A 72,089-nucleotide genomic window follows, 5' to 3' on the forward strand; every position below is an offset into this window, starting at 1 on the left:
GTAGTGTATAACTGCTGTTAAGTACAGTGAGTTAATGTAAACAAAATTAGCAGCATACACGGTGGTGCCTTCCACAAGGTATATGATTTAATATGCAAACAGTACTGACATTCATAGTGTGAAGAAATGTTTATGTGGACAAGATAAACTTCCTATGAACGGAATATCCCAAGTGGAGTGTGAAAGGATGCATGGGTAGCGCACAGTGAACTGCGGATTCCGGGGCCGACAAACGAACGCTAGAGGCGACATAATGCCAGCATAGCGAAGTGAAAAGGTGTCACAGCAATGTACTCACATGGACGCTTGCCACGGTGACAGTGTGTAGTGCAGAGTAGTGAACAGTTAAGAAAAAGCAATTATTAAGTTGAAATAGTGGAATGTGTGAGTTCGAGCCATAAACTTATTCAAGAAACTGGATCTCGTACGCTCGTACATTACAGCAGTGCAGACTAAAACAGTATACACGAATGACTAAGGATTGCTTGAAAAATTAATAACATTTCTTTCAGCACCTTTGATATCTGTATTTGTCCTGCTTTGCTGATGAACTGATTCTCGGTCGACTATTTTCGTGTTGTGCGCGAGGCGAGCGGCCGGCCGACATTCCTGACTGCCCAGCTGATGCGCGGCGCCTGGCGACTGATCGTCAGCTGTCTGCGCGGACGTCACGGCGCCGGTCAACGAACTGTCTCTACTTGCGGCAGGCTGCCGTACACGCTTCTGTCGTCGCGCAGCAACGATTCGCCGACATCTCAACGACTACACTATCATGGACGACTCTTAATTCGGTGAAACTTCGGAATGTATCTATTGTTTACGACGAAATAATAATTACTAAAAAATTGTTCAAATGGCTCTGAGCACTATGGGACTTAACATCTGAAGTCATCAGTCCCCTAGAACTTAGAACTACTTAAACCAAACAAAATGGACAAATTGTTATTAAACCTAACTAACCTAAGGACGTCACACACATCCATGCCCAAGGCAGGATTCGAACCTGCGACCGTAGCGAATAATTACTAAGTACAACGTAAACTTGTAACAAACATAGTGTGCAAAGGACATGGAAATCGAAAAAAAACTGACTTCATGTGTAAAACCAAACGTATATCACAAATAATTTTGTAAACTACGCGATTTGTGTGCCAAGACAGTTATGTATATTTCTTGCACCGACAAATATTTCTTCATGTAGACGAACTTTAATATACTGTGTGTGTAATATCAATTACTATCTATTTCATGTTGTGATGTATATGTATATGTTTTTTGTTGATTAATTCAGTTGCTATACTATCAGCATAAAAGTAACTAAGAATATAAAAGGCTTGGATGTCAACAATCCGAAGGCTCCGAGCAGTGTTTTTTGACCCGTTTTTTCCTTACGCCTGTAACCCAAATGGGGGAGCGTAAGCAAATTCTTATCGGGTCTGTAGGATTTCGGATTGTCCACATTCTTACTAAAAAATAGGGTTAGACCCAGTGAATGTACTAACCTGTAATAATGAGGAGAGATCGAAACATGTTTATAACACATGAACTGTATATGACACATATAATTGTGAATTAAATCCAAATGTACCTACCATACTCATGTGAACAGGAACACTGAACTAATGCTGTGATAGGGTAGTGAGACTGTACGTAAAAGGTAAACATTAATAAGTACACCCTCACTAGGGGGCTCATGTGACGGAACGTCACATAAAATGACATTTCGATAAAAATTAAAAGGTTCTCTATCTCTTTGACTCCATCGCAAGTTGTTCACATCCATGTCCCTTACTTCGCCGGCTTCCGAATCAGTAATACTTTCGTAGTCCGGTGGCATTAGCTGTGTCGTCCTAAATGGAGCGACCGATGGGACCTTCGACGTACGAAATCCCTACGGATGGCGATCGACCGGTTCTTGGACGGTCGGGGCAGCTGCCTCAGCAGCGCACATTAACAACCCGTCCTCCCACTCCGGCATCCAGAGTGCTTTCAGAACTGAACTAACTAACCAGCTAACTAACCAACTGGCAACTGACTGCACAGGCTGTGAACGAAACCTCCTGTTTACGACAGTCACAGAAGAAACTGTGCAGGTGTGAACGCGTCAAATTTCAGTGACCAATAACGCAGATATGCAGATCGGTAGCGGGACAGACAGCTACGCCACCTGTCGATGAACGCACGCTCGGAGGCTGTCAATCACACCGTGCGCTGCCATCGGCCGCCCCAGACCCCTCTATCGGGAGTTTGCTGTTGAAATACGTGTCCGCGCTGGAGTCCATCCGTCTTCGGCGTCGTCAACAGAATATCTGTCTCGCTCCCGCAGCGTCATGCCTTGTACGAGCAACAGTTCTTGTTTGCGTCCGCTGTGATTTTAACATGACCACTGGTGGATCCCATGCCGTGCTGTTTTGTTGACCTGTGCCCCTATTCATCAAATTAGCCAGCTGGTGATTTCCACAACTTCTTTAATAACGCTCTTACAGTACGAAGACGTCGACGACATAATTTTGGTGTTTTTTCTATTCCACACAATGTCCAGTACTGAGGCAAAGCTCAGGCACTGCGGTTTTCTCTGGCCGGTCAACACTTGTGTCTCGTCGATGTTCTACTCATCTGTCTTCCAAGGTGCTGTGTCTTCGAGACACCATGCCTTTTTAAAGCAAGATCATCTTTCAGTGAGTCTAAAAGAGCTCTGAATTTAGTTGGTGAACGGAAGAAGCATTTAACTGTGTGTTTCTCCAATAACCTTCCTGTTATCGAAGAAACACCGCCGGCGTTTGACAAGACAGATATTCCTCTTTGTTCTTCACTTTCTTCCAGCTCCTCGATCTCCGTCGTAAACTTAACGTTCGGATGAAGGGAATTTAGGTGTTGCAAAAATGAATGAAGCGACACAGATGACAAACGTGTCGTCCACATATCGCCAGAGGCAAGTAGGTTTTCGACTGGAGTACTCTTTCTCCAAAATCTCCATAGAATGATTGGTCATAAAGGATGACAAGGGGATAACCATTGCGACACTGTCAGTCTGTTCAAAGTATTGATCACTGATTATAAAGTGGTCGAGTGAAAAATGAGACCACATCGAAAATAACAAGAATGTTTGATGGCGTAAGTCACAAGTTCCGTAGCCGACGGGCAAAATATTCTGAACTGCGAATGTGGTGCTCGCATTTCTTCACTAAATAGCTCAATTGTGTTGCTAGATGTTTAGCGAGATCGTGTGTTGAGGCCCCAGTATTGCTAACTATTGTGAACCTTAGGCAATCCGCATAGATAGGAACAGGTGCCTATGTATGGAGTCCCTTGGCCACAGCATCAGAGGTGGTACCGTTACTGAGAAGCTACCGTTACTTGGGTCGTCAGGCCGTTGTTTAGAGGGTGATATGCAGAGTCGTCCAATAACTGTTTGACCTTGCTAAAGTACATTTATCTGGAGAGGGTAACTGTTGCAGTGCCTTTATCCACTGATGAGTTTGCAGTATTAGGTACCTCACGCAGACATCGAACCGTTGACCTCTCTGCAGTCGAGATATTATTTTTGAGCCTTGGAATCCATGTCAGAGCATGGAAAGTCTCCTTTCTGGCTTGCTCATCAGCCTAAGCAGTGTGTTCACTGCACCTGAAGATGTCAGATATCTGCTCTTATTTGCTTAAGTATAATTAGAATTTGGCGCAACGCATTTACTAATCTTGTGACTTTCTTTCTACAGGTCAACGGCAATTCGTTGCTCTGTTGTATTTTTGTTTGTTGCTTTTTGCATCTGTGCTTATTTCTTTTGTGAACAATTGTGACTATTGTAAAAATGCCGCGAAAGACTGTGAATAGTGTATCGCGAGGTATTTTGAATGAAATTACCGACTTAAACAGCGTGACCGATAGGACATGTGACACGCAGTGTAATGATGTCAATCCTGCGTTCACTAACAATCAGTGCATTCCAACCACTAATGATGACTTTTATCTTAATGATGAACAAACGAACTCAATTGCCTCCTCTGGTAATTTGACGACAATCGATGACGCGGGACGCCCTATTGTAATAAGCTCTGCCCAGCTTAACACAACCAGTTTACTAAATTCACGTGACGAACACACAAATTTGTCTAATGAAAATGGAAAGTGTACTGAAAGTACGACGGATACATTTAATTCCGAAATAGCGACGCACAGTACACATTCGATAAGCAGACCTTTTTGTAAATCTCAGAATAACCAAATGGTTACAGAAAGCGCGACAGTTGCAGGTACGCAATCAGACAGCACAGATAATAGAGTAGGTAATAATGGCTGGAATCAAGTAATGCCTTTTTTACGACTAATGAATGAAAAACTGGAAAACGATCTCAAGCAAAGTAAACTAATTAATGAAAGGTATAAACAATCGAATGAAGAACAAGACAACATTAATAAAAAAATCAAACAACTTAGTGAACGGAATGAACAGCTTGATGAACAGATTAAAGCCATTGCCGCGCAATATTATGATAATAGAGGACAATTACGTGTGGATACTAAGACTTGTGCTAATGACAGTAATGAAGAAGTTGGCACTGTTGCACAAGAATTAAGTAGCACACGTGTAGGCACAACAGAATCACATAAAGACGAGATTAATGCAGTCACTGAACAATGTTCAGCAAACGAAACACAGAAACACGAAATTAATGCAGTCACTGAACAATGCCCTGAAAACGCAGTACAGATACGCGACGAGTTTAATTTAGAGTTACCAGAAATTCCACACAGTCTGAATACGGAAGTTGATGAGAAATTTGCACGACAGATCAACCAAATTGACGAAAGTATTAAAGTAACAGAATTGAAAAATATTTCAGTCACCAATACGTCACAGAATCCGCCACGTTGCGAACGTTTGTCAGACTTACGCAGCGCGTATAATTTGAGCAATCTACAGAGACTACGCGACTTAAAATCCGAAAAGTTACGCCACTTAAAATCTAATAAGCTACGCAACTTGAAGTACGAAATGACACAGACAAACAGATTCACACACAAACCCGAACGTGTTTTCAAATTCAATGACGAGAGCGTAGATTACGAGCAATTTTTATCCGCAAGGAAATGTAAAGAATTTAATAATGACAGAACACAGGTACACGCTTTGAGCTGTATACGACAATTTATTTATGTACCTTCACCGCTATTGCCTGTAATGCGGAAGCTAGCTTTGAACCTGATGCGACAATTTGCTATTGTATTTTCATCAGCATTGCCTGTAATGAGGAAACTTGAATTAACATGGTTACAACAATTTGGTTTTGGAATTTTACCGCCATTGCCTGCAACGCAAAAGCTAAAATTGATTTGCAGTGCGTAATTGACCTCAGGGGATTCATTACGCTTTAATGAATATGTGACGTAGCGTGCATAGGGCCCCGAGCTGTAGTAGTGCTGTTTCATCTTTAGTTTTCTGCACTGCTGCCTGCTCTTCTACTATCCTTTATATCTATCAAAACAGCTCTTTAACTATTGCTCTATGTAGAATTAAGAAACGTTGTAATGAAAACACGATATGACAAATTTTTACCGAAAGTGACAATTTTCATTAGGCACTCCAGAACTACCACGAGAATATTAATAACAGGTAAAAATCGTAATCATCAGTATGTATACAATTTTGAGCAATCGGAACCACATTTTTGTAACAATAGATGTTTTTCACTACAATAGGATGAAAGCCAGCCGCTTAGCATACCTATCCAACAATGCAGTCTACAAGGTCAACCAAACTTTAATGTTTCGCCGCGTGCACGCATAGTCCCAGATCCAACAAATAGTAACGCACGGCAGCAAAGGAACAACTACGTACAGAAAACACAGTATTTCAATTCATATCGCAATGCACCGTATAGGAATGACCATTATGACAGACGTAAAAATAATGAGGACAATTTTCAGCGTACATCTAACAACAGTCGGACATACCAACAGCAAAATTATACACAAGAACCTATTCTCATGAATGAACCCGACAGTAGATATCATCCAGAGCGTAACACGTCAGTAAGATATAACAGAGCAGTTCAAATAGTCGAAATGCCACAGCATCCTCCCGTAAATAATAGCACGTACGACAGAATTTGACCATACACAGTACAGGTTGCATATTCCAGTAACGTAAGCAATAATTCAGACACGCAGAATCTTGTTCACGAAAATGTTATTAATTTTGACGCCATCCGACACACGTTTGCATTAAAGACAGAATCACGACGTACGTAGACGACATTCTCATTGCAAAAACTAACTGGTCTGAACACAATATGATTCTTGAACAACTGTTACAAACTTTTCATGCACAAGGACTTACAGTTAACCTCAGTAAATCGCACTTTGGCAAAACTTCCATAAAATTTCTTGGACACGTAATTTCAGCAGAAGGCATTGCGCCTGATCCGGAAAAACTTCAAGCTCTACGTGACATTACTGTTCCTACGACGAAGAAGCAATTACGCAGTTTTTTGGGCTTAATTAACTTTTTTCGTAAATTTATTCATCATTCTGCTTTAGATACGCCTAGATTATGCCAATTAACAGGTAAAAACACTATTTGGTCTTGGGATAAGCAAGCACATTCTGAATTTGTGAACCTGAAACATGCTTTGTTGAATGCTCCACTTTTGTCGCACCCAGATCTTACTAGAAATTTTTCGATTGCCACCGACAGTTCCAATACCGCTTTAGGCGTACACATTTTTCAGGAAATAGAAGAAGATGGCTCTACAGTAATCAAAAACATCGCATTTGCAAGTCGCCTTTTGTCACCTGCTGAACGAAATTATTCCGTTATAGAATTGGAAACACTATGTGTTGTATGGGCTTTCACGAGATTTAGGCACTTTCTTTATGGCAGACATACCACCGTCTACACAGACCACAGAGCGATACAGTTTTTACTTTCGGCTAAATTCACTCACGACAGGCACACAAAATGTTATAGCAGACGCACTATCGCGTTCTCTGAGCAACAATCAGCAAGACGTAGCAACCAACTTCTGCAAAGCAAATTTCAGTGTCATGTACATTCAACAAGTAGCATTTGAAAATTTTAATTCGTCGTCATTACAGGACATAGCAAAAGAGCAAAATAAAGACGACGTGTGGAAAGAAATTAAACACCTTTGGCAAGATAGGAACAATGTTACGATTAGGAACCACTACACTGTACGCAATGACATTCTGTTTCGCCGCTCTCATCCTGACAGCAACATTTGGCTATTATGCATTTCTGACGAACTGGTTAACAAATTAATCTGGTACACTCATTTAAGTTACGCACATTACGGAGCAAGAAAATGTTTTCTTATACCGAGACAGAACTGTTATTTTACCAACATGGAGAAACGTATACGACGAGTTTTAGCGTCTTGTAAAATTTGCCAGAAAGCTAAGTCAGACACAACTTCACATATTCCTCCATTATATCCCACTATACCTGTTAAATTAAGACACATGGCCGCTGTAGACATTTTTGGTCCGATTCCGAGAACTAACAGAGGTTTTTGTTACATCTTTGTCGCTGTTGAACTCACTTCAAAATTTGTTACTTTCACTCCGTTACGCAAAGCTACTGCTAAAGCATTTGTAAAACATTTTCTATTTCATGTAGGGCATGTGATGAAAGTAATTTCTGACAATGGATCACAATTTCGTTCTGATACATGGACACGTATGTTACGAGCTAGAAACATTTCTCCGATCTATATATCCAAGTACCATGCTTCTTCGAACCCCTGTGAAAGATTAATGAAAGAAATAGGTAAGCTGTGTAGAGTATACTGCCACAAAAGACATATTGATTGGGACACACACATATTCTCATTCCAAGACGTAATTAATTCCATTCCAAATGAATCCACTATGCTATCTCCGTCTGTTATACTGAAAAACGTTGAACCACCAAACAAAATTAAAGAATTAGTAAACTTCCCTACCTGTCGTCGACTAAGACACCACGAAATAATTAACATTGCGCTGAACAACATCAAACGTGCCGCAGAGCGCCGGAGAAGACAGCAAAAACAGGTTTGTAGACGCCGAGACTTTCACGTTGGACAGAAGATATTAGCGCGTACACACTATTTATCCAGCAGAATAAAAGGTAAGTGCAGTAAATTAGAACTTCTATACGCAGGACCATATCGGATTCGCAGCATTCCTCATCCCAATGTGGTACACGTCGAAACCTTGAGAACCAGAAAATCGAAAGGCAACCACCATTGGTCAAATATTAAACCCTTTATTGAATGAAGACACTGTATGATTCAACACACTACGATGCCATTTACTAACGCAATTATATTCACATGACTAATTATTGATGATTATCGTATTTTTTCTTGGCAAGTGCCCGGCAAAGTAAGGTTAGCAGGTCGCTTTTCTTGTCGTTACACATCAGACCGTGCATATTTTTCCAGATGAACTTACGTATTTTATGAATAATTATGCAATTCTGTGTAATGACGTATTAGTTTTATCAAATTGTCTCTCCATTAAAGTCTTTAATTCTCACCTCTATTAACTACACTACATACAAGCTGAACACAACGAACGTCACATTTTGTCTTTTTATGTACGATTGTTTTCATGTTTGGTTTATATGCACTGTGAAATAGTTAAGGTATAACACACCAGTTGGTTTTGACATTCTTTTTGCCCTATGACGTCTGAAGATCGTGACTGTTTCACGTTTTTTGCTGCTGCATTGTATTATTCTGTGTACATTTTTGCATCTGAACACTGTCAATGTCTTTGACATATTACGTTTTCTGTCATATTATGCTGTATGGTTAATTATGTCACCATAAACCAGTCATTATTTAATGGGTATATGATTTAAATGCAAGGCATTAATCTCTGTTCATCAATTTCAGAAAGAAATGATGCGTGTAAGAAATAAATTCAATAGAAATGGGAATTTCACCTACGGAATAAACGAAAGAAGATGCAATAACTTTATGAGGAAGAGTAAATGGATCAGGATTAACAAGCATTAACAAGAATATACTATACTCATCGTAGAATAGCAGTCTTAACTAATTTTTTCTTTCAGAATACAAGGTGATTGATGCAGGCTGTCAGAGAGAACTACACATCTTAGTTTTAGTGATGAAATATGCTAGAGATAAGGAATAGTTGTGTAATGAGTAATGAAGTGATTTCTTGCAGATGATAATGAATGCTGATGAAAAATGATGAAGAATATGCTGCTATGAATAATGAAGTTTTTCTTTACAGGTGATGATGATAATGTAGTTTTTGATGATATGGATAATGAAGTTTTCTTTGCAGATGAGGATAATGTTGAAGTTATATTTAGGCTATGTAGTTATTTGAGTATTTGTTGCAGTTCGTTTTGACAGCAAGTGTGATATTGCACAGTATAATGACTGAAGGTTTTGGAAAGGACAGCTATGGAACACATTTTTATACAACATTTCACTACCTGTTAATTCGAAGTTCACTACTTTTCAGCATAAAATGCATTTCTCTTTTCAGCTTAATAATCCATGTTTATATATTTTGCAGGAGAAATTATTTATGAGATTAATGTGCTATAAGCAGTTGTTCATTAAATCTATGAATGTGGTTACATATACTCTACTTGTTTCATAATCTTGCCACAGCTGACTTATGACGAATGACGTTACACATTTTTCATTTATACCAATAACCCAGAAGCAAATTCTTCTCGCTTGCTTCCCCCTATAATTACCCTAAGCAATGCATTGCTAACAAAAAATGTATTACCAGTCCCAAATAATGTTACTAGTTTAAGAGAATTCTGAATAATACTGATCAGCTCTGAATAGTATGTCACTTCAGTAATGACTTCTTAATGATACAAAAAAAAAAAAAATAAAGTAATGCTTTGTAACGGGCAAATAACTGCCACTGTTTATTGTAATGAGACTACTTGTAATGCCCATGATTATTAATGCTATGATTGTAATTAACTGATTTTTAATCATGACTTCTTAATGGTGTGTATCACCTGTTTCAAATAATGCTACTCATTTAAGAAAATTCTGAATAATACTGAATGATGAACAATGTTTTATACTATTCAATACTTACTGGCCACTGAGTGCCAATAATTAATCTAATTAAATGAATTATGACCTTTCATGTTTTGGTAACTGGCCAATGAGTGCCAATAATTAATGTCACTAAATGAATTACGTTAATAATTATGCCATTAATTAGCTCCTGTTTTCAATTATGAGTTTTCATGTTCTATAACTGGCCAATGAGTGCCAATAATTAATATCACTAAATGAATTACGTTAATAATTATGCCATTAATTAGCTCCTGTTTTCAATTATGACTTTTCATGTTCTATAACTGGCCACTGAGTGCCAATAATTAATGTCACTAAATGAATTATGTTATTAATTATGCCATTAATTAGCTCTTGTTTTCAATGTTGACTTTTTATGTTTTGGTAAATGGCCAATGAGTGCCAATAATTTGTATCACTCAATGTATTATGTTAATGCTAGGCCAATAATTGACTCTCCTTTTCAATGAAGACTTCTGATGAACATTATTCTGTCATACTAAATATGCTTTGTAACTGGCCAAGGACTGCCACTGTTTATTGTAATAAGATTACCCATGATGCCAATAATTTAATTTTATGAACATTATTCTGTAATACTACATACTTGGTACAGAAATGTTCAATAACTGGGCTATGAATGCCGCAAACTACTACTGTAATTCTCAATGAAGCCTATTATGTGACTTAATGTCCTTCACCTTATGAGCTAACTACCCTGAATTACTGTAATATCCATTTGTCCTGTCCATCCTCATGATCATGGAGCACTATATTTGGTTTTTGCACTAATTCTACGTTGGTGTGCCTTGTAAGAGCGTGGTGTTGACGCGACATGCTGTCCACCACCGTGAGCGATGAAGACGTTATTATGGTCTCACTGTTTGGTGTACCTAATGTACTGCCAAAATGAAAACATGGAACATTACTACGACAGTTCAGTGTCTTGGCTACGCTGATAAATTCTGATGGGAAAAGAACTTCAAATTGTGTCACTTGGTGTTGTACTTCTGTGGAAAGATATGGACTTTCAGAACAGCTGTGTGCAATCTAAAGTGCTACAACCATGATGCAATCCTTCCCTTTCCTATCCTAATAGTGAAAATCATTTTTTTGCTAACATCATTTATGTTCATGGGCTATATATTTTTTTTTTCTTCGATTTGCTGGACTCCAGTGCGAGTACACTTATGTCACTTGTCGACATGATTTTTTGCCATTATGTTTATTTGTTGTGAAAATGCTAAAGACATTTTTTTGATTTGTTCTGAAGTACAGTATATGTGCACTCTTGTCTTTTATATTGTATATACATTTTTATTTTGATGATATGTTCTGAACTACAGTGCATGTGCACTTATGTTATGTGTTTATATGTTTTCTACTGAACTTCAGTGCCTGTGCACTTTTCTCATTTTTCAATATGATTTGTACTCATTCTGTATGTTCAATACTTCAGTGCGTATGCACTTATGTCATTTGTTACTCATTGTATATACATTTTGTCATTTGCTGATATGTTCTCAACTGCAGTGCATGTGCACTCAGGTCACTGGTCAACATGATTTTTTGCCATTCTGTTTATTTATTCTGAAAATGCTAAAGAATTTTTTCAGTGCGTGTGCACTTTGTTATCTGTCAAATAATTTGTATATACAGTTTTCTGATTTGCTACTATGTTTTGTACTCACATTTTGTCTTTGTCTGAAATGTTTTGTACTCGGTGCATGTGCCCAACATTTAATTCATGTATCTAAATATTCTGTAAATTGTACAAGTTGATTAATTAAAGAAAAAATTTTGCCGCGCTTGGCAAGTCCAAATGACTCACCATCGCTGCCAAATTTTTGCCCCCCCAGTGGAGGGTTATGAAACACGTATGTTGTGTGGCGGCGATGGCGAGGCATTGCAGAGTCTCTGACCAGAGAGCTATTTATCGTGGCTAGTCTGCGCTTGACCGCGCGAGAGTTGCGAGCGGTACTCTGTCAGTAGTAGTCGTGCAGTACAGTTGCGAGCAGTAGTCAGTGGGCAGTCTGTGAGCAGTGCAGTCTGTCGGTAGTAGTAGTCGAGTACAGTTCTGTGTGAGGAGTCGGCGGGCGTCGACATGGCACTCTGGTCAAGATTCAGGATGAGGTATATTATTTTTAAATGCGCTCAGATAATAATGTAAATTAACTGTAACTAATTTGTGCAATAATCGCCCCAATAATAATTTTGGTTTTCAAAGCAATATTTTTAACAAAAGAACTATTTAATTGAACGAACGATTTCCTTCCATTTCCTTTAAAGAAAAGTTTCAATTAAATTTCAAAAAAAAATATATATATATATATATAAAAAAATAATACTTGCAATGCATTTCCTCCAAGCCGTGGCCAACAATAAGAGCAGAACTTTGACATGCAGTTTCGAATGAGGTAAGAAATTAATTATGATTTTTTGCACAGGGCCAAAGACCGATATTTTGGTTTAATTGAGTTTACACTGTCAATGAAGTCTCATTAGCATTGAATTGTTTTTTCATCATTTTCGTGACAGCTTACACCTTGAGTCAGATTGCGATTCTCATTTTTATTGTCATTAAATTTATTTGCTGGGAGCTTAAGTTAGGTTGTATTCTTGTTAACATTCAACTATTGTGTTTCAAAATTTCTCTGGGGAGCTTACACTTAGCTCAATGTGCATTAGCATTTAAAATAATATCTTTTAAATTTTTGTGGGGAAGTTACAACCTTACGGACAAATCTCTGACTGATGCGGCAGTTTCCGTCTTGGAGAAGGGGTTGAACTTCTCTCCAATCCCGAGGACAACTGCTCTGGATAATATTAGCTCTATTGAACAGGGAATCTTTAAATTACCCATAGACGCTGCCGAGAAAGTCAGAACCTCTATACATCGAAAAACACGGAAAAATTCAAAGAACACAAAGAAAAACTGAATAACACACTGCTCGGTACAGATAAAAATCTTCGTCTGTACACGTATAAAAACACACGTCGGGAAGCCACTCGAAATTCATCCCAATATCCTTATGCAAAACCCAATGTTTTAAATAAAATTAAATATCATAAAACTTGCCCTCTTCTTCCGACGGTGCGGACAGAAAAATCATTCTTATTGTGAAATTCTCTCCCATGTCTTAATGCACTACGTACTGTTAAAAACGAAACTAAATATCACGGAACTCTTCCTCTTCTTCTCATCGCTTGCACAGAAAATAATACGTATTGCGATACACAAAGCTGAAAACCCTAATATCTCATCTAAACTTGCCTAGAGATCATGTAAGGATCTGCAAAAATACTAAAAAAGATTCCAACGCATGTGCGAACTGACGGGCCACGCCGGCCGAAGTGGCTGTGCGGTTAAAGGCGCTGCAGTCTGGAACCGCAAGACCGCTACGGTCGCAGGTTCGAATCCTGCCTCGGGCATGGATATTTGTGATGTCCTTAGGTTAGTTAGGTTTAACTAGTTCTAAGTTCTAGGGGACTAATGACCTCAGCAGTTGAGTCCCATAGTGCTCAGAGCCATTTTTTTTTTTGACGGGCCACGTGCTCAGGGTACAAGTCCGGCCCTACATCCACTAGCTGCTGCAGCTGTTAGCGAACTAACGTGGCGTGCGGGCCGATGCGCAGTGCTTCTGAAGCAGCATTTGTGACATTTTCAAGATTTGATAGTTTGCACCAGGTTTAATAACTTCTGAAGTAGTTCGTGAAGTGTAGCACAAGAAAGTGCGCCGGGGAGGCTGGGAAGGTCCATGGTAGAATTAAAACATGATAGAATGAAAACACCCCTCAGTTGTTTAAATACCCCACGCTAGTTCCTGTGTCATGTACAAAGCAAACTACGGCTCTCTCGCTTTCTCTCTTTACCTCAAACTTTTTCAAAGTGCTTTTCGAGTTACCCTGATACTAATTTTGTGACACCGTCAATTTGTGTGTGCATGAAATTGTTACCGAGTCCACTTTATATCTTCTACATCACGATCATGTGACTGGAAATCAATTATTTAGTAATTTCACCAATATTTCAACCATCTTATCGCTCTTGACGAAAACTGACTGTTTCCCTTCTTTCCGATGCTTCCATGTCAACTTTTTCTCGTATTTCCCTTGCTGTCGCGTACTGGTTTTCATATAGAAGACTTTTCCTGCATCAAACAGAAGACATGCAAGTAATCCCTCATTCCCCCATAACTCTTCCCACATTTATATGTATTTTCCCTCAATTTATCGTCCTTTCTGTTACTTTTTGTAATTTTATCGGTTTTATGTCACTTTTTCCCATGCGATCATGACATCTCTTCTCGCCACGTATTCTAAAATTACTTGTGAATGTAATACAGTTGCCAACGCCTAGCATAAATGCACTACTTTTCTGGTCGGACTGTATAGTACAGCACTGTACTCGAATGCATCCAGTCAACTCCAGTCATATACTTTACAGTTATAGTGTGTGTGCTCTGTTTTCTGTATGTATGTGTTTGTACATGTTTCGCAGATGGCTCCCATAACACAGTCGTCTCGCTGGTCGATCCAACTTCGGACATGGAACACATCTCTGGACGTCACGCGTCGTGGATCCACCGCCGAACCCGATCCTGGACGTGACACATTGTAGATCCATGTCTGAACATCGCTCTGAACATAACGCGCTGCGGATACACCTTCAAACCCTACCCCAGACGTGGCGTATTATGGATCCGCATTGGAAAATCGCTCCGGATATGTGGCGGATCCACACCCGAACACCAACTCGGGTCTACTCAGTGTCATGGGAGCCATCTGTGACACATGTACAGACACACACACACAAAACAGAGCAAAAGCTCTCCAACGTTAGAATATGTGGTTGGAGGTGACTCAATGCATTCGAGTGCAGTGCTGTACTATGCCGTCCGACCAGAAAAATAGTGCATTTGCGCTAGGTGTTGACAATTGTGCCACATTTACAAGAAATTAGCTTTACATTAAACCTAATGTAAAGGAAACTTTAGATAAACCCTCGCAAGCTTGCGAGCCAGCGTCAAGGAACATAACGTGAGAGAACATGACATCCGAAACGTAGCCTCCGCAAATACTTATATGGATTGTAATCTCGGCTATTTCACCAATACGACGTGACACAGCATCAGTAGTTCTCTCAGATTTGGGCCATTTGTAATTGGTGGTAACATTTTAAAAGTCAGGCTTGAGACGTAGACCCTATTAGCCGAAGACTGAGGACTAAATCTCAGCCGGCCGGGGTGGCCGAGCGGTTCTAGGCGCTGCAGTCTGGAACCGCGCCACCGCTACGGTCGCAGGTTCGAATCTTGCCTCGGGCTTTGATGTGTGTGATGTCCTTAGGTTAGTTAGGTTTAAGTAGTCCTAAGTTCTAGGGAACTGATGAGCTCAGAAGTTAAGTCCCATAGAGCTCAGAGCCATTTGAACCATTTTGAACTAAATCTCAGTGATATTGGTACGAACTGCAAACTTTATTCGCGTGAACTACGTAGAATATATGGAAGAAGACACCTACCAGCTTGACGTGCTGCATACTCGGCGAAATTACTCGCAATGCCTTTAATCCGCGGCAGGTTCCTAATGGTTATCGTCATTTTAACCAGTTTTTAATCGAGCTTAATTATATCCAAACCACGGTCGTTGCGTCAAATGTGGTATAGGTTATGGGCATGTAAGTGATATCCATGGTAGATTCTAGCAGAAACGTGAGTGAAGAAAAATACCCACACTACGACTGGAAAGTCTGAACACAATTTTGAAGCCATGACGTCAGGAGTAAAACTCACTGACTGTCAGAGATAGTACGGTTTTCCGCTTATATAGGCACGGTTACAGCTTTTGGCACCAATCAGAGAGGGGCGAAACAACAAGTGCGCGGATGTTTAGCTGAGCGGCTCATAGCAGCTCTGGCCCAACGTGGGACCGAGACCCACGAGAAAGACAGGCCGCGGCGCGTACGGCTCTGAGCACTATGGGACTTAACTTCTGAGGACATCAGTCCCCTAGAACTTAGAACTACTTAAACCTAACTAACCTAAGGACATCACAAACATCCATGCCCGAGGCAGGATTCGAACCTGCGACCGTAGCGGTCGCGCGGCTCCGGACTGTAGCGCCTAGAACCGCTCGGCCACTCCGGCCGCTCAGTCCGGAACCGCGGGACTGCTACGGTCGCAGGTTCGAATCCTGCCTCGGGCATGGATGTGTGTGATGTCCTTAGGTTAGTTAGGTTTAAGTAGTTCTAAGTTCTAGGGGACTGATGACCACAGATGTTAAGTCCCATAGTGCTCAGAGCCATTTGAACCATTTTTTGAACTCCGGCTGCGGCGCGTACGTCACGAGGGTAGGCCTGAGCTGCTCGCTCGCTCAGCTCAGCAGACGCAATGCGTTTCTAATCGTGTTAACTCGTAACTGGGTGTTTACGTATTAACGAGAATTGCATAATCTATTGAATGTGGTTTTGTAGAGTCTTATTTATCACTAGTACTAAAACAAAACACACAACTGTGCAGTAGCTGTAATTTAAGATCCATGCTCTGCTTAAATGGTATAACAGTTTGATTATAGCATTTAGTCTCTACTGATCAACAGCCTTATTTCATACTAATTATAGTGCCTCACCCAACCGATGAAGTTTTATTGTAGCTAGTACAGCCTGACAAATTATTAGTAGGCAAATGGACTTTCGATCGTTGTAGGACTAATAAACAATAAGACTCCATAATTGCGGATTCCAGTAGAAGATGCAATTCTCATTTCTAAGTAAACACGCAATTACGAGTTAACAGACACAGAAGCATAGTTTGCCTGCGGAGCTGAGCGAGTGACCTAGTCAGGCCTACCTTCGTACGTAAGCGTCGTGGTGTGACGGTACGTCACATAAATGGACATTTGGAGAAAGGGAAAAGAACTTTTTTTATGAGACGTGTGAACCATAAATTATCTAAAGACTAAGTACGTCTCCGCGATGTACACCAAATAGTAAAGATTGTAAATTATTATTATAAAAGCACAAATATCGATGTAATTAACAAAACACAGTTTTTTTTGTATAATCTCTGTGTAACATAGACCATGAATATCAGAGACAATGCTTTAATTGAACCAGCTCTCATGTTTTTGTTTCGTCTAGTGTTAGGCCGCCATTGTAATGCTGTCTGATGATTAACGTAAGTTTTATCTGTATTTTTGAAAAATATAATAGAATTTGTTATTAGAAAGTGTGTATTATTGACTACGTTGTCACCTCTCATGATCGCAACCATTAATTCTAATTAACAGAGTTTTTACAGAACTTCGTAGTGCAGGGAGCTCACCTCCCCTAGCAGCATTTAGTCGGCCATTACGCTGACTGTCTTATTTAATTAAAATTTCATGTCATAATATTAAATGTAAGACTTCTCAATTTTGATCTTTCACTAATTTTAAAGTTAAAACGGGTAGTGATGGATTTCATTTACCAAAATTCACAGCACCGAATGAGTTCAGTACGTTTCATTTTGGCCGCCTTACGGCAGATGAGATTCTCTCCAGTTTTACCTTGCAAATAACGAAAAAGAAATATTAAAAATCATTATATTCAATAAGCTCCGCAATATCTCAGTTAATCTTTGTGGCATTTGGTACATAAATAACCAGTAGCCCCTGAGACCCATATTAATAATTACAGTTTGCGAAAGAATATGCATATTTTCTTTTCTAAATAGCAGTGCTCGCACAAGCTATTTATTAGAAGGCGGTGAGTCGTGCGTTGTGTTTAAAAAATATTATATGGTACGTACTTTGGGGCAGCCGATGTCCGTACGAGTGTTATCGCGGTATACGTTAATTAAAAGTCTCAAGTTATCTCACAATATTTGAAGCCACCCCAACCAAAATCATAAAATATAACTATAAAAATAAAAATATATAATTATCCCGTGATAAAGTGCCACACACCCATACACAGAGGTAATACAAAAAAACTGTATTTTGTTAATTAAATCGATATTTGTGTTTTTATAATAATAATTCACAATCTTTACTATTTGTTATACACTGCGCAGACGTACTTAGATAAGTTATGGTTCCCACATCTCATAGAAAAACTTCTTTTCCCTTTCTCAAAATGTCCATTTATGTGACGTATCGTCACAGAGGCCTGTCTTGCTCGTGGGCGTCGACGTGGAACCGAGTGACGTAACTGGCAGGAGGGTCTGCATCACGTTTGAAACTGCCGCTCTCGCCTCCTTACAAGCGTCAAGCATCCGTCTTTGCGTCTTTTCGGTATCCGCCCTCCACAGCCTACTAAGTACCCTACTGGTGCCAGAGACTGCAATCCTGTCTATACAAGCATGAAACAGTGCTAGCCCCAGCAGTCAGTGTTTTTTGTTCTGACGATGATGACGGAGAAAGCCATCGAAAGCTCGAATATCTTATTCAAACCGGTGAGGTTTGAAAACAGATTTCATTCAGACATGCCGCCATGAAAGATTCCGAAAACTGGGAAGTCATTTAGAAAAGTATCAGCACTGCCACCTGCCTAAAAATGTGAAAGCTAAGTGGTACAGAGGAAACCATCATGAAAACAGAACTTCACGCCATTCCTCTACCGGATTCACCTACGTATGAGTATTGTGGCTTAATACATATTGAAAAACACGGGTGTATGCTCACTAAAGTGAAGGAAATCTGGAAAATTATCTGACAAATATTAGCCGGGATAACTAAATGTACTCCATAGTATCATGCCTGTAGAAGTTTCCAATCGTAGTGAAATGTTACACTCATATACAAAACGGAATGCCGTAAACTATATCCGACTATATCTTGCCCTTCAGTATCATAACTTCATGAAGACTTCAAGAAGAATGTGTCTTTGTTTCCTTTTTTTGTGCGAAAAATTAATCGAAGAAGACTCAAACCCAAGAACAAAATAATTCTACAATTAACACCAACACTCCACAAGCCACATAACAGCTTGTGGCGGAGGGTCCATCTGGTACAACTAACTGATTCCCCTTTCCCTGTTTCACTCGCAAAATAGCGTGTGGAAAGAATGATTGTCGCTAAGCATCTGTATTAGCTCAAATTTCTCGAATTTTTTTCATCGTGGTCATTTCGCGAGATATATGTTGGGGGAAGTACCATGTCCGACTCTTTACGGAAACTTCATTAGTAAACCTTTGCATGACGCACAAGGCCTCTTGTAAAGTCTGCCACTGGAGTTTGTTGAGCATATCTGTAACACTCTCACTCCTACTAAGCAATCCCTTGACAAAATGTGCCATTTATCGTTGGGTCTTCTCTACATCTTCTATCAATGCTACCTGGTAAGGGGCCCGGATTGACCGACAATATGCAAGAATCTGTCGAACAAGCGCCGCTGTTTTCGTGGATGATTACATTTTCTTAAGATTCTTCCTATGAATCTCTATCTGTCATGTGCCTGTCCTACTATTTGTTTTATGTGTTCATTCCATTTACGGTCGCTCTGGATAGTTGCTCGCAGGTATTTTAAGGTGTATACTCTTTCCAGCAATTTGTCATCATTAGTGTAGTTATACAGTAGTGGATTTCTTTTCCTATGTATCGTAATATGTTACATTTATTCAGATACTCAAGATTCACCAACCTTCTGCAGTTCAGTTTGAAAATCGATACCATCTTCTGGCGTTGCTACTTTCTTACACACAGCCGCATTGTCTGTGAACAGTCTTATAAAGCTTCCTATACAGTAACGGTACCATCAAAATTCCCTGTGGTACTCCAGAAATTACCTTTGCATCTGTCTTTTTCCGTTAAGAGCGACGAGTTGAGTTTTGTCTGCAAGAAAGTCTTGAATGAAGTTGAAAATCTGGCCCGATACTTGGTAAGCTCGTATTTTTTTTCCTCTCTCTCTAAACGGCAGTGCAGGACGGTGTCAAGTGCCTTCCTGAAGTTACGGAACGCGACACAGCATGAGCGCCATTGACTACGGGCTGTAGACAATGGCGCTCTTGATCTCACGGACGAACAGAGTGAGCTGAGTTTCGCAAGATCTCTGTTTGCATATTTCCACTTTGATTTTTATAGAGGAGATTTTCGTTCTCCAAAAACGTCGTCTTAATTGTTGAGCATAAGACATCTTCCATAATTCTACAACAGATTGACAACAACGATATAGCCCTGTAATTATGTGCAGCTGCCCTACGGGCCTCCTTAGGAACGGGAATGACCGGTGCCTCTTCCAGTCTCTACGTGCCATGAAGTGCTCCAGTGAACCACGATAAACTGCTGATAGATTTGAAGCAAGTTGTTTCTCATAATCTGCTAAGCAGTTGTAGTTGCTTTTCTACTCCGCAGTCGGTTGTTATAGGACAATACGACGTTAGTATGTTGCTTTAACGAAGGGGCAGTAGTACGATTTTCCGCTGCGAAACAATTTCGGAAACCGCAATCATTATTTGGGATTTCTCTCTATTATGTCCCGTATCGGTGCCTGTAAGATCACTGAGTGACCGAATAAATCATTTTGACACACTTATTGAGTTTACTCAAGATCGAAGCCTCTTAGGGAGTTTAGTCAAATCAGCTGACAAAATTTTACTTTCGCGGTCACTGAACGCTGCTCGCATTGACCTCTTTCCGCTCTTAGCTTCATTCAGCTTTTGTATGTAAGCTGGGTTTTGACTTCTCTAGACTCTGTGATGCACGACTATTAAACTATGGTGGGTGTTTACCGTACCTTAAGGCCTCGCTCTGAACATACATATCTGAGGGATACTGAAAGATGCTATTGAACTTTTTCTATAGGTGCTCCACATTTTCGAGCTCAACAGTGAATACTTTATGTTGACTACTCAAGATAGTCTGCTGTTTGTAACCTACCGTCCTTGCTAACCAACAATATTTTCCTATCTTTCTTAACAGCCCTTGTAATATCCGTAGTCATAGTTGCCATCGCGGCCTTATGATGAGTGGTAGCTTCCTTTACATTAACTGCTTCGATAAGTCCAGGCCGGTTTGTAGCTATGTTTATAACTTTTCCTCCTCTATTCGGTTCTCTAATTATCTGCTCGAAGTAATTTTCGGACAAGGCATTCACAGCAATCCCTCACGAATCCCTGCCTCTGGCTTCAGTGTTGATAGCATGATTCTCCCGGTCTATACCTGCCAAGCAGAAGTCAGCTCCCATTATAACGGAATGGTCAGGGGAGTTATTAACACTATTCTACAAGTCTTTCAGAAGCGCACTACCACTACATCCCCTGAACCAGGCGGTCTATAAAAGCTACTTATTACACTTTCTGACCGACTTTGATGATTAACTTCAGCGAGATTAATTCACATTTCGAATCAGTAATAACCTCATTAGATACAATTGTATTCTTTACTGCAACAAACGCGCCACCACCATTGGCAACTAAAAATATTTCATTGAGAACGAACGTTTCATTGCTATTCACTTCCTGTTTCAGTCAACTTTCTTTTCCTAACACTATCTGTGCATTATAACTTCTTATAAGCGATAGTAATTCTGGGACCTTTCCTTGGGTGCTCCAGCAGTTTACTGATATCATATCAGTATACAAGGGTTTTTTGAGTCAACTCACCATCTGCTGCAAATAAAGGTTGTATTTCAACCTAACAAAAAGAAACCACCAATGAACAAAAAAGTTAGAATTGATCCAGAATACGTTAAACTTAACAAGAGGGAAATTCTCCAGGAAATTGTGCAATCAAACGGAACGAACTGGAAGGAACTTGCAGAAGTACGGAAAAACACTATGAAATTTGGCAAACCCTTAAGAAAGAGAAAACACAGATGGTGGAACAGTGCATGTGACCAAGCAATAGGAGAAAAATACAAGCTTGGAAAACTTTCAGTAGCAACAAAACTACAGAAAAATGGCAGGAATCTTTGAGAGTACAGAAGAGTTCATGCAAGGCAATCCGAAGAGAAAAACGTAGATATGATATAAACCGACTTAAAGAAAATGAACAAAAATTTATCAATAACAACACCAGAAATTTTTACAAAATTTTCAAAGAAAACCTAACAGGGTATCACCCACCTAACCTGTACTTTCGCCGGCCCGATGGATCACAAGAAACCAACCCTAAAAAGAACTGTAAAATTTTAGCTAAATATTTTCACTCACTTCTCAACTGCGAGCCTCCGACAGAACAACTAGATTTCGAAAAATCCATATCCAATCCCGATTCAAATCCACCATCATTTAAAGAGGTAAAGGCAATAATCAATTCTTTGAAGAACAACAACTCTCCATGGGAAGATGGAATCATAGCAGAAGTATGGAAATCAAATGACAATAATCTCACACAAGCAACCCACAAGTATTTGGGAAACTGAACAAATATTTGCAGAGTGGAAATGTGCATTAATTCAATCTCTCCACAAAAAAGGTGCAAAAACCGATCCAAATAATTACAGGGGAATTTCACTGATCCCTGTAGTATACAAAATTCTTTAAAAGGCCCTGTTAAACACACTAGAAGAACAAGCGGACTAGTTAATAGAGAGTATCAGGCAGGGTTTCGCAAAGGTCGATCTTGCATCGAACAGATATGGAATTTAAAAACAATTTTGCAAATGAGAAGATGTAGAAATACTGTGGTAACTTTTTTAGATTTTAAAAAGGCTTATGATTCAATAGATAGACAAACATTATTCCACACTTTAGAGGAGTTCAGGATGGACAGGAAAACAATGTCAATTATTCAACAGGAATTAACAGAACAACCTCCAAAGCTAAATTCATGGGAGAAACATCAGAAGCGTTTCATATCCATACTGGTGTTCGCCAAGGAGATAGAGTGTCCCCCCTTCTATCTAACATGGTTCTGGAAAAAATTGTGAGGACATGGGAAAAGGAAATACAAGGAATTCAGCTTGAACTTAAAAAAGAGCAGAGAATCAGAGTGAAGTGTCTGGCTTTCGCGGACGATCTTTCCATTCTAACGCACAATAGAGAGAAAGCCAAAGTCGCATTCGAAATACTACACGAAATCTCACGGAAAACTGGGCTACAAATCTCCTACGAGAAAACACAGTATAAGGAAAACAAACCTGTTGATAATCTCCCCATTACTACCCAATACGGCATAGTGGCACAAGTTGCCCGCTTCAGATATGTGGGAGAGATAATCCAACCATCAGGACTTAACTCAGTAGCCAGTAAAGACAGAATATCCAGGTTACAAAAAGCGTATAAGCTCACTTGGAATCACTATAATATGAACTTCTATTTCTGTCAATGCGAAACTAAGGCATTACAACACAGTAGTTCTACCAGAAGTATTTTATGCTGCAGAAACTACAGTGGTTCGTGGTCATACGAAGATCAGAGAGATTGAAAAGCAGGAAAGAAAAATTCCGAGGAAAATATGTGGATCAGTGTTTCGGGAAGGAATTTGGATGAAGAGGGCAACGAGAGAGATTTACAAAGACATAGAAACAATAACAGCCACCATTAGAAAGAGAAGGTCCTGCAGAAAGTGTCATCACTTCTGTCTCTAAGCTGGCCTTAGGTTGAGTTCCAAAAATGAACAGCATAGAGACACAAATGATGACGCTTTCTGCATGACCTAACCATCATTTTGCAGGACAATGCTCACGCACGTACAGTGCAAGCTGTTACTGATTTGTTTGACAGATGGGGCTGCTAAGTGCTATACCGCCTACTGCACTCCCTTGACTTACGCCCTCGTAAGTTCAATTCGATTTCTGAACTGAAGGAAACACTTCACGGCATTCGCTTCAGAACTGCTACAAATCCGTCGGGCAATAGACCGCGCCGCTCGAACTGTCAACACAACTGGCACTGCTGAGAGTATTCTATGGCTTCCACATCGCTGGCAACGGGTTATACACAATGCTGGTGACTACTTTGAAGGTCAGTAAAACTTTGAAACACGTATCTATTTCGTATGGGCTGTAAATAAATAGTTACCACTATTAAAGTTCCAACCCTCGTAATATCAATTTTTCTATATTCGACCTCTGAGAACATTATAGTTGATACATCTCCGATCTTGGACATAATTTGTCTCTGATCACAAGGAGTGGGGAGGAGGGTTCCTCTAACGTAAAATATCCCCTTATGCACGCCATACATAGTCATCCACCCTAATAGCCACCTCCTGCATACAGTGCACGCCTGACCTATAGAGGGAAACCATACAAATCTCCACCCTATAACGCACGAAGAGAAATTCCCATCTGATACCGTCGCAGAGACGTCTGAGCCTCTGGTTTAGACCTTCCACTCTGCTCCAAACCAGAATATGGCAGGGACTCAGCACAAATACGATAACTCTTACAACAAAAATAAATAGCGTTGTTAGAAACAAGTATATAATCAGATCTGTTCACTTCTACTTAGAACTGAGGATATCAACTGTGTACCAATTGTGTACAACAGGTAACCTGCTTCAGCTGTTGCTAATCTCCGCTTTGCTAGGGGACTGATGCCTTTTTTCCCTTGTTCAACGAACATCTTTTCATTTGTCTGGTAAGGACGCAAGACACCTAATCTGAAATATACAGACCAGAAGCACCTTATTTTCTGTTGAAGCGAGCTGTGAGGAAAATTTTATTCTCACGACAAAGGATGTTGTACATCAGTTATGTTCTTTACTTTCTTACAATTGTGTCAACAAATCGTTTGACCGGACGATGCAATTACTGAGTGACAATTGTTGAAGTGTATGAAATAAAATCGTCAGATGTTCGGGACGGTTTGCATTAGGACGTTTAAATTGCACGATAGACAGCGGGGCATGATGAGAATTAATATGGGCATGCACACGTGCCTTGTTGTCAGCCATTTTCACGTGAAAGTGTCACAGGGCAGCCAGCTACAATATTTCCAAACCGGGGTAAAAACTTGATAGTGATGCTCCCCCTCCCACTCGAGTATTTCAGATAGGACGTCAAAAATTTTAAAAAAATCGATTTTTGAAAAACATGTTCATTCTGTAGCGCACGTCTTTCTGATGAGTTTGATGTATAAAACATATATGTTTCAGGAAACGGAAGATACATTATTTGGTCTTAACTGTGTCAAAGTGCAGTGCCATATCTCTTCACACAGCGTTCTTCTACCACACGCCACTACATTTACCTCAGTGAAATTCAACGTATCTATTTTGTAATTGAAGTCATGAAACCAATATTCAGGAGAGTGGAAATTAAAAAGCCTTGTGGTGCCTCTCCTGCTCCCAGTTGAACGGTTTGACATCCCACCCCCCCCTCAAAAAAATTCTCGTTAATACTGGGTTGTATTATTTGTGAGCAGGAGAATAAGAATCATTCAGAAAATTTGCACTCGTTGTTGCCTAATATCTAAATAACTGTCTCTTTTGTGTGACATAAAATTAAAAATAGGAAACATAAAAGCAGTAAAGACAAGAGACAAGCAAGACAGTACCCATTACTTCAATCCTTAGAACCCAGTATTTTTTTCTCTATAATCTTGCCCAGCTTTAAACTGCGTGCTTTCCTTTCTGCGAAATAATCTATTACCTCATCAAAGTTCGTCAAAAGTTTTGCTACATGAAAATGAAAATGCCACATGAAAAATCAAAATGTAGTTTTCTAACAATGAAAAAGCTGTTAATTCGAATTGTGCGCACGGGTGGTGTGGTTTCTCGATTTGATTACTTCTATTTTCTCACTATCTGCTTGATGAAACGAAATAAGCCTTCCTAATATTGCAGCAATTGTAACACACGCCAAATAGCGAGACTGTTTTGGCACAACCGGTAATTTTTACCTATCTCATTTACATAAATAACGCGACGGAATAGAATTCACGAAGTACCAATATCAAATGACCATTAGGCCTACTACAAGCAAAAGGTTTTATGTTAGGAAATAGTTTCATATTTCATTCACATGCTCCAGTTTCTCAAGCGTGAGGTCGAAAAGTAGTTGCAGTGCGAAATTTTTATACAACTTTGGAATCGTCACATTCTTTCGTATGATTTGTGTGGTGTCCCCGTTTCCTCCCTTTCCTCGTTCTAACAAACAAACCTGTCACGACTAATTCTGTAACTATTCTTGCCGTCTTCAAAACTTATTCTCAAGTTAACTTCGCCAGCCCTGCCAGAATCACCGTTCAGTTATTGGCGTTTTTACGTGTTCGTACAACGTGTTTTCGCCAATATTCCGAGAAGAGAAATTTAGCGGCTGCTAACCGGGGACACTAAAATTAGCCTTTAGTAATGTAGCAATCTGGCGAAAATTTCTGTCAAATTTTCATTTTCTTGGATACAGGTAGATGATACTACGTAATCTTTCTTATCTGTTATTGGTGTTAGTCGTTTATTTCCTCTCTATTAGTCTGAATCTATGGATTTCGCTAATGATTACAACAACGTTCATCATTCGCACACCCAATCAACCACATAAACAAACGGCGATTAGCATTCATCCGTTCGGGTTTATTCGGCAAAGCTCGTTTAGCCCCGTCCCCTTTTGTCTGTGGGAAAGCTTTTTATTTCTAGATGCGACGGCGATTACCCAGCAGATACATCACGTATTCCTGCACACATTCAAAAACCAACTTAAAATTCGTTCAGACATCAACTTAGAATCTGTTCAGAAATTTTGAAAAACCAATAGGGATGCGACGAAAATCATATGAACAATCTATAGACCAACGTGCGCTGGATGCTAGTCATTTTGTGACACCGGGTTTTCTCCGACAAGAATATGAATTTGGCGCCCCCTGAAATTGCCGCTTCGGGCAGATACCCCGGTTGCCCCGCCCCTCTACTCCCCCCCCCCCCCCACCACCTCCTAGATCCGGGCCTGGGTACAGCGTGCCTGAACGTATAGCGCTTATGAAGGCCTACTATACGAGTAATAACGACAGCCCAACTGCGGCTCAAAGGAAGTTTCGACCGAGTTCAAGCCGAAGACAACCGTTACAAGTGAATTAACAATCACGAATTTGATACACAAGTTCGACAGAACGGCAAGTGTTCGTGATGACAGCGTTGGCAATGTCGGTTGTCCAAAATGGATGTAAACGCCTGAAATTATAGAGAATACGCGTGCTATGTTTCGAAACAACTCCATGAAATCGATCAGACACGCTGCACAACGGGTTGGAATCAACTGAGAAACAATGCGACAAATTGTTGTTGAATGCCTGCATCTCTTCCCATACAAAATTCAAACCTATCAGCCACTAAGCCCCATGGCCACGGAACAGCAGTTGTGTTTCGCCAACGCTATTGTCCACAGAATTGACGACCATTACATTGATGCGAATATCACTCGGCTTAGCGACGAAGACCACTTTTATTTGGATGGGATCGTCAATAAGCAAAATTGGCGCATTTGGGGATGACTGAACTCCGTATTTCGCGATCGAAAAGTCTCTTCACCCTCAACAGGTGACTGTGTGGTGTGCAATGTCCAGTTATGGAATAATCGGTGCGATATTCCTCGATGGCACGGTGACTACCAAATGGTACGTGAAGGCTTTGGAGGCTGATTTCATCCCCATCTTGCAAAGTGACCTTGATTTCGACAAGATGTATTTCATGCAAGACCAAGCCAGGTGCCGTCGAAGCAGGAGATTGTTTGATGTCCTGGAGGAGCACTTTGGGGACCGCATTCTGTCCCTGGCGTACCCAGAGGCCACTGATATGGGGCTCGATTGGCCTTCATGTTCTCCGCTTCTGAACACATATGACTCCTTTTGTGGGACTATATTAAAGACAATGTTTACAGCAATAACCCCAAAACCACTGCTGAGCTGAAAACAGCCATTCAGGAGATCATCGACAGCATCGATGTTCTGACACTTCAGGGGGTCGTGCACAGCTTCGTTATTCGTCTGTGCCACATCATCGCCAATGTTGGCAAGCATATCGAACATGTCGTAACCTAAATCCGAATATCATTTGTGACATTTACATGTTAAATAAATTGTGTGCACGCCATAGTTTATAACTAATTTATGCTTTTTTCATATAGTGCAATAACTGTCACCCTGTACGTTTACTGCAATCTGCAGCATCCGAGTTGGCAGAAAAAAGACGAGCAGAAGGCTATGAAATCCTGTCAGGTACTTTGAATTAACTGCGTGGTCTAGGGCGAGTTGTCGCGGTTCGCGCGGCTTCCTCCGTCAGAGGTTCGAGTCCTCCCTCGGGCATGGATGTGTGTGAGTTTGTTGTCCTTAGCATAAGTTAGTTCCAGATAGATTAAGTAGTATGTAATCCCAGGTACCGATGACCTCAGGAGTTTGGTCGCATAGGAACTTACCACCACTTCGAATTTTTAAATTTTTAAATCGTTACCGAAAGGACTTTGATCGATATTTTTCTTCAATTAATTGGTTTTATTTATTTTTGCATTTATTAATTTTTGTAATCACTGTCACGTCGTTTCCATCTTCATGTTAACTTTTCCATTTGCTGTCATATTTTCTTCTTATGTTCTTTTCATTTAGACTCTTTCTCCACTGATGTAAATTATTTTTATGTAATATCGTCGACTGAATTTCTTCCATTTATCATTTTGTATTTTCTTGCTTGTTACTGTATTCATAACTCCTCTTCTTCATTTCTCTTAAGTTTAATTTTGTTTATAATTTCTTCTTTCATTTAAATCTTCATCTATATTAGTTTTACCGTAGTGCAAGAAGTATTTATGATTTAAATGTTTGTGTGAAGATCAGTATTCTAAAAAATATACATAGTATGCAAAAATCTCTTTTTGACACCACTGAATAACCAGTAAAGCAGATTACTTCGTCTTTCGTTCTTTAGTGAACGACTAGCCTTTTGAAACTTCTAATAGTATTGCAGATAAATAAAATAATTGAAATCGGATTCAAAAACTTTCCAAATGAAAGAAGAATGGATGGGAAGAAAAGACGAGAGGGAATGAAAAACTTAATGTGGCAACGAAAGTAAGGATTAGAAATGGAAGAAACAGTTACGAGTAAAACAAGTAACTGAATAATAACAATGTTCAACGTTCATCGTTCCTGCTGCAAAGATTTTAAATTACAAAGATTCAGACCACCTGACAAAATTCGAACTCATAACCTTCTGCACATCAGGAACTACCACACTACACTGCCACTTCACATAATGCTATTTTTTAAGTTCTATATTACTGATAAATGAGGGCCCCGTTTCATGAGTGGTTGCAGGGTGAGATACCTCAGAAAGTAACTTACGTTGCCATGTTGATGGTTTCAAAAACTCGTTCCACCCTGGGTACCTACCCTTGTCAGACTACAGTCTGCAGACCGTGATACAGGAACTGTATAGTTAAGCTGACACCCAGAACCTGACACCTAAAACTCCAGATGTCAAACACTCAGATCGGTACCAAGCGTTGTGTGTCGATAGAGTATGAACCAAAACACCGATTTAGTTCGTGCTCTGTGCTATCGTCCAAGAGAACATGCGTAAACGGTAATTAAAAGTATCACCGGATTCGTAGCACAGTAAAAGCGTATCTGTGAGTGGATGCATCGTAAAACTCGCGTGGGTGAGGAGATACGAAAGGTCACACGTTTAAAACCCACTGATTAAAAATTTTTTTAAACTGTTTGCGCTTGAAACTTTTAAATGGGAGAACATTTCCCTGAAACGCAAATGGACTTTTCGGAGTATGTGGGGATGTTATTTTCACAGTCTGCTTTCATTTAATTAGTTGAACGTTGTGTACTTATCATTGGTCTCGTTATTTTATTTATTATTAGTTATTATTACTACTATTTCTTCCGCACGTATGATGGAATTGTTTCTTTGTTTTTCTGTTATGGTTGATTATTCTGTGAAACTACAAATGTGCTTTATTGGTTTACTACTTTCAAAGAAACGAAGCTAAATTAGACTCCCAAGAGAACATTGCTATAAACTCCAAACAGCCTTTTTCACACTTCAGAAACACGTCCTCCAATACAACACTTTCACGCATAATATAGTAAAAAATTTTGTTGTTGTTGGGGTTCGATTCCGGGATCTTTGGTATGAATATCAAACCCTCTTCCAGCTTGCCCATGGACGAAACATTTATTACATGTACACAGTTATGCATTTGATGTGCTTCGTAACCTAGTGATACTTTCAGTTTACGCCCATTTTGCTGGACGACAGCACACGGTACGAAATAAATAGTTGTGGTTGATGCTCTCTCGACATACAACATACAACGATCTTAATATCTGACGTTTTGGAGGTTTGGGTGTGAGCTCTTTCCGCCTGAGATTGCAAGGAAGTACTTGTTAAGTAAAGAAAGATTAGAACCCGCCAGGTTAGCCGAGCGCACAGTACGGCTTTCGCCGCCGTGCAGTGCGGACGTGTTGTTATTTCCGCCTGCGGAGCGCGCTCGCTCGCTGTTGCTTACATTTCAGCGGCCGTCACTTACGTGTCGCTTACGTGCACTAGAATCATGGCCAACAGTTTTCGAAAATCAACTTTACGTTTCAACTTCTGCAACGACTACGCACGACCAAAGGCCATGGAAGTGGAACGCTTCCTAAGCGACGTTGCTAAGATCCCAGCTTCTGACATCTTGGGGATCCATTTGTCCATATTAAGCAGTACTGTGTACGTCAAAGTCGTCAATGACGCGGTATGTGAAAGAATACTTCGTGGCACCAACCATGGATTACGCTTTTGCCACGCCGACGGCAATGTCGGAGCGGTCACTGTCGACCATGCCGGCTTAGGAATGCGCACCATACGAGTTTTCGAACTCCCGTTCGAGCTTCCAGCGGAAGACGTTATCGCGGCTATCCGCCCCTATGGCATTGTACATGGCCACACTGCCGAACGCTGGGCGCAATTCCAAACGTACCCTGTTCTTAACGGTGTACGGCAGATCACCATCGACCTCCATCGCCACGTGCCATCTTACCTGCAAATTAGCGGGTGCCGCGCGGTTGTCATATACGACGGCCAGCCCAAGACCTGTTCCGGGTGCGGCAAAGAAGGCCACCTCAGATCTGAGTGTCTTCAGCGACGAATCACCCAATTGCCAGCCGCTACCGTGGCACCTCCGGCTCCGACGACGGTTTTACCGATCACCTACGCATCGGCGCTCTCTTCTCCTCCCACCGGCCGCCGCCCATCGGACCATGCACCGGTGATCCTTCCAGCTGCTACGGATACCGCTGGGGCCGACGCGTCGCGCTCAACGCCTGACGCTACTCCGGCGCCGCTACCAACAGCGACGACTTCCGACATCCACCCGCCTGAACATATGGACGCCCCTTCATTTGACGTTCCCGCGACGGCCTTCCTCTCAGAGCGACGCGACTCCCTCCCGTCTTCCGACACGGAGGGACGAACCCGCAAACAACGTTCACCTAAGAGGCGCAAGAGGAGGCGCCGTACGGTCTCGGAACGAGACGGATCACCACCCCCCGATGCTCCAGAGGCCGTCCGACCCGACGAGGCCTCGGAGAACCTACACGACGATACGAATGACGACAACATGACGCCGACTGTGGATACGTCGATGCCTACTCTACTGGCTCGCTCAGGTGCTCCTGAACCAATGGACTCCACAGATGCGACTGCCGCCGAGACGTCCTCTGCCCCTACGACCGAAGTGGAACGTACGACCATCACAACGACAACGCCTTCAATGGTGTGGAGTGAGGACGTCACGTCGATGAGGAACCGGACCACACGCTGGGGACAGAGTTACCCCAGATGGAAGCATCTTTACGCCGCTGATAATGCCGTCAGGTGGCGTACGGCACGACTCACCGTTGCCTCGTCCCTCTTCATCCTCCGCCGGTGGAGTTCCCCTCCACGGCGGGGTACGGCTTCAAACCTACCGAATAGCGACGATCAACACTAACACCATTAGCTCACCCGTGAAACTTCAACAGCTGCGAGAGATGATATGGGCGTCGGACGTCGATATCGCACTACTACAGGAAGTACACCTGGCCACACTTCCAGACGTCGCGGGATATAACACTTATCCTTCTCCCGGTGACCACCTGGGACGCGGCGTAGCCATCTACGCCAGAGAAGGCTTTCCAGTGGCCGATATCACATACCTTCCATCTGCCAGAGGCATGGCCGTCACCGTCGTGGGGACGCGTATCGTCAACATTTTCGCTCCGTCAGGCTCCACCCGCAGACACGACAGGGCACTCTTCTATTCAGAAGACATCGCTCCTTTGTTTCTTGGACGCTGCGACCGTTACTTGCTTGGGGGTGATTTTAATTGTGTCTTGCACCCTAAAGATCAAGTGCCCCACTACAACACCTGTCAAGAACTGCGTCTTGTCGTCCGAGATCTGTTGCTCCGCGACACTTGGGAAGTTCGGCACGGCGACGCGCCTGGACATACTTACCAGACGAGTCACTCCGCGAGCCGCCTTGATAGAATTTACGTCTCTCGGGAACTCACACCTGCAGTCCAAGGTGCAGAACTTTGGCCCCTGGCCTTTTCGGACCACTGTGCCTACATCTGCAACATTCTCTTCCCCAAGCAAGTGGTCTGGCGTAGTCGTGCACCGTGGAAGCTAAACACCTCCCATCTTCATGATCCCGAATGTCTTCAACGTGTTACCGAGACATGGGCCACCTGTGAACGTCGCTTACCTAAATACTGCACGACCTTGACCTGGTGGCTAGAATGTGCCAAACCTGCCATTCGACGTACTTTGATTCTGTATGGAAAGGAAGTTGCTATGTGGCGCCGGCACTCTACCGACTATTTCTACGCCGTTCTCCGCGACCTGGACGCCCAACCGCCCACCCCCGACGCCCAGAGGGAACACAGCAGGATTAATGCGCAAATTGTAACTTTGACACGCCGTAGACTGCAGGGGGCTATGGTGCGAACCCGACGTCAAGATTCGGCGGAACAAGAACATCCGACCATGCATCATATCGCCTCCGATAGGAAACATCGACGACGACAACTCATCACCGAGATCACCACCTGTCGCGGCCAGCACGTCACTTGCCAGGCCGAAATCGTCAGTGCCTTTGTCGACCACTACCGCACAATGTACCAGGAGGAGACTACCAACAACCACGCTGAGGAGTCTGTGTTACCACACGTAACTCGCACCCTCACCAGCGACGAAGCGGACGAGCTGATGGAGCCCATTACGCGTGACAAAATCCACGATGCAATCAAAAAAGGTGCTCTGAATAAGTCACCTGGTGTCGACGGATTGCCGTTAGAATTTTATCGCGCTTTCTTCACACTAATGGCGTCACGGTGGACAACGATGTTTGATGAACTGCTGACGATGGGGAACGCCGTACCGCCGTCCTTCGTTACGGGAATTATTATACCCATCCACAAACCGGCACCAGGTGTGACGACAGCACATTACCGTCCCCTGACTCTGCTTAACGCAGACTGTAAAATTTTTACACGCCTACTGGCATTCTATCCGCGGAACAGACAACTCCGGGCGGCTCAGTTAATATACAAACGGCCACATGAGAATGTCGCGATTTAATTGCACTGGCAGCGGCGTGCAGACTCCGCGCCGCAGTGGTTGCCATTGATTTTGACAGCACATTCGACAAATTGCGGCATCTTTTTCTGTTCTCAGTGATGAACCGCATGGGTATTCCACCAGCCTTTATCGACGTGATCCGGCGCCTGTACGGCACCGCCGAATCTCTGTGTGGCGGGACCAGTGGCGATCCGGCGTCCCGTACGGCAAGGCTGCCCACTTTCGACCCTACTGTATGCCATAAGCCTGGAGCCACTCATCGGGAGTCTGACGAGCCACCTTTCTGGTCTCACTTTGCGACAGCACAGTTTTCAATGTCGTGCGTATGCGGACGACCTCCTCCTCTTGATCCGCTCACAGAGTGAAACACACACGGTACTTGATTTGATATCAACGTACGGCACTGCAGCGGGCAGTAACATGAATGTGGCTAAATCTGCGGCGATGCCCATTGGACGCGGCCTCTCACACGAAGACTTAGCACCTCTCCCGTGTGTACAACAACAACGATATCTTGGTATCATTTTCACCTCCACCGTGCGCCGCTCCGCTGCCATCAGTTTTCGGCGTGCACTCCAAACTATCCGCACGACGGTGCGACAAAATCTTCTCCGACGACTCGATTCTTTACAACGTGTCCAACACCTCAATCAACATGTGGCGGCCAGAATGGTCCACATCGCACAGGTCCTCCCGCTGCCATCAACTTTTGGACGCAGCCTCCAGGCTGCCCTCGGATACTTCCTTACGGCCAGTACGATCTTTAAGGTCCGCTGCGACACGCTCACCCTTCCCCCGTGAGCAGGAGGCCTCGGCCTTGTCAATGTGCGACTCCGAGCGGCGTCCTTGTACATGTCCGCCATGCACAAGCAGTGGCACGGGGGCACCTCCCTTACGCGCAGCTTGCTGGAAATTCTTGTGCCCGCGACCATAACACCACCAGTACCAGTCGGACACATCAAGCACCATTTGACGCACATTTCTGATTTCATCGTCGACTTCAGTTATGCTCACACACACTTACCGACCACGCGTTCTCCTCGACCTAAAGATTTTTACACCCCACTCCTTCGTTCCATATCCAGCAACAATATCGAACTGAGACATCCGTCCACGCGGTGGCCAACGGTTTGGCGTCACATCCACCATCCTTTTCTTTCCTCCAACGTCCGGGCAACATGGTACCAAGTCGCAAATGAAAAATTCGCCACAAATCATCGCCTTCACGACATCGGACTACAGGACTCTCGACTTTGTTCCATTTGCGACCGCGTGGATGACGATGTCCATCAACTGACTTGTACTGCTACCAGTGACGTCTGGAAACTTGCCCAACAGTTCATTGCCTGTTACCTCCGCGTTCCGCCGGACTCGATTGACCCACTGACTTTTATCCATCCTGAGAATACTTATTTCCCCGCCTCCAAAAATCATGCGATTGTATGGGTCAAGGGATGGACGATCACCTACATGTATAATGGTGGCGCCAAATCACGTCTTGATTTCTGGCAGTACTTACAAACCGCCCACAGTGAAGTCGAACAGCGACCGCGCTACCGCGCCTTCTTCGCCAATTACCTACACGCGATCTTTACTTCACCCCCGCTCAGTTGGATGGTGCCACACGCCGACAGCACTCCCGCTCCCCCCCCCCCCCTGCTGACATATGAAACTCCCCGCGCTACTTTCTGCATTGTAACCCACAGTGGAGTAGGCGCATGGACACGCGCCTCCTTTCTTTAATGCACTACCCCAGACAACACTGGTCTTTCCCTCACTCCACTGTATATTGCTTCACACCTCTTAGATTACACCAGAGTTATTATTCTTTTTTTCCCTACACCTTGTTCATAAAAAAAAATTTCTCGCCGTGTACGAGTATATTGTCTTGTGTTATTTTCGCCGGAAGGATGGCATTTCTGTTGAATTTAAGTTTGTATCAATAAAGATCTTGTTTTCATTTACCCTTTTCCTGGTGAAAAAAAATATAAATAAAAATAAAACAAAATAAATCAAAAAGCTACTTTGAGGGAGTGATTCAGGGACGGGAGGGGGGAGACATCGCGGCCAGGCCTCGGGTTTCGACCCCTGCCCGCCTTGTCTCCACCTACTCATAACTGAACACTCTAAAAAAAAAAAAAAAACTCTGTTAGGCGCGCCAGCCCCGGATCGAATCCGCCTGGCGGATTATCGACGAGGGGCCGGTGTGCCAGCCAGCCTGGATGTGGTTTTTAGACGGTTTTCCACATCCCCTAGGTTAATACCGGGCTGGTCCCCACGTCCTGCCTCAGTTAAACGGCTCGCAGATATCTGAACACTTTCGCACCATTCCATGGATTAGACTGGTCGCAAACAGTTGGGGTACACTAATTCCTTTCCGGGGGGTGCAGGGTGGCGGCAGGAAGGGCATCCGGCCACCCCTTCAACTAACATTGCCACCATTGCCACATCCGATTAACCACGCCGACCCTGCGTATCCCTGGGAACGGCACAAGCAAAAGAAAGAAAGAAATAAAAGAAAGATTAGACTTTATTGTCCCATCGACTACGAGGCCATTAGCGGTGGGGCACAAGCCCACGTAACGGATGAAAGTGGATGGAAACAGGCAGGGCCCTTCCAAAGGAACCATCCCAGCATTTGCCGAAATCTGAAAGAGCCCATATCTCGATGGCCAGACGAGAATGACCGTCGTCCTCCTGAATGCGAGCCCAGTTTGCTAAGCACTGTGCCACATTACTCGGCAGTAACCTATCCTTGGATACGCTTTACCAACTGACGTGTGAGACTTTCTCCTACCTGTTCTGTGTAGTCCTCTTGCTGACGTCGTCCCTCGCAGCAGATAAAATAACACCTTTGGAAAAGTTCTGCCTGGAAAGTTCCACCTGTGGGGCTATAGATGAATGTGTGGGTAGCAAATCTACATTAAATAGCTGTTCAGTATCTCACTGCGGTTCTTTTAGTGATGAACACAGTAAAATAAAACACAATAAAATAAACACAGTTACTCTGTTTAATACATATAATACGGTATAATAATGAAAGCAGAGAGCGTGACTGGCGCAGTGGATGAGGAGTATGTCGTGAGGCCGAATGGCTTACTTGTCGCCCAACATCAATTAGCAAACTTTTTACAATATTGGAAGTATGCATAAGTTGTCGGTTGTGTTTCCGCCGTCATTTGTTTCTTATTCCCGTTAGTTTATTTCCTAGTGCAGTAACAGTAAAGAAGCCTTACTGGCTCTTACACTGTTCCTAGCATTTTATCATTAAATGTGGAGTCGCGGCTTTTTGCGTTGCAGAAGCGCTCTGTATTACTGCTCCTTATCCGGCTTACACGTAGTATTCGAACATAATGCGAAAAACGGCAAATAAATGGGGCCTGAAGTAAGTAGCTCCACAGAAAGGAAGTTCGTGTTACTTGTAAAGTGAAATGTGTTTTGGAGCGGTTTTTACAGCCACTTTATTATCTGTCCAGTAAACTGTGTACACAGACACTGGTGGGCCCATCGGTACCGACTAATTGCCACGTCATCGTCGGTGGATGCGGTATGGACTTTCGTGGGGTCAGCACACCGTTCCCCTGGCCGTTGTCAGTTTTCGTGATCTGGAGCCGCTACTACTCGATCAAATAACTGCGTAGCTCCTCATTTGGCATTACAAGGCTGAATGCACCCGATCCAAGTCGTCCCGTGAACGAAAAATCCTTGGCGGTATAAGAAATCTAACATGGGCGATGCCTACATCGGAGGAGGCCTGCGACTGCCTCTAGTGATGTCACGGTCTGAGTGCTATGCACAGGTGCAGGCGCAGGGGCAACGGCGTTAGCAATTCACGGTGCCACATCCAGGTGGAAATTTCTGGCGTTAGCAATTCACGGTGCAGCTTGCAGATGGAAATTTCGGCGCAAACATGTAAATCGTCCATTTCACGCAGATCAAATAACAGCTGAAAAAGGGTAACTGAAATTATAACCACTTTTAGGTGTATCAATGCAACTTACCTCAAAGGCGGTTAAAATTTGATTCACTTTTGAGATTTTGTGAAATTCGCTATTCTGAAACTTGATATAAAGTCAAAAATATCATTTTTATATCAGTTGGAAAATCAAAACAAGCATTCAAAACAAAACAAAACATTAAAAAGAAAACACACGCCACCTGATGTAAATCTGCACTTACATAGAAAATTTAAATAACTTACTTCTACTGTTGGTTACAAGGTGGTTGTTCCATATTTTAGAATAATTGTTTGTGAAAATATTTCCCAAAATGCGACATATTTTGGAAGTGACGTCCTTGAAAAATGGTAGCTGTCAACTGTCATTTCTAGATGCTTTTGAACAATTTGAACACTTCCCTATGATTTGCGCTGCTTAGAAACAAATATTCAGAGTCATTAGATGTAAACTGATCAGCCAGAACATTAAGACACCAAGTACTTTCGACATAAACCCATCCAAGTGACAGCTGCGTCACCTGGCGAGGCACACGCATGGTACAAGTAGTATCAGTGAGCGAGCTGTCCGTATGTCTACTGATGAAGACGCGCGATCTGTTTGAGTTTGACCGAGGGCAGATTGTGATGGCCGAGAGGCTCGGCACCAGCATTTCGGAAACTGCACGACTTGTCGGGTGTTCGGGGAGTGCTGTGCTGAGTGTATTCAACACGTCGCGAAAACAAGGTGAAACAACGTCCAGTCCTCGCAGGGTTAGGGAGGGGGGGGGGGCACCCCTCTAAACTGATGTTGGACGTCATAGGCTGGGCAGGCGGTGAACTATGGAGGGACTAACATCAGACTCTAATGCTGGGTAGAATACAAGTGTGTCTCACCACACAGTGCACCGGAAACTCCTAACGATGGGCCTCCGCAGCCGATGATCCATGCAAGTGCCAAAGTTAACACCACGGTATCTACAACTACGACTGAAATGGGCATTTGACCATTGTCAATGGATGTTGACGCAGTGGCAGTGGAAGAGCGTTGCATGGTCTGGTGAATCCCGGTACCCTCTTGATCAAGTCGATGAGAGGGCGCGAATCCGTCATTCTCCAGGGAAAATGTTTCCTGATACTTGCTCTGCGGAATGGAGTCAAGAAGCTGGTGGCGGCTCCATTATGATCTCATGAATATTCACATTTGCATCTATGGGTTCAGTAGAGCTCGTGCAAGACACCATGACGACCACGGAGTGTTGTAGGCCACGCATACCCCTTCATAACGATCATTTTCCCGACAGGAATGTCGTTTTTCAAGAAGATAAATTGCACCACGTCGCAAGGCCAGGAGTGCGACGGAGTGGTTCGAGGAACACAGTGGCGAATTGCAACTGATCTATTAAAAACCATTCAATGGCCAAGATCGCATAAAATGTTTCTCTATTGAAAACAATCGATTTCTACAGACTACACTGCCATCTTCAGATCATAAAATGTTTGGTGTAAAACACGTCCATTTCACGCTGAAACTTATGTACATGATGTCAGTTAGATAAAAATCGGGACATTATTACAGGCTGGTCATCGCATCGTTTGTGACCAATATGTATATGGACGTGGGATTTTGTACAAGGTGTTTTACGTTTTTAAATATTTTTGCGATGATAATCCTTTTATAATGTTCTGATTCTTATCCACTTGACATCAAAACAGATTGCTCTTCAATGCTCTCAGCAGATATGAACCCGATCGAACACATCTGGAATGTGACTGAACGTGGCGTCAGGGCTTATCGCCTCGCTCCCCGGAGTTTGGTGGAATTACGTAGCTTGTGTGTGCTCATGTGGTGCCAACAACCGCCAGCGACCTACCAAAACCTCATTGTTTCCATGTCACGACGCGTCGCCGTGGTTATCCGTGCCAAAGGTGAACATACCGGCTGTTAGGTAGGTGGTCATAATTTTCTGGCTGATATGTGTAACTGTTTGTAACAATCTGTATCCTTCAACATAAATTTGAATATATGAAATCAGATGGTGCTTTAAGGATGTCTGCACAGATTTTCTAAGTGTGAGTTCATCTCACTGTTAATCTCACTTGCATTCGGAATAAGATATTAATACAGGATGCCTCTGCAAACCCACCAGATGCATAACACAACCATCCTAGGATGCAGCCGTGGTTTAGGAACCGGTGGTGGTGGCTGCTCTGTCTTGCCCCGAAATTTACTATTCCGGATCTTACGATACAATTCCTACCTGCATACAAAAACTCTTAGCGAACCGCACGTGGCCCGCGGGCCGCTATTGCCCACCACTGACCTGGAGGACTACCCTGCGGCTCGGCACGCAGTTCGTGACGTCATGCGGAGTACCTGTCAGATGTTACAGGCTGTATATTCCCTAGATTATGACTTACGTCCTTCACATGGCAGCCAGCTGTGCGGACCAGTCATCTACAGATGTCGATATCGTTGTCTGCCCGGCAATGGGGTTAGAGCGTGGCGTGTCCTGAGTGCCACTTAGTGAAAGTACAGAGTCTATCCTTGCCAAACTGCATATGTGTCTTGTGGTTGGTGCGGAAGAGCCACCACGCCAAAGTCTAGTGGTATCGGAATTGATGTCGTTCACAGTTGCCCCATGTTGCGATGACTTTTCGACGGCGTCCGGGACCTGGAGGTGTGTTACATACATCTTACAAATTCTATTATTATACCAGACTTATTGAGGGTGTAGATGCATGGCCATGATCAGAAAAGGCCAGACGCAATCGTTCGGCGGTCGTCACTCTCTGTATAAGACCTTGTGAATCATATAATATACGCAAATTATGCAATTATGACTAGTAATATGCGTGTGTTCAGAGCTGTCGCAGTGTACCTTTTCCCACGTGTCGCTCAAGTGAAGATCGTGAATCACCATACCCGGTCCCAGACAAGGCGTGTAATGTGTGATTTTGCCCCTGGGGTGAAGGAAGCAATTACAGTCGCCAGCGATGACGCTGTGTTCTTACCGTTCTCAAAAATGGTTCAAATGGCTCTGAGCACTATGGGACTTAACTTCTGAGGTCATCAGTCCCCTAGAACGTAGAACTATTTAAACCTAATTAAGCTAAGGACATCACAAACATCCATGCCCGAGGCTGGATTCGAATATGCGTCCGTAGCGGTCGCGCGCTTCCAGACTATAGCGCCTAGAACCGCTCGTCCACTCCGGCCGGCCTTACCGTTATAGTAAAAGGGTTTAGAAGGGGGGGGGGGCAATGTCAGCAGAGTAGAACCTGGCTTCGGTACGAGATGCCGTGGGCGCTAATCCTCGCGCAAAGCGCCGATACGTGACGTCGGTGACTTCGATTCCGTCACGAACTGAAATCGCCACGCTAGTGATGAGGGACCACCAGTCGTTGCGTACGTTGCCTAGCCATGAAAGTTCAGGAGTACAGTCGTTCGTACATGTATGCGAAGTCGACTCCTGTCGCTCGTATTGTATCTCTCAGAATTTGGATCTTCGCAGGAGAGCTAGCTAAGCTTATATTCATTGTGGTCTGACGGTAAGCCTGGAGGTACGATAGTTGGGCAGGGTTACCCATGGTGACGGTAGCGAAAAGCGGACGTCTCAAGCGACGTCACACCCTGCAGACATCAACAGGCCCAGTATCGGGGTCCTGCTCAGTCTCGATGTCCTCGGAGGAAGTCTGTTCATGTTTCATAAGGTAATGGTAGTTAGTAGGGAAGGACCGAGGGGCTTCGAAGCCTGCATTGGAACCTTCTTGTTGATCACTGTACGCTGAAGAGAACTGGTAGACGGACTTCGCACGCCCCGCCGTCCGTTTTTCAGGGATGGAGTCAGTGTCAATGGTGTCAGCCTTGTGGTCGGCGTCCTGCAGGATCAGTTCTTCTTCCTCCTGCGAGTGCCAGTTGCCGTGTTGTGACGTGGTTGGTTTCAGCGTTTCGGAAAACGCTGTCCATGTGTGTGACGTTCGGTGTCGGACGATGACACTGGCTACTGCCTCAACAGCACAAAGGCTTCCATTGGTACGCAAGTGTATCGATTGCCATTCTGCTTTCGGCGGTGCGCGCAGTGTCCGCTGGTATCTATGGCGTCGGACTGAGTTCTGCCTTTGGCCAGTCTGGTTGATCGACCGGTGCCGGACGTCAGAGGGTGGTTCAGGTACTGCAAGGTAGGTCTGTTGCGTCTGAACGGATGGAGACATAGTGAGCGCTGTCGCATAAGTTAGGACTGGAGGATTGTCGACGTCGGTGGAGATACCACATCCTGCGGTGGAAGTTGTGTGAACCAATGTTGGAGCCACTTGGAATGTAAATGATCTCCTTCTCGCATCCGGAACACTTTTTTGGCAGGCCGTCATAAATAATTACAGGCCGGCAGCCTCCTACTTGGAGGAATGATGGTACGTAACGTCGGAGTTTAAAGTGCACCTGGCGTACTCCTTTGACTACTGGATACGTCTTAAACTGGGTCTAATTTTCCGTAATGTGTTCGTGTACTGTACCGCCACGACGGCTGCCGCTGCGAGTTCGAAGGGTAGTTCGAATATGCGTATAGGCCGCAGTACCAGTCACACACGTGCATCTTTGACGTTGCCAACACTTCCATCCGCTTGGCAGAAGCGTAGTCCTTTTGCATGTCTCGAAGAACGCTGTCGCATGTGGTGTCGTTAATAAGTTTAATGAAAACCGTGTTATTTGCAAGAGAAAAGTGGAGGCCGACGTCGGCAGCGGGGATCTCGACCTCTACCCTTAAAAAGTGCTCGACATCTAGTGCTTCTGGTCTAGCACAGTCGTTTCTGAAAGCGAATCTCAATGTTGATTTTTCGCACTGATTCCCTACGAACTTATCACGCTCCGGAATCACGTTAGTGTCGGCCGAGGGAAGTAAACAAGGCGAGCGTGCCTGCGCTGCAAGCGGAAACACACAGCACGTCTGCTCTGTCGGCCGACAAAGCCACACTGACCACTAAGCTACGGGAGGGGGAGGGGAGGGGGCGGTGGAGGAGGGGGGTACAGTGGTCATTGCAACTGCACGGACTATCCTAGCATGCCTTCCATCGCCTCAACTTATCCACAGAATACTAATGTATTGCCACTTGCCCACTATCCACATTATTTGAGGCATTTCACTGATTCCCGTAAGAGTTCGAGCTCGGTGTGCATCTGTGCTGAAGAGATCATTGTCCGTCTCGGATTAATTTTATATTTATATATAGTCAGCCTGATAAGCAGGAGGCCCGAGTCTGAATCTCAGTCTGCCACAAATTTTTAGTTCCTTCGTTTCTTAATCCATAGTGGCTGCGGGACCAAAATGGTGTCACGTCTGAAAGAAGAGGCAACACATATATAGAGTGAATCACCTACAACTTGCTCCGCAAATAGTGTGGAAATGGAAAGCGCTGTTGATGTGAGGTTTTGTTGTTCAAATATGTGTGAAATCTGATGGGACTTAACTGCTAAGGTCATCAGTCCCTAAGCTTACACCCTACTTAACCTAAATTACCCTAAGGACAAACACACACACCCATGCCCCAGGGAGGACTCGAACTTCCGCCAGGACCAGCCGATGTGAGGTTTTCATAAAATGGATTAGCAGTGAGGGGCTCGTATTGTTATCCAATAAAAACATTGTAAGTACAGTTAGAAAGTGTATCTTTTGTGTAAACATACATATTTTAAATGGAACCATACCTATTAATATTAACAAACTAAATGTAGGATATAATTTCAGTGGTGTTTGTTGCAGTATTCTAGTCCGAATCGATTACGAGATATCGTATTTTGAAAAGTTTCCACACCGACACTTGTTTGTGCCATTCAACGTACGTAGTTGCTACGTTCGAAGTTGTAATGTTTGCTTGCAACGTGAGTTTGTATTCCTTGAGTGCGTAACGACTTGATAGTCAGTTAGTGTGTGTCAGTCCAAGCAGTAGGTCGTGAGTGGACGATGGGATTTACCAACGCAGAAAATAATAGTAAGCTTACGGTGTGCGGAGAATATAGGAAGAAAGCAGTTCGACCTTGTATAGTGTACCCGGTAACATATTCCAGTAGATGTCAACCATCTCAGCTATTATTTATCAACCTCTTCTCTCAGTTACGTGAAAGTAGTAGTGTAACACGTAGACAACGTAATAGAAGGAAATAATTGACGGTATAAGAGGGGAAGATTAACGTACTTGCTACAGTTACAGTTGACCCACACGTTAGCTCCTGCATGAGGCAGTGGTACGACTGAGGCAAGTGTCCTATGCATTGTGTACTGACATAGGTCCCATGCCTATCACATCTCTCTACATCTAGAGCTGGATGGAAACGACTATGAGAATCGTTTATCTCCTGTACATGGGCGTTAAGAGATGCTACCCAAGACCGAGCGAGGTGGCGCAGTGGTTAGCACAATGGACTCGCATTCGGGAGGACGATGGTTCAATCACGCGTCCGGCCATCCTGATTTAGGTTTTCCGTGATTTCCCTAAATCGCTCCAGGCAAATGCCAGGATGATTCCTTTGAAAGGGCACCGCTGACGTCCTTCCCCATCCTTCCCCAATCCGATGAGACCGATGACCTCGCTGTCTGGTCTCCTCCCTCAAAACAACAACAACAGCTACCGAAGATGTATCATCTATCTTGTTTAGTGATGAAGCCACGTTTACCAACCACGACCAGGTAAACTGATGAAACATACGCTATTGATCTGTTGGCAATTCGTGTTTCCATGGAGTGTAAACGTGTTGTGTATGGAGTGAACCATCAGCTCACGGGGCTGTTAGTCGCAGACAGAACACTGAACGCGCACAAGTGTTGCAGCCTCTGGCAAGGCCATCTTCCACGGATGCTTGAAGACGTTCCTGTGCAGACTAGATGGAGCTGAAGGAACCAACATATTGACTGTACAGCCCATAGTGAACGAAATACTCCAATATGTCTTTACGAATGACCTCCAAATGGTTGGATTTGACGCACAGGGCCTGTATCTTGGCTGGCCCGTTCTCAAGATATGACACCAGTGTACTCTTTTCTGTGGGGATAGCTGAAATTCGCTGTATGCAAAATACGCTCCAAGATATGCAACGATGTTTTACTGCAGCCTGCTCAGAAATCTCCGCTGAAACGCTAGCGCGTGTACAGCAGTCGTTCCATATCCGACTGGTATCGCGTATTGCAGCTGCCGTTGGCCATTCTGAATATGACCTATGACAGTCAATTGGCTCGTTACTGGTCAGAATCCACATAACTAGTGTACGCACTTGTGTTGTTTTTTTTAGTGTCAGCTACCACAGGTATTGTACATGTATCGATGGGGGAACTTTCCAAAAAACGATATCTCGTACAGGACTCGCACAAGAATCATGCAACAAACACTACTGATATTCTAATGTACCCTACTTTTAGTTTGTTAATGTCAATAGCCTTGGTTTCATTTAAAAAATGTGTGTCTGCATAAAAAATACACTTTGTAAGTATTATTGTTGTTGTTGTTGTGGTCTTCAGTCCTGAGACTGGTTTGATGCAGCTCACCATGCTACTCTATACTGTGCAAGCTTCTTCATCTCCCAGTACCTACTGCAACCTACATCCTTCTGAATCTGCTTATTAGTATTCACCTCTTGGTCTCCCTCTACGATTTTTACCCTCTATAGTACTAAATTGGTGACCCCTTGATGCCTCAGAACATGTCCTACCAACCGATCCCTTCTTCTAGTCAAGTTGTGCCACAAACTCCTCCCCAATTCTATTCAATACCTCCTCATTAGTTATGTGATCTACCCATCTAATCTTCAGCATTCTTCTGTAGCACCACATTTCGAAAGCTTCTATTCTCTTCTTGTCTAAGCTATTTATCGTACATGTTTCACTTCCATACATAGCTATACTCCATACAAATACTTTCAGAAACGACTTGCTGACACTTAAATCTATACTCGATGTTAACAAATTTTTCTTCTTCAGAAACGCTTTCCTTGTCATTGCCAGTCTACAATTTATATCCTCTCTACTTTGACCGTCATCAGCTATTTTGCTCCCCAAATAGCAAAACCCCTTTACTACTTTAAGTGTCTCATTTGCTAATCTAATTCCTGCAGCATCATCCGACTTAATTCGACTACATTCCATTATCCTCGTTTTGCTTTTGTTGTTGTTAATCTTATATCCTCCTTTCAAGACACTGTCCATTCCGTTGAACTGCTCTTCCAAGTCCTTTGCTGTCTCTGACACAATTACAATGTCATCGGTGAACCTCAAAGTTTTTGTTTCTTCTCCATGGATTTTAATACCTACTCCGAACTTTTCTTTCATCGGTATATTGGCTAACAATAAGACCCCTGACAGCCAATCCATTCTGTGAAAACAGCACATCAATAGCACTTCCCATTTCCGCAGTATTTTCGGTGAAAGTTTGAGATGATTTCCCTGTATATTGCTCGTATCATTTGTAACAAGTGACAGTGGAGACTGAATTCGATATGGGGGAATTAACTGGGCAATGTCAGGTCGAAGCCATGTAGATGTCGCGCAGAGAACCTATTACAATTGGGGACGGCGTCCGCTTCTGGAGTCGATTATCGTTTGCATAGTGGTGGCTCGCCGGACCCAAACACAGTGTTTGCGGAGCGGCAAGCGCGTTGAGCGTTGAGCGATATTGGACGGGAGACGTCGCGCAGCCGGCGGCCGTGGATCGCGTAATCTGCTCCTCCGGCGGTGCCTGTCCCCACCCCAGCTCCCCGTCCCCCCATGCCCTCCTCCTCCTCCTCCACCGCCCACTCCTCCCAGCACATTGTGTCACTGGATCCGCCGCCGGCTGTGATGCGGGGAGCGACAACGGCGACCCGGGCCGCGGCTGCTGCATTCCTGGAATTGCGTTGAGGCGGCCCGAGTCCTCGTAAGCACTCGGCGGCAGCCGCGAGCCCACTATTGTCGTCCTCCGCCTGTCTTGTCACCTGCAGCGCTTCCTCTCTTGAAGCTGCCCCTCGCTCAGTGCATGCTCTCGTTCCACCCTGCTCCCTCCCCGCTCCTCCATCGCATCTAGGCTACCTATCTATCTACATAAAACTACAACGACATAGTAAAGCAAGAAATGACAAGATGCAATTGCCTAGAAAATTAGATATTACAGTAGTCCCAATGGCCGAAGCAGTAAGAACATCACAAATAGATATTCAGATGGAGCTTGCAACTGTTTAGTTTTATGACGTGCCTGAACTGTCATTAAAAAAGTAAAGCTAGACACGAAAAACGATTAATCATGGATACTTTCTCGCCTGTTTCTGGATATGGTTCAATTTTTGCTTTATTATTTGAAAAATAATCTTCAAACTTTACTAAAATAAATATTAATATTATCTCTTATTCATGAGACTAAGTCTTCGTATAGGAATAATGTCTTCCATTAATAGAGCGGGATTATTTTTACATTGGTGCGCAATATGCAACGGTTGCCAGAAAGCAATGCATCGCATTTTTTTTTCTCAGCTGAAAACAGTTGATACGAATGCGAAACGCTACGTATATATTATTCGAAGTGTCTTGATAAAGCGCGCCCAGTTTCCGTCACTTCCGACAGATAGCGTAGCTGCAGGACAGTTTCAAAATGGCGTCTGTAGGTGATGAACGTTACAAGCAACGTACCGTCATTGAATTTGTCACTGCAGAGAAAGAAACTGTGGGGAATACTCACAAACGCTTGTGCAAAGTGTGTGGAGCATCTGCTGTCGACAGAAGCGTAGTTAGTTGCTGAGCACGGAGGGTGAGGTCGTCAGAAGGTGGTTCGGCGGAGCTCCACGATTTTCAGCGGTCGGGGAGGCCGTCCACGGCTGTCACACCTGACATGTTGCAGTGAGCGGATGTTGTCATTCGCCATTAAAAGATGCCATTCGTGGAAGACATTTTGAGGACAATGAGGAGGTGGTTCACACAGTGAAGCACTGGCTCCGCCACCAGAACAAGGACTGGTACCGACAGGGCATACATGCCCTCGTTTTGCGCTGGAGGAAGGTAATAGAACGGGATGGAGATTACACGCAAAAATAGGGTGCGTAGATAAAACTCCACTCTTTCGCATGTGTAATTCTCATTGTGTTCAATAAAGAATTGTTGAAGAAAAAAAATCCGGTGCATTACCTTCTGTGCAACCTTCATACATACATTGGAGAGAATAATAAAGCTTGTAATATAATCAAGAATAAATAATTGTTACTTGCGTTAAATAAGCTGAAAATAGTGATGTTTATAATATAATTTCCTGTTGTAAACGATTTTAACTCACGAAAACATTCGAATCCTCTAAATAAGATTCTATGTTACTACGGAAGTTCAGGGCAAAGCCCATCTGCGCTGTTTTTAATCAATCAACCGAAAAAAAAAAAAAACAGTTTGAAAAGACAATATTCTACTCACTTACAGTGCTGGAAGAAAAAATGTTTAAATATTTCACTCCAAGTTGCGCGTCTTGCGCGGAGTTGAAATAATTTGAAATGTACCGCGTAGTGGTGGATTCTGCGACTCTGAATTTCAGAATAGCTTTTTGTAACAATGGTTTCTCGTCGTACGATTTATAACTTGTGATTTTTATGGCTGGGGGTTCCAACAGTTGATGAGGTACGTTCCAGCACCTAAATTTTAGAAATTAAGCACTGTCTGGTAGTCTTTCTCAAGTAACAATGCCGGAAGAAAATTAATTGCCATAGACAAACACGTGTACGCTTGTCTCAAGCAACGACTATCTAAGATAGCTTACTTGACAACAGCTCATTCTGTGGAAAGGCCATGAACGCAGTCGACGGGTAGAATACTGAGTTCAAAGACGCAATCTACATTACTCACTTGCTGCGTGACTCTCTCTGTATACAACTGTGCTTAAGCTCACATAGTTTAGTTTGTAGACTTTGTTTTTGTTAGTCAAATTGTCACTCGGTCGGATGTTCACGTTCTCTTTGGTAACACAGTTACACAAATCGGAAGCAGTAGTGAGAATCTCGACATTTATTAAGTGTTATAATGAAGACTATAAAAGAGAAAGCAGCAAAAGAGACTGTTAACAAATTTCCCACAGAATCATTAAGTTATCGTTTGGCACCCTCTATTAAGAAAGCACAGTGTGCTCTGTACAACAAAGAGAATGCAGATATCAATGCAACACGTGAAAGAGAGTTACTTTAAAAAGGGTGGATTGTTCCATATTTCTGATTGCACTTGTTGTTGATGTGGTCTTCAGTCCTGAGACTGATTTGATGCAGCTCTCCATGCTACTCTATCCTGTGCAAGCTTCTTCATCTCCCAGTACTTACTGCAACCTACATCCTTCTGAATCTGCTTAGTGTATTCATCTCTTGGCCTCCCTCTACGATTTTTACCGTCCACGCTGTTCTCCAATGCTAAATTTGTGATCCCTTGATGCCTAAGAACATGTCCTACCAACCGGTCCCTTCTTCTTGTCAAGTTGTGCTACAAACTCCTCATCTCCCCAATTCTATTCAATACCTCCTCATTAGTTATGTGATCCACCCATCTAGCCTTCAGCATTCTTCTGTAACACCACATTTGGAAAGCTTCTATTCACTTCTTGTCCAAACTATTTACTGTCCATGTTTCACTTCCATACATGGCTACATTCAATACAAATACTTACAGAAACGACTTCCTGACACTTAAATCTATACTCTTCTCTTCTCCAGAAACGCTTTCCTTGGCATTGCCAGTACACATTTTATACCCTCTCTACTTCGACCATCATCAGTTATTCTGCTCCCTAAACAGCAAAACTTCATTACTACTTTAAGTGTCTCATTTCCTAGTCTAATTCCTGCATCATCACCCGACTTAATTCGACTATATTCCATTATCCTCGTTTTGCTTTTCTTGATGTTCATGTTACATTCTCCTTTCAAGACACTGTCCATTCCGTTCAACTGCTCTTCCAAGTCCTTTGCTGTCTCTGACAGAATTACAATGTCATCGGCGAACCTCAAACTTTTTATTTCTTCTCCATGGATTTTAATACCTACTCCGAATTTTTCTTTTGTTTCTTTTACTGCTTGCTCAATATGCAGATTGAAAAACATTGGGGAGATGCTACAACCCTGTCAAACTCCCTTCCTAACCACTGCTTCCCTTTCATGCCCCTCGGCTCTTATAACTGCTATCTGGTTTCTGTACAAATTGTAAATAGCCTTTCGCTCCCTGTATTTTACCCCTGCCACCTGTAGAATTTGAAAGAGAGTATTCCAGTCAACATTGTCAAAAGATTTCTCTAAGCCTACAAATGCTAGAAACGTGGTTTGCCTTTCCCTAATCTTTCTTCTAAGATAAGTCGTAAGGTCAGTATTGCCTCACGTGTTCCAATATTTCTACGGAATCCAAACTGATCTTCACCGGGGACGTTTTCTACCAGTTTTTCCATTCGTCTGTAAAGATTCTGCGTTAGTATTTTGCAGCTGTGACTTATTAAACTGATAGTTCGGTAATTTTACCATCTGTCAACACCTGCTTTCTTTGGGATTGGAATTATTAATTCTTCTTGAAGTCTGAGGGAATTTCGCCTGTCTCATACATCTCTCTCACCAGATGGTAGAGTTTTGTCAGGACTGGGTCTCCCAAGGCCGTCAGTAGTTCTAATGGAATGTTGTCTACTCCCGGGGCCTTGTTTCGACTCAGGTCTTTCAGTGCCCTGTCAAACTCTTCACACAGTATCGTATCTCCAATTTCAACTTCATCTACATCCCCTTCCATTTACATAATATTGTCCTCAAGTACATCGCCCTTGTATAGACCCTCTATATACTCCTTCCACCTTTCTGCTTTCACTTCTTTGCTTAGAACTGGGTTTCCATCTGAGCTCTTGATATTCATACAAGTGGCTCTCTTTTCTCGAAATGTCTCTTTAATTATCCTGTAGGCAGTATCTATCTTACTCCTAGTGAGATAAGCCTCTACATCCTTACATTTGTCCTCTAGCCATCCTTTCTTAGCCATTTTGCACTTCATGTCGGTCTCATTTTTGAGACGTTTGTTTTCCTTTTTGCCTGCTTCATTTACTGCATTTTTATATTTTCTACTTTCATCAATTAAATTCAATATTTCTTCTGTTACCCAAGGATTTCTACTAGCGCCCGTCTTTTTACCTGATTGTACATTCTGATGAGAATTGACCTGGAAGCAACATTTCAGCAAGTTCTGCTCAATAACTTTTGCTCTTCGTATAATTGATGGTTCTGTGAGCAGCAAATCAACACATTAACGTATTTTGCATATTTCTACTCATTAATGACTTATGGAATAATTTTCTGAGGTAACGGATCACTTTCAAACCAAATACTGCTTGCGCAAAAGCAAGCACTGGATCTCCGTGAGTAGCTGCACTTTAATCGCAAGCGGCAGGTACATTAGAAAATGTTTCTTCTACTCTTGCTAACTGCACGAAGTAGTGAAAGTACAAGGATTATCTTTGTACGATCGACCGGTAGCTAGAAGGACTCTACATCTAAAATCAAAAATATTTTATTTTCAACATTTAGCTACATCTTCCAGCTACTTCTCTGCATAATCACCACTCCGAGTTAGACATGTATCATAGCGTTGTACCAACTTTTTAGTACCCTCTAGATAGAAGGCAGCCGCCTTTGCTACCTGTCAGTTTTCTACGCTGGTCTGCAGCTCAATATATGAGCCAAATTACTGTATTCGTACACAGTTGTTATGTGAGCAGATAGATGAAAATTAGAGGTAGCCAAGAACGGGCTGTATAGACGGAAGGGGTAATCAAACACTTCCTGCAGGAATCTTTTTGTGGCATTTGGAATGTGAGGCCGAGTATCGTCATGAAGGAACATTACTCTTAGTTTGTTCTGAATTACCCTTCGTAAACGATTTGCTCCAATCGCTTAATCCACTCGCTGAACAAGATCTTCGGTTGATAAGATCTTCCCTGACCGCCTGCATCATGAACGTCTGTGCGTCCTCCTTCAAATTTCCTGCACCATCGGCTCACTTGTGTCACGCATAACAGTTGCGTTATGTGGGCTCCCTGAACACAGGTGGAATGCTTCAGCATGAAGAAATCGAAAGACAGCACGCACTTCACAGTTGGTGGGAGACTATTGTTCTAGGAATGTTTACGTACTCATAGCACACTCAGAACTGAAAAGAGCGACGGTCATACTGGAGACACTGCGCAACATATGTTGTTGTTGTTGTGGTCTTCAGTCCTGAGACTAGTTTGATGCAGCTCTCCATGCTACTCTATCCTGTGCAAGCTTCTTCATCTCCCAGTACCTACTGCAGCCTACATCCTTTTGAATCTGCTTAGTGTATTCATCTCTTGGTCTCCCTCTACGATTTTTACCGTCCACGCTGCCCTCCAATACTAAATTGGTGATCCCTCGATGTCTAAGAACATGTCCTACCAACCGATCCCTTCTTCTAGTCAAGCTGTGCCACAAGATACTCTTCTCCCCAATTCTATTCAGTACCTCCTCTTTAGTTATGTGATCTACCCATCTAATCTTCAGCATTCTTGTGTAGCACCACATTTCGAAAGCTTCTATTCTCTTCTTGTCTAAAGTATTTATCGTCCACGTTTCACTTCCACACATGGCTACACTCCATACAAATACTGTCAGAAACGACTTCCTGACATTTAAATCTATACACGATGTTAACAAATATTTCTTCTTCAGAAACGCTTTCCTTGCCATTGCCAGTCTACATTTTATATCCTCTCTACTTCGACCATCGTCAGTTATTTGCGCAACATATGTAGAGCGGAAGTCAGAAACGGGCTACGTGGCAAAAGACTGATTCCGAGCTATCAGTTACTTCTCATTTTGACAAAAATATTTTAATAAAGATAACTCACCAATATTTTTTATTTGTTATCTATAGTAAGACTCACACAACTATTGCAATTTTTTAAGTTTCCTTCCTTTTATCAACGAAAATAAATATTTTATTTTGAAAAGCGCAGTACGTGCATGATGTCATACAGGTATTGGCAAAAACAATGTAAGTGTCAATGAAAGAAATCTGAAGCCTTTATCAGTTTTGTTAATGATAAATATTTTACAGATACATTTTACAGATACACTGTCCTGTGATTAAATTATTTTTAATCCTTCTTTTAATTTTATATAGCACAAATCAATTTTATTATTGCTTAAGTGTTCGAAAAAAATTCTCTAGTAACTACTTTCAGATACGGCAGTATCTGTTGCAGCTTCTTTATCCTCTCAGCTTTTTAAACTGTTGTCACGGTAAATCAAAGTTCTTTATTATACACACATAGAAAATGTTTTGCATCACCTCGGTTCCAAGAGTTCTGGAACCTGTACAGAAAATTGAAATAGAGATCAACACAAACATCATTTCCGCCCCTTTTAGTGCTCCTGAAAATCACAAATTGCATGATGTACCACCATAAAGCGAGACCTTCAGAGGTGGTGGTCCAGATTGCTGTACACGGCAATACCTCTAATACCCCTTGCATTGTTGTATGCCTGTATTCGTCGTGGCACACTATCCACAAGTTCATCAAGGCACAGTTGGTCCAAATTGTCCCACTCCTCAACGGCGATTCGTTGTAGATCACTCAGAGTGGTTGGTGGGTCACTTCGTCCATAAACAGTTCTTTTCAATCTATCCCAGGCATGTTCGATAGGGTTCATGTCTGGAGAACATGCTGGCCACCCTAGTTGATCGATTGCCCCTCCCGCCGGAAGTTCGAGTCCTCCCTCGGGCATAGGTGTGTGTGTTGTTCTTAGCATAAGTTAGTTTAAGTAGCGTGTAAGTCTAGAGACCGATGCCTAAGCAGTTTGGTCCCTTAGGAATTCACACACAATTGAACAATTTTGGAGTTGATCGATGTCGTTATCCCGAAGAAAGTCATTCGCAAGATGTGCACGATAGGGGCGCGAAATGTCGTCCAAGAAGACGAATGCCTCGCCAATATGACGCCGATATGGTTGCACTATCAGTCAGAGGTAGCGGTCATCCACTGCAGAAGCAGCCCTAGGGCAGCCTGAGCGAGGCATGTCATCGACAGTTCCTGTCTCTTTTACCTCCTCCACGTCCGAACAACGTCGCTTTGACACTGTGACATTCTTTCGGCCTCTTAAGTTCTTCAGTCTGGGTAAAATCTCTGTCACACGCTGCAAAGCTTTGTGTCACTTAGCCCGCTGTAGCCCCACCAGCTGGTCGACGCATACCACTCATGCTATACATCTACATCTACATCTATACTCCGCGAGCCACCTTACGGTGTGTGGCGGAGGGTACTTATTGTACCACTATCTGATCCCCCCTTCCCTATTCCATTCACGAATTGTGCGTGGGAAGAACGACTGCTTGTAAGTCTCCGTATTTGCTCTAATTTCTCGGATCTTTTCGTTGTGATCATTACGCGAGATATATGTGGGCGGTAGTAATATGTTGCCCATCTCTTCCCGGAATGTGCTCTCTCGTAATTTCGATAATAAACCTCTCCGTATTGCGTAACGCCTTTCTTGAAGTGTCCGGCACTGGAGCTTGTTCAGCATCTCCGTAACGCTCTCGCGCTGACTAAATGTCCCCATGACGAATCGCGCTGCTTTTCGCTGGATCATGTCTATCTCTTCTATTAATCCAACCTGGTAAGGGTCCCATACTGATGAGCAATACTCAAGAATCGGACGAACAAGCGTTTTGTAAGCTACTTCTTTCGTCGATGAGTCACATTTTCTTAGAATTCTTCCTATGAATCTCAACCTGGCGCCTGCTTTTCCCACTATTTGTTTTATGTGATCATTCCACTTCAGATCGCTCCGGATAGTAACTCCTAAGTATTTTACGGTCGTTACCGCTTCCAATGATTTACCACCTATGGCATAATCGTACTGGAATGGATTTCTGCCCCTATGTATGCGCATTATATTACATTTATCTACGTTTAGGGAAAGCTGCCAGCTGTCGCACCATGCATTAATCCTCTGCAGGTTCTCCTGGAGTACGTACGAGTCTTCTGCTGTTGCTACTTTCTTGTAGACAACCGTGTCATCTGCAAATAGCCTCACGGAGCTACCGATGTTGTCAACTAAGTCATTTATGTATATTGTAAACAATAAAGGTCCTATCACGCTTCCCTGCGGTACTCCCGAAATTACCTCTACATCTGCAGATTTTGAACCGTTAAGAATGACATGTTGTGTTCTTTCTTCTAGGAAATCCTGAATCCAATCACAAACCTGGTCCGATATTCCGTAAGCTCGTATTTTTTTTCACTAAACGTAAGTGCGGAACCGTATCAAATGCCTTCCTGAAGTCCAGGAATACGGCATCAATCTGCTCGCCAGTGTCTACGGCGCTGTGAACTTCTTGGGCAAATAGGGCGAGCTGAGTTTCACACGATCTCTGTTTGCGGAATCCATGTTGGTTATGATGAAGGAGATTTGTATTATCTAAGAACGTCATAATACGAGAACACAAAACATGTTCCATTATTCTACAACAGATTGACGTAAGCGAAATAGGCCTATAATTATTCGCATATGATTTATGACCCTTCTTGAAAATGGGAACGACCTGCGCTTTCTTCCAGTCGCTAGGTACTTTACGTTCTTCCAGCGATCTACGATAAATTGCTGATAGAAAGGGGGCAAGTTCTTTAGCATAATCACTGTAGAATCTTAAGGGTATCTCGTCTGGTCCGGATGCTTTTCCGCTACTAAGTGATAGCAGTTGTTTTTCAATTCCGATATCGTTTATTTCAATATTTTCCATTTTGGCGTCCGTGCGACGGCTCAAGTCAGGGACCGTGTTACGATTTTCCGCAGTGAAAGTTTCGGAACACTGAATTCAGTATTTCTGCCTTTCTTCGGTCGTCCTCTGTTTCGGTGCCATCGTGGTCAACGAGTGACTGAATAGGGGATTTAGATCCGCTTACCGATTTTGCATATGACCAAAACTTTTTAGGGTTGTTGTTTAGATTGTTTGCCAATGTTTTATGTTCGAATTCGTTGAATGCTTCTCTCATTGCTCTCTTTACGCTCTTTTTCGCTTCGTTCAGCTTTTCCTTACCAGCTATGATTCGACTACTCTTAAACCTATGATGAAGCTTTCTTTGTTTCCGTAGTACCTTTCGTACATGATTGTTATACCACGGTGGATCTTTCCCCTCGCTTTGGACCTTAGTCGGTACGAACTTATCTAAGGCGTACTGGACGATGTTTCTGAATTTTTTCCATTTTTGTTCCACATCCTCTTCCTCAGAAATGAACGTTTGATGGTGGTCACTCAGATATTCTGCGATTTGTGCCCTATCACTCTTGTTAAGCAAATATATTTTCCTTCCTTTCTTGGCATTTCTTATTACACTTGTAGTCATTGATGCAACCACTGACTTATGATCACTGATACCCTCTTCTACATTCACGGAGTCGAAAAGTTCCGGTCTATTTGTTGCTATGAGGTCTAAAACGTTAGCTTCACGAGTTGGTTCTCTAACTATCTGCTCGAAGTAATTCTCGGACAAGGCAGTCAGGATAATGTCACAAGAGTCTCTGTCCCTGGCTCCAGTTCTGATTGTGTGACTATCCCATTCTATGCCTGGTAGATTGAAGTCTCCCCCTATTACAATAGTATGATCACGAAACTTCTTCACGACGTTCTGCAGGTTCTCTCTGAGGCGCTCAACTACTACGGTTGCTGATGCAGGTGGTCTATAGAAGCATCCGACTATCATATCTGACCCACCTTTGATACTTAACTTAACCCAGATTATTTCACATTCGCATTCGCTAATTACTTCACTGGATGTTATTGAATTCTTTACTGCTATAAATACTCCTCCACCATTGGCGTTTATCCTATCCTTGCGGTATATATTCCATTCTGTGTCTAGGATTTCGTTACTGTTCACTTCCGGTTTTAACCAACTTTCCGTTCCTAATACTATATGCGCACTATTTCCTTCAATAAGAGATACTAATTCAGGAACCTTGCCCTGGATACTCCTGCAGTTTACCAATATTACGTTGACTTTTCCTGTTTTTGGTCTCTGAGGACGGACGTTCTTTATCAACGATGATAATGTCCTCCCTGGTAAGCCGTCAGGTATTTTATCGTTTCGCCCAAGGGGGAGTCCCTCTAACCTAAAAAACCCCCGTGTGCACGCCACACGTACTCTGCTACCCTAGTAGCTGCTTCCGGTGTGTAGTGCACGCCTGACCTGTCTAGGGGGGCCCTACAGTTCTCCACCCAATAACGGAGGTCGATGAATTTGCAACCATTATAGTCGCAGAGTCGTCTGAGCCTCTGGTTTAGACCCTCCACACGGCTCCAAACCAGAGGACCGCGATCGACTCTGGGCACTATGCTGCAGATATTAAGCTCAGCTTGCACTCCGCGTGCGATGCTGGTTGTCTTCACCAAATCAGCCAGCCGCCGGAAGGAACCAAGGATGGCCTCAGAACCCAAGCGGCAGGCGTCATTCGTTCCGACATGTGCTACTATCTGCAGCCGGTCACACCCAGTGCGTTCAATAGCTGCCGGAAGGGCCTCCTCCACATTACGGACGAGACCCCCCGGCAAGCACACCGAGTGCACACTGGCATTCTTCCCCGACCTACCCGCTATTTTCCTAAGGGGCTCCATAACCCGCCTGACGTTGGATCCCCCTTACAGGGTACGATCAAGTCATGCTATATTTCGGGCCTTATATACACTATTAGAAATGATGACAGCGCTTATTACGCTTCTCAGGTTGTAAGCAACGGCACTTAGCTTGGTTTTTAGTCTAGCTAAAAACAAGTTTTTGGCACTTAAGGGGCTCCGGAAAGGCTCAAAATCATGAAAAGTTCAATTTTTACTTTTTTGCGTTTTCTGAATCTGCAGACTATTACCTTTTAATAGAAATATAATTTATTCAATTCCGAAGACTACAACTATTTTTAAATTTTTTTTGAAATGTGTTCTACATGGGCATGACCCACTGTGGCGCTGTTAAACTGCTGTCAAATGGTGTTATTATTAACATCCGTGTTCATCAGGTACATTTTAGTGATGTGAGATAAAGTATGTGTTGTGGCTAACCTGTGATGGTTCAATATATATCGCTGGTGTGATTGTCGATTGTTTCATGTTTATTTATTCTGTCGTTATCTCGAAAATATTCGTAATTAATTCTGTTTCTTGAGTCTCTGTTTTGTTGAAGTATAATAATGAGTAAAAGTAAAGTTATTAGAAATCCTCTGAAGGCTTTTAAGAAAAGGAGAAATTTTGGAAAGCCAAAGGTATGTGTTATTACTGTAAACAATAAAGACGATAACCAAGTGAGTGAACCTAACCTCTCAAGTACACCTGCCCATAGCAGTCAAAGTGGGAAAGAAAATACTTCACAGAAGAAGCTTGGTTCAATGAGTGAAAACTATGAATGTTTTATGGGCGAATCGGATGTGAATGAAATATTTGATATGTCGGTTCTCAAAGGAATTTTTTCAAACTGTGTAAGATGTATTCATTGTAGTGAAGTTGGTCTGGAACTCTCCATAATAAAGCACGTAGGACTTGCTAGTGAAATACAACTGAAATGTGATAAGTGTACATACATGACCACCTTTTGGAACAGTGTTGCAGTAACTGCAACTGAAGAAAATGGTAGCAAAATCTACGAACACAACAACGAGCGATGCTTGCTTTAGACAAGGAACGACTTCGGGCTGCAGACAGGGCTGTAAAGAGTCTAGAGATACAAGCAAGAGTAAACAGGAGGAGGAACAAGAGGAAGCTGGAGGAGGAGTTTGCAGAGGATGAATGCACTAAAAAGTTAATCCAATCTTTGTCGCTCGATTCCCAAAACTTTTATTTTCTCATACTAATTACATGTTTTCTAAGGATCTTCCAAACATATTTGCTTCAAACTTTCAGTAAATGTTACACAGTACCTTCTGCATAATTTAACACAGCCTTTTTCCAAAAAACTGTATATTTTAGAATATATAAATAAAAAATTGCAAAAAAATGTTGTGAATTTTTATTACAATTGAAAAAAATCATCTTTAATAACTGAACTAAAATTTTGTAAAATCCCTGTGTTAAGTTGTAGCGCATATTCCAATAAACAATCTGTAAAAAGTTCAACTTCCTACCTCAAATACTTTGTGAGGAAAGATGTAATTTATAAGCGTTATTTTAACACTGCAAGTATAGGGCGTTCCGGAGCCCCTTAAGTCGTTATTGATTTCCTTTCTACATATCTGCGCAGATTCATTGGATAGTGGTTCACTGGATAGTGGTATTAATTGTACGAATTATGTGAGCTTTTTTTTAAAAATTTGCTTTTGTACTTCGGTACCATAATGTACTCCTCGAGACCTAAACAACACGTGCCATCATACTAAGTGGAGTAACTAGATCATTTAATTTCAACGAAAAGCCGGTTGGCTGACCCTTCTCAACTCTCTGCCTAAATATATATATATAGTTTGGTCTTGGGAAATGGTCGCCACTCTCAACTTGACACATGAGACAAAACTGCAAATGTCAGCTTACCCCCACTTTTAGAGAGATCCTAGTTCCAACTACAAGACCAGAAACATAAAATGCTAGCCGTGCAGTCTGAGGCGTCTTGTCGCTGTCAGGGCAGCTCCCACCGCCGGAGGTTCGAGTCCTCCTCGGGTATGGGTGTGTGTGTGATTCTTAGCGTAAGTTAGCTTAAGTTAGATTAAGTAGTGCGTAAGCTTAGAGACCGATGACCTCAGCAGTTTGGTCCCATAAGGCTTTACCACAAATTTCCAGTTTCCATAAAATGCTCTACTAGATCTCCAAGATGCTTCTTTGAACATCCTTCGCAATTTAAATAAACAAAAAATTTTGTGAAAACATTTCAAAGATGTGAAACTCAAAACATAATGCCACATTTACAAACTCCAATTTTTACGTTGATCATGTGGTTCACTCTCATTTTAATTAGTGTCACATAAAGCGTTTCTTCGATCAACACCTCCTCCAGAAAATTGTTAGCTTCTAGAAATGATGTTACGTCCTTACAAACAAAAGCAAAGAAAAAAAGAAGAAAATTAGCTGATCGGCTATCACTATCGACAGCTCTGCTGTAAAACGACACACACAATTCGTTGCATCGTAGACCTTCTGTCCACCATGAAGGCCCACTATTGATAGTTAGATTTTGTAAATTTTGTATCATCTCTCCGTTGTCGAATCTGGACAGCATCTAGCCCGTCAGTCCAAGGCAGCGAACGTATTAAGTATAACAGTTCCTACACCGTTCAGAACATCTTCCTAAATATCCACGGAATGTTTACGCTCGTGTAGCCTACTACAGTGCCCGCATCGCTTTTCAGACTGAAGTCCAGAAAAAAATATTTTTCCCCCGACAAACTGTCCCTCGCAGGCTTAGAAATATGTGGAGTGATATTAAAATTAACACTTTCATCCAAGTTTCTTTGTACCTTCTTCCGTGCTTTCTACATAGCTGCAACTGTTGAGGACAACCAACTGTATTCGCAGAAGTGGACCTCTATTGCGTCCCTATAGGCATACGAGTACCTTAATTGAGTGAAAGGCTGAAGTTTGTAATTTCAGTTCTTGTCGTTTTCTGGTGCTAAATGTGTTTTCCAGCTCTGGTATGGTTAACTTCGGGCTACGAGTTTTAGATTATATCGGTTGTTTTGTTAAAAATAGTTTCGAATAATTATCCTTTTACGATTAATTTTTGATCTTCCCTTTATTTCTGGAGTAATAACACAGTTTTCTTCAATGAAATGTCGTGGATAACATCAGTGACACACGCGAGGACATGAAAATGTAGTTTCACGTACTGCTGTTGACTTAAGGTCGCAGGCGTACTCGCTTTCGATTGCGTGTAATTGTTGCTGTACACTGTTAGTAGGCACAGTTTGAAGCTTTAGCACCACCTACGAAACCACGAGTGCAGCTAAGAAATGGTCACTGTTTACGTTTGATTCAGCTCTCAAGTATTCAAGCTCATTACCATTTTATGTCGGCTGCCAGGAGATTCCGTGAACTGAAATGGTAATTCGTGGGTAGCAGTCGATAAATTATTCCTAATAAGAAATCGTAATAGCCCTCACAATCTCTGTTCGTATCCTTTCTGCTCGGTTTCAGAATAGATTTTCAGCCTTGCGAAGATAGCTGTGATAAATATTTCAATATAGTCGGGGAATCTTGGCCATTATACTGAAATATAATAGCAAGTGATGAATAAGGCTCGCAAGAGGACAGAGAAATGAAAAAAAGCTCTGCGGTTATTTCATTTCACTTGGCGTTTGTTCTGGGAGAAGCAGAATTACACAACTTCACGAGCATCCATCTTGAGAGAGAATTTTGCAGAGCCTCCCCTGAACAGGAAATGTAGACGGCGCTGTGGAATTTTCTCGTAGAGAATATTTCTGCGGTGTAACTGGAAGGTGAAACAGGAAACCAAACCCGTCACAAAACTTCTTCACAATACTTTCTTAATTTTTTTAAAATACTTACAAGATCATTTGATTGTCTAGATCGCAAACAATGTACAACATTAAATTTGTTAACTACTTTCGGTTGTTCTTACAACCATCCTTGGATCTAAATGAACGACCAGAAACAAAAAACTGTTTTAGGTAAAATTGACTTACGTAGTCAGCATGAATATACATATTTCAAGATAAATTAAGGACATAGGAATCATGGTAAAGACCTGTGGCAATATACACGGTAGGTTTAGACCGTATCGTTTTCATATCTTGCTAATAAGTAAGAAAGGAAAAGTAGCTATCAGATGAACGTGAGCCACAATCAGTTTTATGGCATTACAAAAATAGGGAAGCAATATTGAAATTTACGTGATTCTAATGTAAGAGACAATATCAGTAGTTCGTTGGCTATGCCAATGAAATAAAAATGGTACTACAGTCTCTTTTACAAAACAAATTTGGTTGCCAGGATCGATATGTTGACACTTCGATTACTAGTTTCGACCATACCCAGATGTATAAAGGAAAACATGTCGAGGCTGCAGACTTACAATCATATCTATATAAAAACACCGTAGCAGAGCATATACAACAGCTCAAAACAACGTAGCAGAGCATATACAGCAGTTCAATGACAAAAACTGAACTTCCATAAAACCCGACAGTGCTAGTTACATCTACACCTACCACTCTGTAACATGAGCACTATACGGTATGATGTAAAATAACAACTCTTAAGCATTTCTGTTCATCTCGACGGATACTATCCAGAGTCAACTTATAATAACAAATGTTCTAATAAGTAGAATTCCATATAAAAATATTCCAGAAAAAGGCGAAATATTACAATGACATGTCAGAGGTGCTATCATAAAGCATATACGAATGGTACGAACAAGACGGACATATGACACACTTTGCCGCTTCGTGGTGTAATGTCGTGCTGGCAGCGACAGGGTAACTGACGACTGGATCTGGAGTAATACGGAAGCTAGTCCAGAGAGGCTTTCGATTGTGTCCATCCATACGATGTGAATTTTATAAGAGTTATTATTTTAAAGCATATTATGCAGTCCTCATGTGACAGAATGGTGTAAGCGTTGTATGATGTAACTACCACTGCCCGGTTTTATATGTAATTTTTGTCTTTTAGCTGTTATGGATGCCCTATAACATTTTCTTTATACAGGTATGACTATAAGTCTGTAACCTCTACATCCTTTCTTTTTATAGATCTGAGGATGGCAATACATATTGCCGAAATTAGTAATCTAGTAATACTCTTAACATAGCGATCATGGCAAATAAATTGGTTTACAAAACAAGGATATGTTATAAACTTATAGATCCCCTGTTGCGTTGTGATAAAGTTAGGTAACCATAAAAAAGAGTGAAATAAATCAGCACAGAAGATATAAGTTGCCATAAACAGAGCACATAAACATACCACACCTATTAAAATTTCACTTGAGCGTAACATTATACATCGTTACAAAACGTAACTTGTCGAAACCAAGTACACAAATATAGAACTGTGCAAAGTACGTGAAACGTATTTGTGACTCATTCAGATCCATTACCTGAAAAACAGCTGTGTGTTTTTGCGAGTGGCCGAGCGGTTCTAGGCACTACAGTCTGGAACAGCGCGACCACTACAGTCGCAGGTTCGAATCCTGCCTCGGGCATGGATGTGTGTGATGTCCTTAGGTGAGTTAGGTTTAAGTAGTTATAAGTTCTAGGGGACTGATGACCTCAGAAGTTAAGTCCCATAGTGCTCAGAACCATTTGAACCATTTTTGTTTTTGTGAAGGCCAATCAAGAATTGCTAGATAAGCCCGCAGATGGCGTGCAAGTACGCACACTTACAAAACTGTCATCGCTTCTGTCTATAAGCTGGTCGTAAGCTGTGTTCCAAAAATCAACAGCATAGAGACAAAAGTGATGACACTTTCTGCAGGACCTGACCATCATTTTGCGGGACAATGCTCAAGCACGTACAGTGCAAGCCGCTACTGAGCTGTTTGACAGATGGGGCTCCTAAGTGCTATCCCACCTACTGCAATCCCCTGACTTAAGCCGACGTAAGTTCAACTCGATTTCTAAACTGAAGGAAACACTTCACGTCATTCGCTTCAGTACTGCTACAAATTCGTCGGGCAATAGACAGCGCCGTTCGAACTGTCAACACAAGTGGCACTGCTAAGAGTATCTACGACTTCCACATCTCTGGCAACGGGTTATACACAATGCTAGTGACTACTATGAAGGTCAGTAAAACTTTGAAACATGTATCTATTTTGTACGAGCTGTAAATAAATAGTTGCCACTATTAAAATTCCAACCCTCGTATTAGCGCAATACTTTGACACACTACTAATCTGTGATAAAGCGATACAGATCTAAGAATTCGAGAAGCCAGAACTCAACCCCGATTCCAAACCGCCAAGATACGAGGAGATCGTGAAAATAATAAAATCACTGAAAAACAAGAGAGCACCTGGAGAAGAGGGGCTGATTGCGGAAATCCGGAAATTAGACCACGAACGCATCATACTCATAGTACACAAAATCATCAAAAACACCTGGGAAACAGAAAACATACCATAAGAATGGAAGTCAGCGATAATACACCCCTTCCACAAGAAAAGAGGCAAAATAGACCCTAGAAACTACAGCGGAATTTCGCTACTGCCTGTGACATACAGAGTTGTATCAAAAACTCTGTTAAATCGTCTAGAGCCTCAAGTATATCCGCAAATAGGAGAATATCAAGGAGGGTTTAGAAGGGAAGATAATGCAGTGAACAGATCTGGTGCATGAGAACAGTACTGACGATAAGAAAGTCCAGGAACAGCACAATTACATTCGTCAGCTTCAAGAAGGCCTACGACTCCATAGATAGAGAAACACTCTTCAATACACTGGGAGAAATGAAGCTGGACAACAAAATCAGAAATCTAATCCAGGAAACGTTAACAAATACAACAACCAAAGTGACGATTATGGGAGAGATCTCGGAACCGTTCTAAATCAAGACAGGAGTGAGGTAGGGGGAAGGCCTGCCATCCTTTCTATTTAACATTATCAGGACATGAAGCAAAGGAGTCAATGGGATGAAGATTGGGAGACACAAGAATAAAAACAGCAGAAATGAAACACATCCTACTATCCAATTTCGTAATAGTAGTGATAAAGGTAAGACCCCTTAACGGAGAACAGTAACCAAAAAAAAACCGAAACAGATTTAATCAACTTAAAAAGCCAAGGACTACAATATAAATTTTGACATTTGAATACAGAATAAAAAACATTAAGAACAAGACATCAAAATAACAAATAGACCTTGAAAGACTTCCAATGAGGATGATCTACTCTGCATAGTTGTATGTTTTATCCTCTTGGTTTCGAGAATTTACATTTTGCAAAGACGTATTGAGTGCAATTTTAGTAAGCGTGGTAGCTTCATTTATTTATTTTTCGTCATGTGCTCTGATTATTGAAAATTATATCTTTTATGCTGATTTATTTCATTATTATTAGTGAAACTGTTTTTTTCTTTTATCACCGTAGGTTGAGAATCACTCTTTTTTGCCTCACTGGTGAAGCCAACACTACTGCTGTTGTCTTTTGCATGATTGCATGAGAATGGTATATACGTTCATTACTTTCCTGTTTCTGTAATGGTTCTTTCTTACTTAGTAGGAAGATATGCAAACGATGCGGTCTAACCTTACTGTGTATTTTGAAACAATGTCCTTACCACGGTTGGTATGTCGTTTATTTTCGTGCGTTACTTTGTCTTGAAATACCTATATACCTGACGACTGTTTAAATCAGTTTTACTTACGGATTTTTCTATTTCTGCTTGTTCTTTCGTATCTGGTTATGTCGACCACCAAAACTGGTTATGGAATTTAATTTCGTATATTGTTTGCGATCTAAAAAATTAAAACATTTTGTATTAAGTTATATAAAAATTCTCTGAAAATATTGAAGATCACGTTCTCTGTTTCCTGGTAGTATCATGTATTACTAATTATCCGTAATACATCGTGACTCAAGAACCTTCTGCATAGGATGGGTGGAAAGAATGTGCTTCCGGAAACGCCGCAGACGCCGTATGTCTTGCAGCTGTTAGTACTCTAAAAGATTTAATTACTCTGATCCGCAGCGGAAATTGTCTCATATGCAACCTCCATGTGCTTAAGGGAAACCATTAAAGAATAATTTTAAATCCGGTGCAGCTACAGCTAAAATAGTTATCTATGGTGGATCTACCAATTCATAAATTAGAACAGGTATTTTAGAACTGTTGAAATATAAAACTAACCGAAAAGACCAATAGTCCGCTTTGGCTGTACTTATTTAAGTCGATTACATACCCAGACAACCGGTTACGCAACTTTTAATTTGCATCTTCATGGTGTGTATCTGTACTTTGATAATGGAGGAGTAAAGTTTTCTGAGATATCTTAAAGTACTGATGAACAGACTTAAACAAGGAAGAAAATACTACGCATCTACACTCCTGGAAATTGAAATAAGAACACCGTGAATTCATTGTCCCAGGAAGGGGAAACTTTATTGACACATTCCTGGGGTCAGATACATCACATGATCACACTGACAGAACCACAGGCACATAGACACAGGCAACAGAGCATGCACAATGTCGGCACTAGTACAGTGTAAATCCACCTTTCGCAGCAATGCAGGCTGCTATTCTCCCATGGAGACGATCGTAGAGATGCTGGATGTAGTCCTGTGGAACGGCTTGCCATGCCATTACCACCTGGCGCCTCAGTTGGACCAGCGTTCGTGCTGGACGTGCAGACCGCGTGAGACGACGCTTCATCCAGTCCCAAACATGCTCAATGGGGGACAGATCCGGAGATCTTGCTGGCCAGGGTAGTTGACTTACACCTTCTAGAGCACGTTGGGTGGCACGGGATACATGCGGACATGCATTGTCCTGTTGGAACAGCAAGTTCCCTTGCCGGTCTAGGAATGGTAGAACGATGGGTTCGATGACGGTTTGGATGTACCGTGCACTATTCAGTGTCCCCTCGACGATCACCAGTGGTGTACGGCCAGTGTAGGAGATCGCTCCCCACACCATGATGCCGGGTGTTGGCCCTGTGTGCCTCGGTCGTATGCAGTCCTGATTGTGGCGCTCACCTGCACGGCGCCAAACACGCATACGACCATCATTGGCACCAAGGCAGAAGCGACTCTCATCGCTGAAGACGACACGTCTCCATTCGTCCCTCCATTCACGCCTGTCGCGACACCACTGGAGGCGGGCTGCACGATGTTGGGGCGTGAGCGGAAGACGGCCTAACGGTGTGCGGGACCGTAGCCCAGCTTCATGGAGACGGTTGCGAATGGTCCTCGCCGATACCCCAGGAGCAACAGTGTCCCAAATTTGCTGGGAAGTGGCGGTGCGGTCCCCTACGGCACTGCGTAGGATCCTACGGTCTTGGCGTGCATCCGTGCGTCGCTGCGGTCCGGTCCCAGGTCGACGGGCACGTGCACCTTCCGCCGACCACTGGCGACAACATCGATGTACTGTGGAGACCTCACGTCCCACGTGTTGAGCAATTCGGCGGTACGTCCACCCGGCCTCCCGCATGCCCACTATACGCCCTCGCTCAAAGTCCGTCAACTGCACATACGGTTCACGTCCACGCTGTCGCGGCATGCTACCAGTGTTAAAGACTGCGATGGAGCTCCGTATGCCACGGCAAACTGGCTGACACTGACGGCGGCGGTGCACAAATGCTGCGCAGCTAGCGCCATTCGACGGCCAACACCGCGGTTCCTGGTGTGTCCGCTGTGCCGTGCGTGTGATCATTGCTTATACAGCCCTCTCGCAGTGTCCGAAGCAAGTATGGTGGGTCTGACACACCGGTGTCAATGTGTTCTTTTTTCCATTTCCAGGAGTGTAGTTAGGAAACTAGGTGTTGATCCCTTACGCCCCAGAGAGAAAGGGCCTATGCGTATTTAATACATAAGACTTGTGATTTCATACCAAAAGTAAATTATCTACAGGTGCTATGCCATATGATACAGGAAGTTGTTACAGAATGCTGCAGAGTTACTGTTGTCGTGGCTAGGAAAAGTTCACAGCCTCCATCATTGATAAAAACCATCATCAGTAATGAAAATCCAGTCTAAAAAACGAAGTAATAGGATTAGGACCTGATCCTTGATTAAAAAATAGTGACGCAGTGACTAAAATGAAAAAAAGAGATGGGGACGGTCCCCATGTAACGAGGAACAACTGCCAAGAACGAGACTGGCTTGTGTTAAAAACACGAACTGTCGTCACTTTTCCTATTAAAACTATTCATTTGGGTCTATGTCAAGCAGCAGACGACGCCACTCGTATAGGTTACCCATGAAAGTTTTGGGTTCTGGGGTGACTGAAGGATAAAATAGTGAAGAAAACTAATAAAATTAATGTATTGAAATAATGAAAAATTATTTTGAACATGATTTTGGGCCACCATGATCGAAAGGAAGAAGCTGATGCTGAGGTCAAACTTACCGAAAGCCGACACGCTTATGTGTGTTTGTCACCAACATACCAATAATCGTAGCAGCTGAAAACACAAATATGAGGCGTCCAGTGTGTTTTCGGAGCGTGTGCGGTGGCTGCCATTAGGACAGTTTTATATTTTAGGAGTTTTAACACTTGTATGAACTGGTCAATCAATTATGTATAAACATTAAAGAAATTTGACTTTACATTCACTTACAGCTCGCAAAACAGCAGGCCTACTTATACTGAATGCACTATTTCTTTTTACATGTTTTTGTGTTGTTATTCAAATACAAATGTGTATATTTTGATATTTTGTTGTCAATGCTAATTAATTCAAATACTGTATAATAATATGCATGGAAACTATTAACAACAGTTTTTTAAGGATGAAGTAGACACGCTGAAAACGTCACGGTCTTTGCGCTGTTTACTAATCAAACATTAATAATGAAAGACTGTCTGAATGGCAGGCGAGAGCGTGAGTGAGGAGTCGCCAGTTTACAGTGAATGGGGTCGAACGAGAAGTAACAGTTAGAGCGGAAGATTAAGCTTTATAGATATAACGTGCAGGCTGCAGAACGGGCCACAGTACGAAGTTTTGTGAGGAAGAGAAGTGTGTGGCCAACCTACTGAAATTTGCCTGTAGCAGGAAAAAGGGCCGTTGTATTCTAACTGTTAGCGCCATGGCACTAAGTCGCGCCAACAGCTGTTCCACCTCAGAGTAGGTCTGTGCCGTTTCAGACTTTTACATATGTGCAGTATAAGGCTTACCAGCGTTCTAGGGTCAGATTATCGAATAATACAGTACTTCTGTGAACTGTAATGCTTGTTCTGCTTCAATGATTTTCCCGCTTCATTGTTATCAACAGAAGGATCCTGTTCTTATCATTGTAATAACCATGTGTCACATTAAAGAAAAAGAATAGCATTTTAAATTCCTGAATGGCATTCTAATGAAATGATAAAGCTTACAAGTTAAGTTACAGAATTAATTCAATTTTTTTAATTTAATTACTTTCATTGCATTGCTGATAAGAAAAATTATTGAGTATCAGAAGCTGTTATTACGCCAATGTAAAAGGGTATATTTGCTTTAAATGTATTTAATCAAATATATTTATTGATTTGTCGTATGATGTTGGCTGTGGTATTTCGGGGTTATGTTTCTATTGCAGCTGATGGTGACATAATTAGTGCTTGAATACTATATTTCTGGGAATGAGTTTTTTTTACTGGAAAGATGTGGTTAATAAAATCTAAAGACAATGAATATTATAGTGAAGTAACATTTACCATTTATTTCCTCGTTACTTGCTGCAGATATTATATACCTTTGGATGTTAATGATTCTAAAGCGTTCAATACAATGATAATTACCTCTGAGATATTTTATGACCTCTAGCATTTTAGTACATTGATCGTTGTCTCCAACACACGTTGCAGTAATTGTTATGTAAATTTAGTTTTAAAGCAGCATAGGCAGTTTCACAGCTTTTGTCCTTTGGGTGTGGTGACTTTACCATTTCATTAAACAACTACAGCTTCAATAAATATTCGTTTCGTAATCAATAACAGATTCGTTAATTAATAAGAAATTAATCCACATAACTGAACATTTTTTGTATCACATCGTTAGTTATGCAGTATCATTATATCAAGTTCATTCTGTCGTTACATATTCTTTGGAACTGTTCCCTTATCTGAAAATTACAGAACATTAGATTACACGTGTTTTTGATGTACTGGAGAGTGCACGTAAGTTACACACTTATGATTGTTATATGTCTGTCTGATGTGGGATTGTTATTAAATACATCCGTCGATTTTTAATCTACGTCTAGTTGCAGTCTGTTTAATGTCTGAGTAAGAAATATGCTGTAACGATTTTAACTGCCACTTTGTCCCTCCGACGTCAGTGTCGCCTATATTGTAGCTATATATGTAAATAAACGCCATACGAGAAGACCTGCAGGAAATTTAATTTACTCGCAATTGGTTCCAAACAATTACGGTCGCTGTCAACTACTTCGTGGAATGCTTGTCAAATTAGACTAAATGCGTCCTGACAGCAGTTGTTTACCATCTACCGCGATTAAATTAAGGTTTATGCAACAGCTACTGTTGGTTATTTACGTTTATTGCTAGTGAAAGTAAAATGATCTGAGAATACATCACAGCAGTAATGACGCGAAGAATCGTACGAGAAACAGCAAAATACGATATGAACTGTAAGTTGTGTCAGAACACTAAATTTATCTGTACTGCTTAAGCATACTTGTTACTTAGTAGAAATTAAGTTATAGTTGAAACATACTCACTGGGTTTAATCTTTCTCTCCACATCTACTTCTGTCCTACGCAAGGTACCGTGTGGTGTGTGGCGGAGCGTACCCGAAGCACTGCGATCATTTCCTGTTCACTCGCGGATGGTCCACAAATAGAAAGCTTGTCTGTATGCCTCTGCGTATTGCCGAAGTTTCTTCAATGCGGCCTTCGACAGGATGTAACTCAGCGTAAGTAACATAAGAGATATGTTCAAAAAATTCCGGAACAATCGTAATTTCGCCCTAATAATGTGTTGGAGAGAAATGTGGCTGGTATCCTTGCAAACGCCAGTGTTTAATGTATAACAGCAGGATGTTTCATTGCTGTGTGTCTATTAGTTGTTGTTCAGTGCTGTATTGAGCAGAATATTGTGTCGCAAGGTTTTCGAATTTCGAGATGGCTGGATTAGAGGAACAACGTGTCTGCATTACATTACATTTTGCGTGAAACTCAAGAAAACCTTTCCAGAGACGCACCAAATGATGCAGGAAGCGTACGATGATGAGTGCTCATGCCGTACTCGGTATGACGAATGGTTCACACGATTTAAAAATGACCAGACGGAACACAAGGATGACCCTCGTTCAACGTGTCCTTCGGCGTTCACCAACGACGCTCATTCCAGGAGCGTCAACGAAATCGTGCGTGCCAGTCAAAGACTGAGTGTTCGACAGACTGCAGACGAATGTAACATTTCAGTTGGATCACATCATGAGATCCTCACACGGCATCTTGGAATGTATCGTATTGCCGTCAAGTTCGTCTCACAGTTCATGAGTCACTCGCATCTCAACAACACACCTCGTAGCTAAAGAAATTAAAATATCTAAATTACGATTTATATTACAGTTTAATTCAAGAAGTTGTAATTTATTAGTACACGAAACTAAAGGAAATGGCACGAAAATTACGATGTGTTCTAAAAGAACAATGCACTGCAGTATAATGCTTTGGAACATCACACTCTAAAGACACAGAAAGGTGACTGTGGCAATGCCCGCAACGTTGGTTTTACCAGTAAGAGTTTTATAACGTTTTATCATACTAAGTAGAAAAAGTAGCGAAATGATAATTAAATCGACACCCTAGCTGCAAACACGCGTTGATATACATCATTGGGGACATGTTGAAACGGTGTGCCCGACCGGGACTCGAACCCGGGATCTCCTGCTTACATGGCACACGCTTTATCCATCTGAGCCACCGAGAGCACAGAGGATAGTGTGTCTGCAGGGACTTATCCCTTGCACGCTTCCCGCTATTAGGTGCACTGCGAATGTAGTGGTGTGGACATGTTGGGAATGTGTGTCTCTCTGTAATAAAAAACTGAGTCAAGGAATCAACGATCAACGTGAACGGATGTCTTGCAACGTCCGTCCATATCCAACGCAACGAACTATATCGAACAAAATGAAAAAAAAGATGGATAGAGCGTCTGCCATGGGAGGAGGAGATCCCGGGTTCGAGTCCCGTTTGGGGCACACATTTTCAACATGTCCCCAATGATGCATGTCAACTCCTGTTTGCATCTAGGGTGTCGATTTAATTATCATTTAGTTCTAGAGAAGCTGCACGGTCATCAATGGTATCTGTTCTTTCGGGAAGAGGCACTACCTTTATGTATAGAAAAAGTAACTTACATCTTAACCCTTTCTAAAGTAATTCTGAAATTACTCTAATTGTGGAATACCTGCATCTACAATTGTAGGTTTCTTGGCATAGTTGCAAAGGAGAAGATAATGAAGTTGAACCTATATCTTCGTCTTTCGCTGACATGTAATTATATTTCACTCACTATATTACTGCCTTTAAATTTTAAAAAATCCTCTTACGATACTGGATACGGGACTTATTCATATCATAGGCTATACATTCGGCACTCATTTCTGCCACTACATATATACTTCGCTCTACTGGGCGCGCCGTAAGTCAGTGCGTCATGATCGAGTCCGACAGCAGGGAAAAGTATATGACTAGGCAACTATTCAGACTATAGCACGCAGTTTTGCTTTAGAACAACTTTCTGTGTAAAGAACCAAAGTTTTAGCTTCCTACAAGTACCAGTATTCATTCCCCTATTACATTAATGGATATGTAAAGTTAAAGACGAAAATGGTAATACCAAGAACGGACTAAGGAGTCATCGAATACACTAAACTGTGAAACTGTAACACACTACGGAGTTGCAGAGAATCAAAAATCTTTTTCTAATCAATATGTACACAAATACTACGATTTGATCATCACAGTTGCAACAACACCT

The sequence above is a fragment of the Schistocerca serialis genome, chromosome 1 (genome assembly GCF_023864345.2).
Source record: "Schistocerca serialis cubense isolate TAMUIC-IGC-003099 chromosome 1, iqSchSeri2.2, whole genome shotgun sequence".
Taxonomy (NCBI): domain Eukaryota; kingdom Metazoa; phylum Arthropoda; class Insecta; order Orthoptera; family Acrididae; genus Schistocerca; species Schistocerca serialis.